The sequence below is a fragment of the Nicotiana sylvestris genome, chromosome 2 (genome assembly GCF_000393655.2).
Source record: "Nicotiana sylvestris chromosome 2, ASM39365v2, whole genome shotgun sequence".
Classification (NCBI taxonomy): Eukaryota; Viridiplantae; Streptophyta; class Magnoliopsida; order Solanales; family Solanaceae; genus Nicotiana; species Nicotiana sylvestris.
The window spans coordinates 78,618,880-78,683,054 of NC_091058.1; the positions used below are offsets into that span (position 1 = coordinate 78,618,880).

The 64,175-nt window shown below is 39.2% G+C and overlaps 1 protein-coding gene across 1 annotated transcript; it reads right to left on the reverse strand.

Annotated features, from left to right (window-relative positions):
• Positions 1-21,790: 21,790 nt before the first annotated feature.
• Positions 21,791-22,378, reverse strand: LOC138885117 (uncharacterized). Its single transcript, XM_070166017.1, has one exon. It carries the CDS (start codon positions 22,376-22,378, stop codon positions 21,791-21,793), a length of 588 nt encoding a protein of 195 aa, XP_070022118.1.
• Between the last annotated feature and the right edge of the window lie 41,797 nt (positions 22,379-64,175).

Consider the following 64,175-nt stretch of genomic DNA (forward strand, 5'->3'; position numbering starts at 1 on the left):
GATATCACAATTCTAAACTTCTATCTTTTATTCTCTCACAAATGCTGAGGACACGTGATACCAGAGATGATCAGGCACCCGCGCCCCCCTACTGGAGCCATCAGAGTTCGGGGCCGGGGTAGAGGCCGAGGACGCGCATGCAGTGGAGCCAGAGCACCTGCGCGAGCTGCCACCGAGGAGCGACCAACAGCTCCTACCGGAGCCCAGGCACCTGATATGCCTACTGCTACTACTACTCCAACTCTTCAAAAGACTCTTGCACAGTTCATGAGCATGTACACCACTCTAGCTCAAGCAGGGTTACTTCCCCTTGTTGCAGCCATATGCCAGACCGCGGGAGGAGCATAGACTCCCGCCGCCCGCACTCTAGAGCAGCGAGTGCATGTTAAGCAGGTCCTAGAGATTATACCGGCACAGCCTTTAGCCCCAGTTTCGCCCGAGGACAGGGCAGCGGCTTCCAAGGATGAGCAACAGAGGCTTGAGAGGTTCAAGAAGTACAAACCTCTTGTATTCAATGGTCTAGCATCGGATGATACTTTCGGATCTCTGGTGGAGTGCCACTGTATCCTCCGCACTATGGGTATATCAGGGTCAAGTGGGGTTTCCTTCACTGCCTTCCAGCTTCGAGGAGCAGCCTATCAGTGGTGGCATACTTTTGAGTTGGACAATCCAGCCGAGGCAGCTTCCCTTACTTGGACTCAGTTTTCGAATATGTTATTGAGAGAGTTTGTCCCTCAGAGCCTCAGGGACGCATGGAGGCGGTGTTTGAGCATTTGTGCCAGGGCACTATCACTATTTCGGATTATGCTATATGTTTCACTGACTTGGCTAGGCATGCACCAGCCTTGGTTTCTACAGTTCGTGAGAGAGTTTGCCGATTTATTGAAGGGCTCATTCCCAACATCGAATAATTTATGTCGTATAGATCATGCCAAAATAAAGAAGGGATAGTCTTAACATACCTGAATCGGTTCTCTTTACAATCCCCCTAATACACATTAATTGCGATAAAACACCTGGAGGCAAGATCGGAGTAGGGAAAAATCCATATGATATTCTTGAGAAAGATTACACCATACTCCCTTATAATTGCAAGATCTCACGTTGCTTTGAATTGATGTTGATCTTTCGTTGCTTGTGTTGATCAACTAGATTTGTACTAGTCGTTCTTATACTTCATACCCAGGTACATGATTACTTGAAAATTGAGATATATAAGAGGCCTTTGTAACGTAATCATTTCTAGGCATTACTTAAATATTGCTTTTGGAGATATCAAGATTTTTGAGAATTCCAAATCCCATCTGTTACCTTTTTCTTGAATTAGAAAGGTCAATTGTATGAAAATGGGTATGAATTCTTGATGGCTTTAATGTTATGATTAAAATATTTTACCTTTTTACTCAATTGCAAGAGTCACAATTTGGACATGGCCTTGTTGTCATGTTACACCCTTTGGTCTTTATCCAAAAGACCTTAATTAACCATCCACCAACTCTCTAATCAATTTAATAATTCTCCACTAATTCAATATTTAATCAATTACTCACAAAATTAAGAATTATATCAAATTACTTAAAATATTACTCACTTGACACACTTTATGTATCCTACTATCATGGCCACGTAGTACCTTGTATGATACTAGTCCATAAATATCGGGTATTTTAGCTTCGGCCGTGTTTTATCCCAAAATGTCAAACTTCAACGAAATTTATTTTATTTGATTTTCTTACTCTTTGACGTTCACGAATTTACTTATCACTTGTTTAAAGTAGCACAATACTTATAATCTCAAAATAATCTCATTCCCGAACTTACGTCGATTAACTTACGACGAAATTTTAACGTACAAAAAAATGTGGGATGTAACATATGGGTTATGAGAATGATAAGTGCATCAGTCAACATTCGAGGATGAATGTTCCAAAGGGGGGAATGATGTTATGCCCCACAGTATTACGTCGATGTTATGCCCCTCAATATTATACTATGATGATGTTACGCCTCGTAGTATTATATTACGATGATGTTACGCCCTATAGTATTACGTCGATGATACGTTTTGCAACATTATATTAGGACGATGTTACACCAAGTAGTATTGTACGCTAAATTTATTGTAAGATAATTGACATCAGTTCAAGGACAAGATTATTTGGAGATTATAAGTATTGCGCTATTTCAAACAAGTGATAAGTCAATTCGTAAACGTAAAGAGTAAGCGAACCAAAGAAATGAGTTGCGTCGAAGTTTGACATTTTGGGATAAAATACGATCTGAGCTATAATACCCGGTATTCATGGACTAGTGTCATACAAGGTACCACATGACCATAATAGTAATGTGTACAAAGTGTGTTAAAAGTGAGTAGTCACTACTACAAAAAAGGTCTTTGGCGGCAATAAAAAAGGAAATTAGCGGCTATAACAATAGCCGCTACATCATTTACCGACCGTTGATCTTTAGCCGCTGAAGCCAGGGTCGCTAAAGCCTTTAGCGACATTTATCACAAAAGCTGGTAAAAGGTATGACTTATTACCGCTAAATATAATTTGCTTTAACGGCAGTTTGCGACTATTATGATGGCTATTAAATCTAAGCTAAAACAACTGCTAATGCTTTTTTTAGTGTCCATTTTTATTGCCACTAAATTCAAAAAAAAATTGTCGCTAAAAGTCCATACCTTTAGTGGTAAATGTTTTGTGGCAATTAAAATGGCTATAATATCCCTTCTGAAAACGTATTAGTATGCCCTTTTAATATCCATTTTAATGGATAGTAAATAAAATTAAATTGCCGCTAAAAGTCATCTTTAGCAGCAATTATAATGGCTATAATATCCCCTACAGAGATATCACAATTTGCCCTTTTATAGTCCATTTTTACAATCGATATATCCTATTAAATTGGCGCTAAAAGTCACAAGCTATAATGGCAATAGTTTAGCCACCATTAATAATAGCTAATACATTCGTTCAAACAAGGTTCCAAATAACAAAACATACTAATATTAATTCATAAAAACATAATGTATCTCATTAAATTTTAAAAAACAAAAGAAAGTACTAATCCAAAATATTACTACCATAGTAACTCAAAAAAACTTATATTATTTGAAGTAAATAGCTAATGTCATTATATGACTAATTCCAACGAATAATAATCTTCAAGTAATATTTGCAAATCTTCATCATACTGAAATCTTTGACCCGCTAAATTATCGATCATCAGACTGTATGACCTGAAATTATAAAATAACTATGTCAATAGATGAAATATATGAGCATTGTAGATGTACAAATAAGCAAGCAAATCTTCTTCAACTAGCAGTCACTAAATATAAAAGGAATGCAAGATAGAGATGATCACACCAATGTAGAAAGCAAAAATATATAAAATTTATGCAATACTTGGCGGGATTTCACTTAAGAAAAAGCTATAGATCTTCTATAAACCTCATTTTTTGTGTTGTTAAAACACTGCCCAAGCTATAAAAAAAACTTACTGTAGAATAACAGTTTATTTTTTGGTCTCAAAACAAGCTCAAACTATCCAAATTTTCCAGTTGAATTTCAAAACCTAATGTTAACCAACTAGTTTAAAGCTGTTGTATATTGAAAATAATGCAGGAGAAACTAGTTCACAACTGAAGATTACTACTCCGCTAGCTTTCAATGAAGAATCAGTTCATACAATCCAAATAGAGATATAATAATATACAGTAATCTTAAGTAATTCTACTTTTACTAACTAAAGTTAAAACATTTCACTGACCAACAGTCTGGGAAAACTTGTATTTTCTGATCACGAGTCATGACTACTTTCGCAAATAAAATGAAGAGAGAGCAAGAGGGTTTTGGGGGGGGGGGAATGTGGGGGAAGGGTAGGTTGGGAGCAATACTCATTTCTTGGAACGATCAATTTAACATTGTTGTTTTTAGTCATACACTCAGATTGTTTGATAAATTTCATGATACTCAACCCTTATTCTGGATTTAGGATAGCAGAAGACACATATATGCTCAGCTTTTGGTCCAAACTGTGCAGTACGTCATAGTTATGAATGAAATAATAGCCAGTTATTAATACAACCAATATTGTAGATGCTTTTTTTATTTCGTAATAGCTTTCAGTATTCATACATGTCAGATATCTATATTTTTGACTGACAAACAAGATTAATCATACTTTTAGGAGCAAAGAAGCTGCTCAGTAAAAAAGATTTGAACATCTAGAGATGGCTATATACAACATTCAATCAGATGTATATGAACATAGTAGATAAAGTAGCTTTGATCAGAGACCTACTGACGGTGGTAAGTAGAAGAAGCATTTTTTAAGTAAGGAAGGTCTGTTTTATTCTATTTATGAAATTAACTCAGTTAACAAACCTTTTCCTCAAGAAATGTCTTTCCAGCAGAAATCTCCTCGTTTAATTGGAAAGAGATGTAAGAAGTTTGAAAGACATGTAATAATATTTAACAAATAAATCGATGAAATCTTTAAAGGAAGAAGAAAACGTTCGGGCAAAGATATACTAAGATCATAAAAGAAGATTTTTTAATGATCTACAGTAAAAAACTAAAACAGTAGTGAGCTAAAGGATAAAGATGAGTAGTACCGTGAGAAAGTGAAGTATTTTCAGTAATAATAGGTATAATAACTTATACGGTTAAGCACTTGAGAGATGCTCTGAAATTTATTGAATAACAGTATCACGAAAAAATAACAGAAAGCAAAAAAAGTATATGTTTCACCACTAAATATATGTCAACAGGTAAGTTTTTCCTAAATTATGGAGATGTTGAAGATTTATTACATCAATGCATAAATTATGTTATAGATGGATCATAATAAACTTATTATTCTTAAAATAGTAGGTACTCAAGATGTGAGAATGTTATTGGTGACATTTAGACTTGAAATAAATAAAATCTTCATATATCAATTAATAGTTTTGTTTAATTTTGGGTAATCTTATTAATTTATTCTTTCACTTGAAATATTTTCTAGTTTACTGTTCGTGTATATTAATTAATTTGTTCTGTTCTACATTGCACATACACTAACCACTGACAACAGTGATTGCTCAACCAAGTCATTCACACAATACAAAAACCAAATGGATTACCAAAAATAATACCTAATTAAAACAAACAACATTTATCTTTCCAGTCTTGTCACTAGTACATTTTCTGTACAATGGGTAAAAAGGAGAGCAATACTTATTCACCACATTTAGGCTGCATGTCATTTCTCTTAATTTAATTTTTGGTTACAGGTTCGTTGCAGCTAAATAAAGGAAACTTCCTATCATTTAACAAATTGAAAGAGATTCAACTAGTGTTAAAATGATGAAAAAGACAGAGTATTACAAATGCACATAAGTGTCCTACAACAATTCAACTCTTTGGAACCTACTGATAACTTAATGAAGGATTTACCCATTTTGGCTCTCCTCTGCTCGCAATTTGGAGTAAATTAGATTGAGTATTATCTTGTTGACATGAGAGCATCATTACATTTGTGGCATCTCTTGGTTATTTTTAAGTGTAAGGCTAAGCAGAGCAAATTATTGGTGGGTGGTGAGTGGTGAGTAGTGACTAATAATAAAGGTGACCAAGCTTATCCATACTCTTTGCAGTCCGTTTTTCTAATTTAAGTACATGATTAGATTAAATAAAAGATGTCGGGACATAAATCTTACTTCTGTAACCTGCTTACACACTTCCTGTCGGCAATATCGCATGTATTCCTAAGGATTCGACTAAAAGAACTAAATTTGGTCATCAATGCCAAGCACTCCAAGATGCGAGGCTTAGATCAACAAGTTTATCTTTGGCTGCAAAAATGGAGGAATGAAAAGTGCCAACATTAACAGAATATCCCAAGGAAGAATACATTTTTGAGAGCATAGTGATTTAGAGAATGGAGCTCTTGTTACTTAACACACTGGAATGGAGAATGGGGTGTATCACTCCTTTTAATTTCATAAATTATTTTGTATCAAGATTTTGCAAAAATGATTCAAGGAAATGTATGATCTCCATAACTGTGAAAATCATCTTTTGTGCTTTCAGAGGTAATTTTGATTTCTCATTCAAAGTCTAGTTTTCTGATTTAGTCAATAGTGATTTTTTTAACAATTAAGCAGATATAAAGTTAATGAGTGTGAGACCATCAATACTCTGAAAGGCCTAACCAATCACAAAGTTATTCTCTTCAATGAACATGGAATTCACATATTGCAGTGAACTTTATTCACAGGCAAAACTCCAATCCATTGTAATATAGGAAAATAACATGAAGAATTCTAATTGACACTAGCGCAACTGGCAAATACTAATGAGATTTTTACAATGCAGGACTGAAGAATGAGATGTTGAGAATGCAGAACTACTTGGTATAAGAACCACCTGTTTATTAGCTTATTTCTTCAGAAAAAGAATGACTATCAAGTGGTAGATAATACCTAAGCGAAACCTGTCTTAATATCGTTTGTCTTTCTAGCCTTGTTAGAAGTACATTTGTTTTTGTACACTGGACACAAAAGAAAGCAAAACTTACATACATCATCTACGGTTGTGGTATCCTTAATTTAATTTATGATTGTAGATTTGTTCCAGCTAAACAAAGGAAGACTAATACCTTATAGAAACTTTCTATCACTTAACAACCTGAAAGAGATTCAACTACTGGTAAAATGATGAAAAGACAGAACCTTGGGCCACCTAAATGAGTATCATCGTTGATCTTGGGACTGAATATTACTAGCTCCAAGTGAACATTTACCATACGAGCTACCCAAACACACACATATTTTGAGACAAAGATCGTAGACTAAATGTGCTCTTAACACATTAGACAATTATTATGTAATACTGACCAGTTGACCCCATTAAAGCTAAATAAAGCTCCAAATTGTAATTACCCATTTAGTTCACAACATTTTATCTGCTCCTGCCTTAGCACCACCTCTCCTTCCCCAAAACTAGAAAAAAAGGGTACGGATGATAATGATAGATATAATACAGATATCATAGTCATCTGACTAAGAAGGCATTGATAGATCGAATCTAATTTGTACCATGGGGTATTCTTGCTCTTACATTTATTCAACTGTTGTTTCACGGCACCATCTGCAGACAGTGAATGGCCTCTTAACTACAATCTCACACCAACAACCATTCTAATAGTGCAAGGCTCAAAAGAGACCAACTAAGTATTCAGATATTATATTCATAAGTTTTAGCATTACAACTTACAACCTACTTAAACAAAATCATTCTATTCCAAAAGTTGTGATACATCAAATTAAATAGAAATATGCGCAAGTGGCAAGTATATTAGTAGCATTAGCAGCTCAATAAGATACATCACAAAATTAATAGAAACCAACAAACACACAAGTGTTTATAGAACATGCTTCACCGTGTTTAGAATTTTCCCTACTTACTAAAACTAGTCAATTCATTGAGGGTTAGCAGGCCAAGGGACAAAGAAAAAGGAAGTTGCGCTCCCTCATTTTTTGGAAGCTTTAAGTTATCCAGATTGTTGCTCTACGTGTAAGGTCATGTCATTGTCATTAGATTGCTACTACTAGTTCATTTAGCAATGAGAAGAGCTGCAACTAGTAACTCAGGAACTACATTGTTACCGACTGCATATGAATCAGATTTGCAACTATACATTGTGGTTCATAAACCAACTACATAAAGGCAGTTGGAACTGCAGCCGCAATAGAATTTGCAGATACCCTGACAACAGTGAAAGGGATATGCAATTTACCACCAGTTTCAATCACAATACCATTCTAAGAACCTCAATTTGGAATGTGAAACAGATTCAATTACAATACCTCTCCACAGCGACAACATCTTTTCTTTCCCCTCCCAAATACACTAAAATAGAGCAGATTTGCATTGAAGACATAATATATATAAGCAAACGACAATTTGTTTTCTATTGCTAGTTACACTATATAAACCAGTTATCACAAATAACTATCAATTAGAGAAAACAACAAAAACAGCTACCAATCAGAGAAAACAAAAAAAACAGCAGCAGACAAAAAACAACAATAGAGTAATAGAGGAAGAATCAATTCAATCAAACGACTATCAATCTAACAGCAGGCAGATATCACAAACAACTTAGCAAACACAAAAAAGCTATACTTTCACAAATCCCAAAACGCCATAGTTGGATATCAAAAATTAGAAATTGGTACCTGGTAAGTAGAATTTTTTGTCGATAGACAAGAAATTGAAGGAAAAGAATGATTTCTGCAATAATCTTGAAACCTACACAAAAAGAGAAGTTGGAAACGGATGAGAAAGAGAAGGTTGAAAACGACGATTGAGAATATTCTATAAGCATCAACCCAAATTCAATTGTAAATCGATTTCAAGAAACCTACTAGGTAAGAAGACAAGTTACCCGGGGATGGTCGGAGACCGTGGCAGGGCGGAGACTCTTGCAACAATATTCTTAAGCACGTAGGTTTTGCTACGGCGTGCCTCACTTTCAAATTGTTTTCCTATGGCGATTGGCGTGCATCCTTCAAATTAAAGAGAATTTGTTTTCCTATTATTTTCTAATCGGAGGGAAGTTCAAAAAATTGGAGGGAAAGATTTTTTTTGGTACGTAGAGAAAGTTAAAAAAATAAAAAAGTTGATTTCAATTAGTGCTTTTTAGCGGTAATATTTTTTATTACCGGTAAAAGTATATCTTTACTGGGTAATGATCATGTGCCTCTAAAATTTCAGCTTAAATAATTCATTAGCGACAGTTACACTATTGCCGCTAAATAATTGCTGCCAAAGACCTTTTTTGTAGTAGTGAGTATTTTAAGTAACTTGAGATAATTCCTAATTATGTGGATAATTATTGGTTAACGGGGAATTACCAAATTAATGAAGGAAATAAGTTGGTAATTATTGGATAAGGATTTAACCTTAACGTGGCAGCCGACAAAGTCTCAAAAATGTAACTCTTAAAGTTCACATATAGGTGACATATTTAGAATAATAGGTTACCAAGTCATCCACAATAGTGGGGCTCACAACCCCAATATTAAGAGACTTTCTCATATGCTTATACTTATGTTCGTTTACGGATGAATCTCTAACCAAATGAGTATATGAAGTTTTCAAAAAAGTTTCGAATGAAGCTCAAAAATTCGTATGAAAATGCAGCATATGTGAAATCGCGGTTCTAAGGGAGTACGGTACAATCTTTCCAAAGAATATCATATGGAAGTTTCCCTAATTCGATCCGCCATTATGTGTTCTTCACATAAGACGTGTGTTAGAGAATAGGCTCAGGTATGTTAAGGCTATCCCTTCTTTCCTTTTGGCATGATCCATACGATACAAACGAAACGAGCAAATGCACAACTTCCATAAGTGACTCTATTCATAGAAGTATTAGAGGTGCCTACATTCCTGAAATCCCATATGTCTTATTATTACATCTTCTGTTCATGGGGCTCAGAAAAGTACGTAAGTTGAAAAAGTTTACTTCATGATATAACTCAAAGGCATAATGGTCTTATGACATTCCGAGAGATTTTGTTGACGTACTTCTCATGCATTGCATTCATTTATAAATGTACACTGTCCCATGACCAGATGGATTTATATATGTGTATATATGTATATTATATATATATATGGGATATAGGAAAAGGTTATGGTATTATATACGCACAAACACCTGTTCAGCTTGTATGTATTGATGATTTTGCCCACAATGACTCAGATGATATGATGTAATGCCCTTAGAGTCTTGATGATGTTATGAGAATATGTACCTATGCACGACATGACATTCATACGCATGTACATGACACTATAAGTATTTCATGTATTATAGAGTTATCTAGATATACATGTTGAGACTTTTACTCCATGTTTCTCTCGTGTCTATTATTTACTGATTTTTATTCCTTACATCATTCGTACATTATTTTTACTGACATCCCTTTTGCCTGGAGAAGCTACGTTTCATGCCTGTAGGTCCCGATAGACAGGTTATGAGCCCTCCAACTAAGCTATAAGCTCAGCAAAAGGTGTTGATGCGCTCCATTTGCTCAAGAGTTGCCTATTTGGTTAGTATATATTGGACACCTATCGATTGGTATGTCGGGGCCCTATCCCGGCCTTATAACATTTATGTACTCTTTGAGACTTGTAGACATATGTCATGTATATGAATAATTGTATGACCTTGTCGGCCTATGTTCAGTGTTCGAGTGATAGTTTTGGTCTTATAGGCTAGTATGTCATATGTATAAGTTTATTACCTCATGTTTTACTCTGGTTTAATTACCTATGATAGAATGGCATAAAATATACATTATATTGGTACTCGGTTGAGGAAGGTACCTGGTTCCCGTCGTGGCCCATCGGTTTGATTCGTGACAAAAGTGGTATTAGAGCAGTTCTGTCCTAGGGAGTCTACAAACCATTTCTATTAAAGTCTTGTTTTATGGTTGTGTTATGCACCACACTTATAAGTAGGAGACTACAAGGCATATAGGACTGTCACTCTTTCTTCTTATTCTAGATCGTGTGGTAGAGCTCAGTTGTAAGAACTCGATTTCCTAAACTCTATCTTAGTCATAATGTGACGATGCCTACATCCAGAAAGATAGTTTGTAAGAGATTAAATGTGGTTGTGGAATAGTTGAGTTAGAGGAACTCTATTTTGCATGATGCTTATAATGAGTAAATGTAAGGTCTTCAGTAGATCCTGTGTGTACGAAGATGTGTAAGTCTTTTGATAAGGAGCCTTAAGGCAAGAATATCTATCCACTACTATGGTGAAAGGCAATATATACAACTTTCAACAAGTAAAAGAAGAAAGATGAAGAAGTGTACGAAGCACCCAGTTAATGAAGATTATCAGTATTTACAATTCAGGCAGAGGAATATAAGTATTTTAAGTTACCTTCAACAGTAATAGAGATATGTACAATCGGCCACATCGATCTCAGTTATGCCCCATGGCAGCTAACATATATGGTTAAAGAGAAGGATGGGATATCAGGATCCGGCTGGGGTTAGAGTAACCCAAAGTGATGGATGGATTGTTTGCGATAATTGATATTTCTGAAGGATATTGCAAATGGGCTAATAGATTATGAGACACCCAACTAGTGCACTATAGAATAGTGTAGAGTGTTAAAAAAATTACAAAGAAAGGCATTGTAAGCCTCGAAGGGATAAATACTACCTTAGCGTGGCTCTCGTCCCAAGTAGGGAGAGAATGTTAGGCAACTCAAAGGGCCAGTGGATGTAGCAAAGGGGAGCTAAAAAATAAAGAATGTCTTGTTGAAGTTTTCAGAATAAAGTGATAGACATAAATGTTAGTTGGGAAATAAGAAGAGAGTTAATGTAGCATTATAAGTAAGATGTGATACATGAATGATAATGGTAGATCAAAAAATGATAGTATTACAGAGTCTACAATCAAGTAAATGAAGGGATGAGGGGTGACATGACTTGAGACAACAAAAGGGTATAAGCCATAAAGTTGTATCCTCATTTCGAGAAATAAGTTCGTGACTACCAGAAGGAAAAGTTAGATCCCAAAGTAATAGAAATCAATATGGATTGTTGAACAAGACAAAATAAACATGAATTAGGGACTGAATGATTTTATAATAGTAACTATCATGAGAAATTCAGAGATTGCATTCCGACAATAATAGAATGGATGACAGAAGAATAACCCTTAAAGGTCATTCAGGGAGATGCTTCCCTAAAGCAAGCAATGTGGGAAAAGTTAAACCTAAGGGACTATGTAGGCCAGTTACACTAAGTGTCACCCTAATGAGTATTCGATTTTTTTATCCTTGGTACAAAAGGATTACCACAAGGCGAGTAAGGGTCATTGATGATGTGAAAAGATGCCAAAGATGAAAAGGTAAAACATCTAAAGGTAAATCGTCGTAGTTCTAAATCTTAGTACCCCACTAAAAGGGGGAATATGGAGTTATGTGGCATTTAAATCAAAATTAAGTGGTTCAGTAACTATGGAATGGTAAAGTAATAATGCGATCAAAATAAGAAAGGAATGAGACTACACTTATCTAAATCCTACAGGTATGCTGCGATTTCAGAACATTATGCAAGCACGGCGTCAAGGAAAGGATATAAGGGTTCCTGCCCGGGGTGTTATTGATAAATAAGAAGCCAGTGCGAGAAGTAAGTTAAGACAAAGTAAATAACTCAAGAAAGATTACGTGGATTATTGATATGAGAATGGGATAACGAGTAGTTAGTGGTTGATTCGGGAAGAGCCTAATTATAGCTAGACAAGAGGTTGTAGACAAATCAGTAGACCATGCAAGATAAACATAGTGAACCCCAACATGGAGAATTCATCCTCATAGAAATGTCATTGTAATACTTGAGATATATTCAGATAGGAGTCAGGATAGTAAAAGGTACCGTATGAATGTTATAGGAATAAAAAAGAGTGCCACCCGGAAGACAGTCAAAATACCAGTTTAGAAGAAACCCTACAATCACAAGGGCAATGAGGTAAATAACTACGGATAATAATAGTCAAGGATGGACATCAAATGGTCCGTAATAAACTCACAACTATACAAGAGTCAGAGGGTCCTCCCTAAGTATTACAATGAAAGACTAGCTGATGAAATAAGGAAGAAGGCTACAACCTAGGCATAATGAGCTAAAATGGAAATGGTCTTGTAACAACAGTCTCACAATAACGTTGTATGCACTCCATAAGAAAGTGGCACCTACAATGGCTAATGAACGGGAAGTAAAATCAGAAGTATTACTCGAGATCATATGAAGTTGCACGAAAATTCTGGCATGCATGGGAACTAAGATAAGCTAAGTAGGTACGTAACAAGGAGGCAGAAAGACCAGGGAAAGTAATAGATTGCATTTAAAGGAAGCCGGAAAGGAACGAAAGGAATTATTCGATCAATGATCCAGAGTTAAGTTACGTTATGAACACACTTAAAATTTCGGAGAATTATCCATGTAGCATATATGTTGACAATCATACAGCCGTAGAAGACTCCGATATAAGTTAAAAAGAAAGAGTTGAGTCCAAGTAATAAACCAAGAATTGAATTATTAGATGATGGTATCACGGATGTTCCATAGCGTCCATCAAAGGCTAAAGTAATAACTAATACCATGAGTCGCAGATTGAAAGATAGCTTAAGCCTACACAAAGGTTGATCAGAGGAAAAAGGAACTAAATAGTTATGCCAACCAAGTAAATCAGGAGTCTGATTACTGGACCCAGGAAATTATAGACATCACGATTGACAACATTGCGGAATCACTCTTAATATCAGAGATAGAGATAGTATAGTAGCCATATTTTATAATGTCTTTACAATAAAGCATGTTAGAAAAGTACCAGCCTCAGTCAGCATGAAGCTTCTACCGGATTGTGTATGCACCAGAGGTGCAAGTATTATAATAGAGCTTCAAGTTGTGGATGTGAATTATACCTATGTGGAAGGGAGGTTATGAAAGAAATAAAAGATGTGATACGAGATTTTAAGGCAGGTAAGTTAAAGAGGAACAACGTACGAGATACTCAAGTGCAGAAGGTTGTGAATGATCCATAATCCATATAGAAGGCTAGAAGCACTAGGATTCAGTATCCAGGAATGATAGCGGCATGGTCAGTCGAATATCTTCCAACCTATTGTCTCTAAGTATCGAGAGGTCTAGCTAAGAAAGTAAAGGGGATTTAGAGACGATATGATGTCTCGCTTGATATTCCAGAATAACACAAGGAAATCTCTGGTGCAAGCAAGTTGAAGGAAGATTGTGAGTAGTGTAGATAGATATGTGTAGGTCGCAAGCTAAAGTATGGTAAAACGATAAGGTATTAGGAAGACATGAGTAAAAATAAGAAAAAGGAAAGTGTGAAGATGACGAAAATGGATACGTCCTCGGGGTTAAGCCTGTGAAAAGGTTATATATGCATTGTATTCATTTATACATGTGCATTGACTCATAACCATTTGATGTTATATACGCATGTATATGTATATGGGATAAGGGAAAAGGTTACAATGTTATATACGCACCACCACCTGTTCAGCTTGTATATGTTGATGATTTTGCCCATAGTAACCCAGATGATATGATGGGATGCTGATTGGGTCCAACCCTACACCACTACAAAGTGGCAAGAGCAGTCGATACAACTTTTACCTAAGAAGGTCGGGATCGAATCGACAAGGAGCTAATACAATTTTTGAAGTTGGATTCCTATCTAATCTAGCAATGTGTAGTGCTTTTGATTACACTTCCAATCATTTTTGTTTATTTGTTTCTTCTAATTTTATACTAATGATGTGTGAAATTAAGCTAAGTAGATATGTTTGTCGGGTTTTCTAAATGGGTAAAGAGGCACTAGAGAAGTGACTTACTCCTAAGCGAGTATCTAACGGGATCTAGAACTTAGGAAAATAATTTTATAGTTGGGATCATGATATAGCCAATGCACAAAGCTACTCACTCTACACCTCTCGGTAGTAAGAGTGACCTTGCCCTAATTGGCTTTCTCAAGCCCAATTGGGTATTCAAATTGTGCAAGCAATGTTCGCTCAAGTCGGGTATTACTATCTCTAGGTTTAACCATTTAATTGGGGCTATCAATCTCTTGAATACACCCCAATTCCTTGTTGGCCTGAAATTCCTAGACTTAGTCTCTCTTTCTCAAGAAGAGCCTAAGTCAAAAAGGCACAAATTGGTATTGGCAACCATTATTTCAACATAGAAAGCATAAATCAGGCCAAATAACAATCACCCATAAACATCTAAGCCCTAAAATAAAAGATCCATTAAATACCCACACTAGGGTTGAGCCACAACTCTAGCTAATGGGTTTAGCTACTCATAATTGAAGAATAAACCATAGATTGAGATGAAGAATAATCCATAAATTGTAATTACAAGCTAAGAGACTAAGATTAATTGCTAAGTAAGCTGCAAAATTACTCAAAATAGTCAAATACTGCTTTTCACCTGCTCAGCTAACATAAGATGACCTAAAAATCTAAAAAATAGTATTTATACACAGGTAAATTTTCGGACAAAAATGCCCCTGACGTACCGCGGTCCGCGGTAAATGGACCGTTGTAGCGGTGAGGCTACCGCGACTGCATAAAATCCATTATGGACCGCAGTCTTCAATGTTTGGCTCCACTGTAGGTTCTCTAAACTTCTTCTACGCGGATTGCGGTAACTAACCGCTATCACGGTGGAGGCATCGAGGTCGAATAAATTACCACGGACCATGGTAGCTTAAATTCCAAAAATGCAAACTCTTTGAATCCTTGCCACTGTGGACCGCGGTCGCGGTGAGTCTTCTGCGGCCGCGGTGGATTTTCCGATATAGCACTGCTTTGACTTGGCTTTGAACTTGTGCAGGTTTCACTCCTTTTTGAGTTGGTTATGACATCCTTGTCTCCTTTTTACCAAACACTGAAAACATTCACAACAAGTTAGCCTTTTGGGAATACTTGTACACATTTTAGTCCAAAACGCAAGCAAAAAGGAGCATAAACTAGACTAGAATCCCTAGTTATCAACTTCCCCAAAATTAAGTTTTTGCTTGTCCTCAAGCAAACAAAGTAATTCCCACCTCCTCAAGATAAAAGAAAGTAAAATTCAGCTGTTCTAAAGTAACCTCATCAAGAATCAATTGGGACTAACAATTACCCTCAACTTAAATGCATTATCAACAATACACAACCTTTTAGTACCATGGCTATAGTGCAACATGAAAGCATCAAAAGTTGACTCAACTCATCAAGGAAACCCTTTATATTACATTGGTCATTGTGGAACCCAAACTCATACTCCTCAACTCACCATAAACAGACCTCACTTTTAGATTGTAGCACTCAGAACGAGGATTGTAGAAAACACACTCATCTCTCTCAAAGGAAGGTCACAAGTCCGACTCTAAGTACTATAAGCTTGCCCCTTATCTGAGTCACCACTAATGCAAGCTCACTCAACTCAAGATCATATAGGGATTTTGTGGGAATGTAATGAAGGCTTTTGGTTCAGCGTAGGATATATTGGTTTAAGAAGGTTTCATCTTCCCTTAAGCACTTCATTTGCTTCATTTTGGCACACGTTTTCTTGACTCTTTGAGTCATTTACATCTTCTTTAGGGGCTAGAGAGACACACTGTCACTCTTTCTTCTTCATTTCAATTCTATTTCTCCTTACTAATCTTTCCATGCCTTTCATCTTTTGCTTTCATTGAATCCCTTCATTTCTTCTACATTGTTCATTTTCTTTTTGAATTTTTTGCTTTTCTTTCTTTTTCTTTGCCTTTCCTTATCTTCATTTTGTACCTTTTATCATTTTTGCATTCCTCGTCTCTCCCCCAATCTTATGCTTTTACTTTGTGCTAAGGAAAGATATGGTGCCAAGAGAGGATCATTTTTAGAATAGATAAAGGTTTGTATCATGATTATTGAAAGAATAAGGACTAAGGCTCAACGGGGTTGACTAGGGATATCATCACTGGTAGGCTATGGATATTTTCAAGTTTCAATTGGGATCAAAGAGAGCCTATAATCACTTCTCAAGCCAAGCTACACTTAGGATTTCGCCTAGACAAACATTCAGGGCAAGTTCTAGACTCATTGGCACGGGACTTGGACTTGCAAATCAGTACCTCACCACACAAGCTATAGGACTGCTAAAGAAACAGAGTCGGGGGCCACAACAACCATATCTAAGATTTGAGCAACACAAATGGTTCCGAGAAACCACTCGATGATTGTTTAGCCAATACAAGAGTCTTAAGGTCACAACTATCACCATCCTATACACAACAATTTGTTTTTAACCATAAGGTCAAAGGTAAATGTGTCAGACCCAAGTGAAGCTTTGCCTGAGGCACCATTGCTTACTAACTACTATTTACACAAAACAAAAAAAAAACAAACTCAAACCCTTAAGAAGGTTGTCATGCCATCCATCATCAGGAAGAGCCACCTGGTTCACACAAACTCCACCTTTGGAAAGAACCGTGACTTTAAGAAAACCAAAGGCTTATTGATCACACAAAATTGTAAAATAAGAATCTACTAACCAAAAAAAGAAGAAGCTACTAAATGAAATAATAAGCTATACTATTAAGGAAATTGCAAAAGAAGCTATGAAGTAAAATGCTGAAAGTAAACGAAATATGTACAAGGGGGGGGGGGGGGGGTTAGCTGAATATACATAAGACGGAATGCATATATACATGAGAGTAACTTTATATGCAGACCAAAGTAGAACAATAACGAAAAGTAAAATAAAAGGTAAAGTTATATGCATACCAATGGTGAAAAATAAGCAGAAAGAAAGGAAATAGTGTCATAATTACAACCCAAGTCATCAAAAATATCAAAATAGGGCCTACCCCCTCAAATGAAAGCTAGCATTATCCTCAATGCTAACAAACCAAAAATAAGCTCAAAAGAAAGATAGAGAGTAAAGAAAACTCCTTATGGATCCTCCGTCTGCAGGGGGTTCTATGGTGGTATGGGATCCTGTAACTGGGCACCTGGGTCATCTGTCTCGGGGGCCTGTAGCTGGCTAGAAGCAGCAACCTCTGTCTCCTCCAACTCAATCTCAACATCATCCACCTAGGGGATCATCCTCCTCCTCTTTGGAGCTCTCTCAATCTCCTACACTGGCACCTGCTCTGTCTGAGCTGCTGGAGGCTGATTATGCAATAGCAGCTCCAAAGGCAAATGGGTCAGTTGCCTTCATCGTTTCCACATTCTCCCTTCAGTTTCTTAACCGACTCCTTCGAGGCCTGCGTCTTCTTCAGTTTCTTTGTGCTCTTGCTCAGCTCCTTAAGTGTTTTCCCTTGATCAGCAAGGGCCTCCATTATCAGCTTTTGGTTATCAAAGAGCTTCTTTTGGTTGTCCAAAAGCTCCTTAAGAGTCTCCTCTACTAAAGGTGGAACATGTGGCTGTGGGGGCACCGACTGGGCTACCACCGAACTAGATAGTAGAGACTGCTTAGAAGTTGCTGCCTACATCCAATTGTTGATATTAAAGAGTGTTTGGCTCAATCTGTGGGCAGTCAATGGGTAAGTTGTGGAGAATGGAATATCTGGAGCAGTAGATGTAGATGGTCCGGGGGTAAACTCTGGTATGGCAGTGGGAGGCTAAGAAGAAGTAACTACTACTACTGGCTCTTCAGACTGGCCAGTGGAAGTAGTGGCTTTGCCTATGGGATCTTTGGCTTTGGGGTTGTCATCAACCTTAAGGTTGTACCATGAAGAGGGCATCTTGGGTTTTACCTTTACGTCAAATTTTCTTTTCCCCACTTCCTGATCCTCCAGATACATTTTAAGGAAGTTCGGAAAGGGATATGATCTATCACCCTCATTGACCACCCTGGTGATCACTCTAGACATAACATTCCCGACATTGATCAGGAACCCCACCATAATAGCCGCCACTAATATCGCCCGGGAGACCGGCATGGAGTTTTCATGGGTAGTGGGGTCCAGCCTGCTACATACAAAGGTATTGCACCCCTTCGCCTCAATGTTTAGTGTTATCCTCAATATTGCAACTCCTGATGTGAACTATGCTGGGGTGGTGCCCGTGAGAGCCAGATATGATGCCAACCATGGACGGGCTTCCTCATCAAGTACTAACTTCTCCAATTACAATGATTCATCTTCCTCATTAAAGCCCAGGTATTCATTTATTGTCTTCCTATCGAACTTCACTTTCAAGTTCCGTACTTTAGTCACTTTGGTGTACCTCTTGATGTGGGAGGCATTGGCGTAAAACTCTTTGACTAATTACTCATTTACCTCTGTCACCCTGTTGGTGAAGTAATCCCATCCCACTCGTTCATTGAATTGCTGTTTCACATTGGGTTTCTATGGTAGGAGATCCCTCTCTATGAACTGGCATTCATGAATAAGCGACCTTAAAGGCCACCATTCCCGAACTTGTGATAAGCCACCTCACTGACAAACTACTTTTGCCACACCTCGGGGTTTCTAGTTCTTTCCACACCCCTGGTTTGGGCACACCCTCTCCCTCTTCATCCATTACCTCGTCGTCGACGGGATACTCTCCAAGGGATGAAGTTGTAGGTGAAGTAGAGGTTGTGCTATCACTGCTCTCTGTTGAGCCCTAAAACGACTCAGAAGAAACTTGAGCTGAAGCACGGGCAGTAGGAGAGTTTGGAGGGGTAGGTATATCTCTCAAACTATGTCTTTCTGGGAAGTCGGGTACATACTTTGGCACTGAGTCAGGCTTTGATGCCTCCCGGGAGGGCACATACTCACTTCCCTCAAAATGGGAAGCAGCTCTATCTGCAGCTTTGATGAGTTTTCTGGTTTCCCCAATTCCTTTCCGAACCTGGGGGGTCAATTTGATCATTCCTCGTCCTCTACACCGAGAGGACTCTGCTCTACCCTTTTGTTTGTCACCACCTCCTCTAGATTTAACCATTTTCTGCAAGTATATCATGTGAACTTATTAGTGTAAAGACTAGAAGAAGCAGTGCAGAAAACAGTTTACAGTGCAAAACAAAACTGCAGACTGCGGACCGCAAAAAATCAACCGTGGCCGCGGAGAGGTGGGATTCAGACTACCCACTCTCTGATCTTATAGCACCGCAGACCGCGAAAAATGGAGCGCGGCCATGATAAATACACCGTGGACCACAAAAAATATACCGCGACCGTAATCTATCAATTGAACATCTCTGAACTTTATCATCGTGGACCGCGGAAAAACCTTCAAGGCCGCGGAGAGGCAATGCGGTCAGCAGAAATTTTCACTACAGACCGAGGCTAGTAGGACTTGTTAATCTCACAAAACAAAGATGACCGCAGACTACGGAAAATAACCGCAGACTGCGGTGGTCAAATTAGGACTCAGCACCTAGGGTTTCTAATTTCTCATGCAATTAGCCTTAATCAACACATTATCCGTCCCACTAGGTAGTTAATAACCATTTCTAAATAATTGAAACCTACTCTAATTAACACTATGAACCCTAAGTCAAACATGAAAGAAAAAGGAAGGAGAAGAAGTTACAACTATCAATTTACAAGAAAATAAGAACAAAATTAAGTACTACTGGTTTATTAGATTTACCAGATGTGAGATGTGAAACAATTGAAGATCAGTTCTTGTGTTAGTGCAAGCTAGGGTGTGAGTGAACAGTAGACTATAGTGATTGACAGTGCAAAGGGCGAAAAATGTAAAAGGGGGCCTGAGGTTCTATTTATAAACAAGCCCTGGGACTCACTTATTCTTACCTACCGCGGCCGGGGTAAATACACCGTGGACCGTGGTTATGTACCTCAGAAGGGCTATTGCTTTGAGACCACCGCGGACCGTGAAAAATGCTTCGCGACAATGGTAAACCACTACGTTCAACGAAAAATGGACCACGGCAGTGGTTGAAACTTCAGAGAACCTCCATTTTGAACCTTTTAGCATCGCTGACTGCGATCAATTTCCGCGACTGCGGTAAGGCCACCGCGATGGCGAAATATGCATCGCGACTGTGGTTGAAACTTCAGAGAGTCCAAATTTTTCCAGATTAGTTTTGCACTGCATCAAACATCCCTATGTACATCTCACAACCAGTTAGTTCAAAAGTAAATCCTATACTAAGAAGAAAATCAAAGAGAAACAAAAAGAAAAACACATGGGTTGCCTCCCAAGAAGCGCCTGATTTAACGCCGCAGCACGACGCAGGTTACCATCAATCACTTGAGATGGATCAGTGCCACCACGTGGCTGTCATCAAACTTGCCAAGATAGTGCTTGACTCTGGGCCCATTAACTCTGAAGATCTTACCATTTTTGTTTTTCAAAACAAGAGCACCAAATGGAGTCACAAGCACCACCTCAAAAGGTCCACTCCATTTTGATTTAAGCTTTCCTGGAAATAGTCGTAACCAGGAATTGAACAAGAGAACCAAATCACCCACTTTGAACTTTTTGCCATGAGCATACTTGTCATGAAGGTACTTCATCTTGTCCTTATAAAATGGCGAACTAGAGTAGGCATGAAACCGGAACTCATCAAGCTCATTAAGCTGCCCCACACGAAGATTTGCTGCTAGATCCCATTCAAGATTTAACTTTTTCAAAGCCCACATAGCCTTGTGCTCTAACTCAATCGGTAGATGGAAAGCTTTTCCAAACACCAACCGGTACGGAGACATACCAATTGGAGTCTTGTAAGCAGTCCTATAAGCCCAAAGAGCATCATCCAATTTCTTTGACCTAATCGGTCCTATTTTCATTGACCGTGTTTTACAATATACTCTTGATCTCCCTGTTGGAGACTTCAACTTGCCCACTAGCTTGAGGATAATAAGGGGTAGAAACCTTGTGATTGACACCATACTTTGCAAGCAAAGTGTCAAATGACTTATTGCAAAAATGAGACCCTCTATTACTAATAATTGCTCTAGGAGTGCCAAACCAAGTAAAGATACTCTTCTTAAGAAAGGCCACAACACTCCGGGCCTCGTTGTTGGGTAGAGCCACGGCCTCAACCCACTTTGAATCATAATCTACGGCCACAAGAATGTACGTGTTACCACAAGAACTTACAAACGGACCCATGAAATCAATGCCCCACACATAGAAGATGTCAACCTCGAGAATAGTGGTGAGAGGCATCTCATTCTTCTTTGAAATTCCACCCACTCTTTGACATTCGTCACACCTCTTCATAAGATCACTTGCATCCTTGAACAATGTAGGCTAGTAGAAACCACAACTAAACACTTTTGAAGTTGTCCTCGCCCCACCATGATGACCACTGTAGGGAGAAGAATGACAAGTATCCAGAATATTTAGTTGCTCCTCCTCCAGAACACATCTCTGGATCACACCATCTTTACAGATTTTGAACAAGTAAGGCTCATCCAAGTAGTAGTCCAAGCTATCCCATTTGAGCTTCTTCCTTTGGTTAGAAGAGAGTTCACACGAAACAATACCGGTCATAAGGAAATTGGCAACATCTGCAAACCAAGGCATGCTATTCACCGACACTGAGAGGAGTTGCTCATCAAGGAATGAATCATTAATTCTGAGGCCATCACGGGGCCTCCCCTCATCCTCCAAGCGGGGAAAGTGATCTGCCACTTGGTATTTACACCCTTTTCGATCGACAATCTCAAGATCAAACTCTTGAAACAATAAGACCCATCTCATCAACCGAGCTTTGGAATTCTTCTTCGTCATCAAGTAGCGGAGTGCTGCATGGTCAGTATGAACTATCACCTTGGCACCCATGAGACCTAAACATTCTTTTTTTGTCACCGTGTAGTTCACTTGAGCATCATTCATTGTTTTGCTTGCATAATACACCTAGTGAAATATCTTATTCACTCTTTGACCAAAAACCGCTCCTACTGCAACATCACTTGCGTCACATATGAGCTCAAAAGGTAAGCTCCAATTGGGTGCGGTAATTATGGGAGTGGTTGTCAATTTTAGTTGAGAAGCTCAAAAGCTTGCATACATCCCTCATTAAACACGAACTTGACATCCTTCTCCAATAGCTTGCATAAAGGATTCACTACCTTAGAAAAGTCTTTGATGAATCTTTGGTAGAACTCCACATGCCCAAGAAAACTCCTAACCCCCTTGACTGAGGTAGGAGGAGAAAGCCTTGAAATCACTTCAGTTTTAGCCTTGCCTACCTCTATACCGTGCTTTGAGATATTATGGCCAAGGACAATGCCCTCCTCGACCATAAAGTGGCATTTCTCCCAGTTAAGCACAAGATTGGTTTCTTCACACCGGGCCAACACCTTGTCGAGACTCTTCAAACATTCATCAAAAGAGTCACCCACGACATTGAAATCATGCATGAACACTTCCAAGATGTCCTCCACCATGTCAGTAAATATTGTCATCATACACCGTTGGAATATAGCTGGTGCATTGCACAAACCAAATGGCATCTTCGAAAAAGCAAAGGTACCATACGGACATGTGAAGGTGATTTTCTCTTGATCTTCCGGAGCAATCAAAATTTTGTTGTACCCAGAGTACCCATCCAAGAAGTAGTAGAAGGCACGCCCAGCAAGTCTATCTAGCATTTTTGTCCAAAAAGGCAATGGAAAGTGTCACACCTCCATTTTCACTAACCCCGGAAGGGAGTATAAGGGAGTTTGTTCCAATTTAAGTGACAATCGAAACGAGATTATTTTTTTAAGTTTAGAGTCGCCACTTGGGATAATTATGGTGTCCCAAGTCACCGATTTTAAATCCCGAATCGAGGAAAATTGACTCTGTTTTACAGTCCGCAAATATAGAAATCCGGGTAAGGAATTCTATTAACCCGGGAGAAGGGGTTAGGCATTCCCGGGTTTCGTATTTTAGCACGGTCGCTCAACTATTATTATTAACCTCATTATCTGATTTTAAAACACTTTTAAAACCTATGTGCATTTTATTCCTTTTAAACCGCTTTTAACTATTTAAAGAATCAATTCAAGGTTGTTTAAAGCACATCATGAAATGCACCCGTGAGTCACGACACGTTCTATTCAACCTCGTTGGAAATTAGAACCAAGTCATATGAAATGCACCCCGGGTTTTAGACATGTCTATTTCATTATTATTATTCAAAATTATGGTAGGGTCACATGAAATGCACATCCGAATTGAGATTTACTTATCGTGACTATGCCAAGGAATCATAGAGTAGAATAAGTTGCATAATAATTATTGGCACATAGGGACAGCTGGTTTACCTCCTCTTTCACTACAAAAAATTAATCAAACTAGATGCTAGATGTACTCAATCAAAATAAGATACATTTGTATGTACTGCGATAATATAAGTATTATTCAACTAATTACCCTCACTGGTTGATAAGAAACGGGAAGGTGCTGTTGAAAGGAAAACAAGCAGGAAGAGAAATACAATAAAACATATACTACTTTGCTTCATGAGTACTGAATAAAGTAAATGAGAGCTGAGTTACTACGTTCCAAATCAACCAACAATTTTCACTATTGGATCACTTCATATTCACGATAAAAGCCACTTGATTTCAAAACGATCATGTTGTGAGAATATATAAGAACACCAAATCAAAGCTCACGTAGATTTCTATATTATCTAAATCAAAATCAGCTAACTAATTCGTTCCCATTCCAAATAAAATATCGAATTCAAACTAGGCACAAACAAATCAAACTGGGCATGAACAATCATATGGCAGCCATAGTTATCAAAGAAACAAGAACACAGAGAAATTTTTTAAAATTCAAAGTAAGAAATGGACCTCAATAGCTAAGCTCTTTGAATCTGAAAATATCTAGGACCGAAAACCTTGGACGAACGATGGAACAGGGACCTCGGACAGCTACCTCCAGCTACCTCGAAGCTCGCCGGAAAGTTTAAAAATATAGCCGGACGAGAATCAGAAAATCGCACACACACGCTACTATTTCCATGGTGACGAGCTGCGATTTTGAGCTACTGTTTTCATGTTCTTAGAGCTGGTTCTACAACTGGTTGCAATGTAGATTAGAGGTTAATTTTTGAAGGAAGAAGACGAGAAGCTGCTGCTGCATTTTTGTCGCATGAAGCAGCTGTACTTTCGCTGTTTCTTCAAACTGTTTGAACAACTAAACTCGAGCTATTCCATTGCTGGTTTTGTTGCCCTTTGGCTGAAGTTCAGAGGTGATTCAAGCTTGATTTTGCTGGGCTTTTGACTAGTATTTAAGTTGTTTATGGCATTTTCCGGCGAGCTGTTGTGAACGGGAAGAAGCAGAAACACGAAGGGTGAAGGGAGGTGGGCTCGTCGGCTTCAAGGCTGCTGTGCTATCGATTTTCGCTGCATAGGTTTCAAGTCTTGGAGATCTTTTTGGTTGAAGAAGATCGAGATATGGCTGGGGAGGTTCTTCTAGTTAGGTTGTTGCATTTTAGTCCTTAGGCGAAGAAGAAGCTGATGGTTTTTGCTTCAACTTCAGGTCTTTCATTGAAGAAGACGACCTAGGGAGGGGTCTTTTGGAGTTATACGGCGCTGGGATCTTTTTTGTTCGATCCCCTCCAGATTTTTAGGTGTCCCTCTCTCTTTAGCTGTTTCGTACTATTATATAGGGGTAGGAATTAGGTTAGGGGTATGGGTCTAGGAATTATGGGCTTAGTAATTATGGATTAGGTCAAATAATTAGGCTTAAAAATGAGTTATTCGAGCCCAAATTTTATTCTTTTCCCGCGAACGAGATTAATATACGATCTCATTTATTAATTAGTCCAACTTAAGTAAAATAACTGTTAAAATAAGACTGACAGTTAAAACAAAACTATTTTTTTAGTATTTTTCAAGATTAAAAATGACTACAACACATTAATGAAACTATTTTTTTTGTATTCTTCATTTTCTTGTAATAAAATAAAGTAAAAGAGTCAAAATTAGTTGAAATAGTTATATTAGGCCTAAGTTAAATATGTACGTGCTAAAATATGAAAAATCTTGGGGAGGGTCAAAAATCACATGTCTACAGCTGCCCCTCTTTGACTGGAAATACGAAGTATTTCCAGACAAAGAACGACTAGACAGGTTTTTTGACCCGACCCTTATTTAAGGAGACCAAAACTAAGAGAAAATGGGAATTTGACTGAGCCCTGGTATCTGAGCTGCCTACATATCCTTGGCTATAAAGGAATCAGGTCACGTGTAGTTTAGAGGTGAGTGAGATGATGGAGTATGCCGAGGTGGAGAGCCAATCGAGGTATCATTCCACCGAGGTTTCGGTCCGCGGTCTTGATGTTACATCCAAAATCAAACCATGAAAAAGACTAGCTAAGCCTATCAACTACAAGTTACAAGATTCTTATCTATAAGTCTTTTGAAGCTTGATCTTGAGTCTTGAGTGGTTCTTCATGCAGACTTTAGATTTGAACCTTGGCGCTTGCTAGTTGTAGGTGCTATTTCATCATTCTTCAGCTTTTCGGATCAAGACCAGGCATGCAGTGCTTGTGACCTTGATCGTCTTGAGCAACCCACATCTTTCATCAACTTCTGCATTTGGATTAACTTCTTGCCTATCTCTTTTTTTTTTCTTTATTGCGACTAACTTCTGTTGATCACCTCGGACTGTTGTCTCGCATTCTTGCCACGAGCTTCTTTTGTTGCTAACTTGAATTGTATTCTGAAGTGAATTTTCTTATTCTCCAGGTAGGTGTCTGATTGCAGAACTTGTACCGTCTTCCTTTGACCACTGTTTCCTTCCCTTTGTTCTCCGGGTGGGCTCATGATTTCAAGCATTTGAATTATCTTCCTTTCCTCCGAAACTTGGCTTGTTCTCCCTTTTTTCTCCAAGTGGGCTCCTGATTTTCGAACTTCCTTTGAGCCTTGTTGCTTCCCTTTGTTCTTTAGGTAGGCTCCTGATTGCTTTCTTCCTTTGAACCTTGCTACTTCCCTTCATTCTCCAGGTGTGCTCCTGATTACCAACACTTGTGCTGCTTTTCTTCGAAACTTGAACTGCTTCCCTTTGTTCTTCAGGCGGGCTCCTGATTGCTGAACTCCTTTGAACCTCACTGCTTCCCTTCGTTCTCTAGGTGGGCTCTTGATTGCTGTCTTCCTTTGAACATTGTTGCTTCCCTTCGTTCTCTAGGTAGGCTCCTGATTACCAACACTTGCGCTGCTTTTCCTCGAAACTTGAACTGCTTCCATTTGTTCTTTAGGTGGGCTCCTGATTGCTGAACTCCTTTGAACCTCGCTGCTTCCCTTCGTTCTCCAGGTGAGCTCCTGATTGCTGTCTTCCTTTGAACTTTGCTGCTTCCATTCGTTCTTTAGGTGGGCTCCTAATTGCTGTCTTCCTTTGATCATTGCTGCTTCCCTTCGTTCTTTAGGTGGGCTCCTGATTACCAACACTTCCGATGTTTTTCCTCGAAACTTGAACTACTTCCCTTTGTTCTTCAGGTGAGCTCCTGATTGCTGAACTCCTTTGAACCTAGCTGCTTTCCCTCGGTTCTCCAGGTGGGCGCCTGCTTTCCAACACTTGAACTGACTCCTCTGAAACTGCTGCATGTGAACTTGATTACAACAAAACAATAAAACAAAAGAAAATTTTCTGCCCCAGTTTGATATCGGGAACATATGTGAATGTTAATCGAATCATAGTACCCAAAAACTCTAAGAATTTAAAAGCTAAATCCTATTATCCAGGAGGGTCCTGAAATTTTAAAATTAAATCTCATCTCAAGAGTGACAACTTCAAAGCCAAATTCTATTTCCTAAAGGCAAAACTTACGCTAAATCTTATTGTCTATAAAGGTCATAAAAACTTAAAACTAAATCCCATTATCCAGGAGGGTCCTAAGAACTTTAAATTAAATCTCTTTATCCATAAGGGTCCTGAAAATTTTAAATTAAGTCCCATTATCCAGAAGGGTCCTGAGAAGCCGAGAACGAACTTACCTGAGCAACGCTCTCTTCCTAGAGGATCTTTGTAGACCGAACAAAATTCCTTGCCCCTGAACCACGCTTTTCCTCATGGTGGGTTCCTGTAGATTGAACAAATTTTTCTTTCCTCTTCTCAAACCGCATTTGTCCTGACTAAATTTGGGGACAACATTTGAAAAAATTCAAACTTCCAAGCTTTGATTTGGACACAATTTTCGTCCCTATTTCAAACAAAGAGAAATTGTGAGTTTATAAATATGGTGGTTAGTTTGTGGCCTTGAATTTGAGGGCGATTGCTTCTTCACTTCCCATGATAACTTTGATTTCCACTCGAAAGACCTTGCTTGTTTATTAACTAACTACTTTCTCTGTCACCCTTATCACGGAAAATACCTCTGATCCGTTCAAACCCAATACCATTCATCTGTTGCATTGTGCTCTTGCATTGACATGTACTGAACCTTTGTGTTTCACATAAATCCCAAAGCATTTCAATTGCCATCCACTCAGTGTGCATGCTGTTCTTTCCTGACTTAAAACACTGGTCTTGGCCTTGAGGTATATTGCTCCTTCACTTCCCATGATAACTTTGATTTCCGCTTTGCTTGTCACTGGTTAACCACTTTCTTTGTCAATCTTATCACAGAAAATACCTTTGATCTGTTCCAACCCAACACCCTCTATCTGTTGCATTGTTCATGAATTGACATATATCGATCTTTTGTATTTCATATGAATCTCAAAGCACGTTGATTGTTACCAACTCAGTGCACTTTCTGTTCTTTCCTGACTTATGACACTTTGATGTGCTAGCTAGATCACGTTTTGTGCAATTGAAAAGCTGGTGGCAAATTTTGTAGTCATTTCTCACTTATTCTGACCAAATAGACTCAGGAAAAGGAAGTAAACAAGACAAAAGGACTAGAGTAAAGGACAATGGAAAGGGATGATTCCTAACAAGAAACTACAAGTAGAAACCTATCAGATGTGGATCCCAACTCTAATGACCATGACATGCACCTTTGGGTTAAGTGGCCTAATCTGTCAAGCAAGTCTGATGTTCAACTCTTGTTATACCCCCTAAGCCGTGAAACTGGGCTTCAATGCTCCGATTATCCAATCCGATTCCCGATCCTTATTCGACTCGTAGTGCCCGAAGGGTTTTCACTATCAAGCCTCTCTCATTTTGTTATTTCTCTCGACTCACCGTCGCCTTATGGTGCCTGTGAAGGTTTTCACCGATAAGACTCTCTCATTTTTTTTTTCTTTTTTTTTTCTCTCTTTTCTGTAGATAACAAGGCATTGACCATAGTAAAAACATCATATGCTCCTGGCATGGATAACTCAGCACTCTTAAAGATTATCTATGCGGTCTTTTTTGGACTGTAATGTGGCTTTTGGACAGGATTAGAAAGAAAGGTTATCATAAAGGCTCAAAAATAAATATGACAATGGGTTTAATTTATTTACAACTTTCGGAATCCATTCTAAAAAATTTGCCCCAATTTCTAAAATAATGGAATTTGATTCTCTTTTTTCTTTGTTTTTTTTTAAAATGGAATTTCTAAGAAAGACTACCTTACTCTTGACTTCGTGAGATTATGAAATAATTTATTTGGTGCGACCGAACCGTGAGGCTGCCTACGTATCTTGTGGTGACAAGAATCATGTCGAACGTAGTTCACAAGACTACTTTTGTTACTATTTTCCTTTTCTTTTTTCCTTTTTTTTCTTTTTTTGTCTTTTCTTTCTTTTTTTCTTCTTTTTTTTTTGAATTTTCCTTTTGGAATGTACCTCTTAAAATAAACCTATGAGGACATACACTTTTTTTTCGTATGACTCTAACTTGATTCCAAAAGAGGGGAGGTCAAAGAAATCAGTACAGGCTCAAAAGGGAGGGGCGGTTTGGGGTAATGTCTAATTTGTATTGAAAGTGTTGAACAAAATCTTGAGCCATGTCGCCAAATATATGCCATTTACTGACATCTTGACGATTATGCCATTCCAAAGCTGCCCAGTCAAGCTCTCACTGAAATACGCCATCGACAAATCATCTTTCTCGTAAACACTTCTCATTTCATTGCAATAAACCCTCAAATAGGCTACTAGATCTCCACACCTATCATACAAATTAAACTTTGGCACTTCAAACCCCGCGGGCAGGCAAACATCATGGAACATACACAATTCTTTGTAAGACATGTTAACCTGGTCTCCTATCCCTTGCATGCTTTTCAGCTTCCTGGATATCTCATCCCGCCCTTCTTTTCCTACCGACCTCTCATTTTCTACATGAATCTCGTTCCGAGGGTTCTGATTGTATGAGTCAGGAACCTTGTGGGCAACCTCTGAGGGGTAATATTGGGTGTCGTGAGCTTTGAGTGGGTGTTCATTGTTGGGGATAGTGGATAAGACAGGAGGGCAATTTTTGAGAAAGGTAATTGGAAGATGAGTGATTGAGCTACTAGAGTGGTTGGGAAAGCCATGATAAGCGGGTGGATCTGAAGAGTATGGGGGATCATCTGGCACTATGGCCGGAGTTTGGGTAAGGGTAGCATTTAGGAAGGTAGGTGGTGGCGAGCGTGGTGCCTTCCTAGTCATTTAAGCCTGATACATGTCCGTCATGTGTTGTCTTAATATTCTCACCTCTTCAACCAACCTATTGTCTTGTTCAACCAATTGCTTTTGGGCACCCATATCAACCAACTCATTTCTGTTGTCATCTGCCATTGCCTTTCTACTTTATGTTGTAGAGAAGAGTTACCACTTTAAAAATCACAAACCAACCACCTTTCTGCTATGAATATAACAAAATGAGGCCATCACGTTAGCGTTAGGGAATTTAACATAAGATAATCTCACTTTATGTGCAATGCACCTAGCCACAGTTATTGGTTCTAGAATGACTTCGAGGGTACAAAGGTCAGTTGGCATCATCCCAGTTGGCAGTAATATTAAGGGGTTTCAGGGGTGATTTGGGAATGGAACAGTTAGGGTAATATTTTAGTGTTAGTGACTTGTTAGTGGGGTATTAAATGTCTTTAAATTAATAAGGTAATGGGGAACAAGAGGGAATGGGGGCTAAAAATAAGGAGAAAGCTTTCCTTAGTGTGTTTTAAGTGGAAAAATGCAGATTTTTAGTGGGGAAGGGGGTCGGGCAGTTAAGTTGGAAAGAGAGGGCAGGCCTGGATGGCTATATATAAGAGAAGGATTAGGATTGAAGAGGGGGATTGATTGATTTTTGGAGAGCTTGGGGAAGTTGAAAAGGAATAGCTATTGTTTCATTGCCTCGCTTAGGATCTGAAATAGCTAGAACCTTTCTTCCTATTACTTCTGCTCTATACTTGGAGTCGTTTATAGCTGCTGGTTATTTGTTGTTGCACTGCTGTTGCAACTGGTGTTTGTTACTTCTGCTGCTGCTAATCCTCTTCTTCCTCTTCTTGTATTGTCAATACCAGGTACATGCTTCGAATTCCCTTGATCTAAGTTCAACTTTGGAGTGAAAAATGTAGTTTTATGCCAGAGTTGAGTTCATTTGAATACTTGTAGTTATAGTTCGTTAAAGGTTGTACTTATTTAATTTTTTTTAACTAGTTGGCTTGTTGACATGATATGGACTGCACGGATTTGAACTAGGATTGTTTATATTACTTGAATAATAGACGACTGTATAATTAGGACTATTTATAAGTTGTTTGGGCTGCTTGATTCCGGGGCTGTCTGGATTTTGGAAAATGAATTATGTAATAGTCATATTGGTTTAGTGTTTTTTTTTAGTATAATTTTGAAATAAGAAGCAAGCTGCAAGCTGAAAGCTGAAACAGGAAAGTGTTTTTTTTTCGAATTCATGCATTTCGCCTGAACTAATAAAATTGAGCTGAAATCAGCAAGTATGGGTTTAAATGTGGTTATTGATTAAGAGTGCATCCGTTATTCATATTTTGTTAAGAATTAAACTTGTATCTATGTATTCTCGTAAAATTCTTTTTTATAATGCGTATATTTATGTAAGTGTTAGACAATATTGTCATTAGTGAGTTTAGACAAGTTTTAGACAATATTTTGTAATGCGTAAACTTGTATCGTTGTAGTTTAGACAAGTGATATATTTTAGTTGTAATAATAATGTTATGGTACACGTTTTCAATCTGATAATAATAGACAATGGTCAATAGTTAACAAGAGATTGGAAATTAACGGTAATGTGTTATTAAGCTAATAATTGTAATCATTGTTAATTAGTTAACTGATTAGGAAAGTTGTGTTTGGATTTGGAGATGAAGTCGGTTGTCCCACGGGTAGGCCTTGGAGGCCCGATGCGGATTAATTATAAGTTTCTTTCTTAAAGAGGAAGTAGTTCTTAAAACAAATTAATTAGGACTTCTTCTTTTTTTAACTTTAGATACAATAAAAATAGCAAATTATAGTTGCTTCAGGCTTACTTTTTTTTTTTAAATAAAAAAAGGAGCCGAGCCTCGCCAAATAAAACGCACAAGTCGCGGGGCCCTCAATAAAGGAATATCATGAATACAATTAATTCGGGATGGACCGATTAGCAGATTTCACGGCCTTCCCCAAAGTAATAACGCGTCAGTCACTGTTAGGCGTGTACTTTAATAACATCACCTTCGTAAACCCGGGTGCACATTTATGTGACCCAAATCCCAATCTCAACGAAGTCGAAATATGGAGACAATCACGGGTACATTGATTGTGACGTGGTTCGAGATGCATTTCCATGACGTTGCAATTTTTTTTAAATAATGAATGAGACGAGCCTCGACAAACGAAACACATAATCTGCGGGGCCCACTATAAGTATTTGTAAAATTTCTTAGATATCGGGATGGGCCGTTTAGCAAAAGTTCACAGCCTTCCCAAAAATGATGATACGCTAGTCGCTTTAGGCGCGCCTTTAATGATTTACTTTCTTAAACTCGGGTGCACATTTATGTGACCCAAATCCAAATCTCAACGGAGTCGAAATGTGTCGATAACCACGGGTACATTGATGTGATGGGGTTCGAGATACGTTTTCACAACGTTGCAATTCTTTTGTTAAAATAATATTGATAATAATAAAAACGGTTTAAGTTAAAATTTGCACATAGGTTCATAATTGTGTAAAAACTAGATAATTAAGCAGAATATGACAGTTGTGCGACCGTGCTAGAACCACGAAACTCGAGAATGCCTAACACCTTCTCCCGGGGTAACAGAATTCCTTATCCGGATTTCTGGTGCGCATACTGTTAAACAGAGTTAATCTTTTCCTCGATTCGGGATCCAACCGGTGACTTGGGACACCATAAATCTCCCAAGTGGTGACTCTGAATTAAAATACAAATCCCGTTTTGATTGTCCTTTAATTGGAAAAACTCCCTCTGCGCCCCTTTGCAGTGGCGCAGCTGAAAAAGGAGGTGTGACAGCTCTGGCGACTCTGCTGGGGAACGAACCCAGAATCTCTGGTTCAGGGTTCAGAATTTGAGCTTAGATGGATTGTTATATTTGGCTTTATTTATTATTATCTGATTTTATTACATGTTTCATCTTAATGTGCTAAAATTTTGCTTTTACCGCTTTGATATTATCTGAACTATATATATAAACTGCTACGAAATCCCTCTCTTCTCTCTCTTGAGGAGTGCACGCTGGTCGTGACTTCTTTCTATTAGTGTCATATCCCAAAATAGAACGAGGATTCGGAGGAGTTGCAAAACTGGATGATCTTTTGGTTACCGGTACGCAGTTCCCATCCTCGGCTCGAGTTGTCCGCTCGGGTAAGCCAGGTCTAGAACAAACACCCAGGATAAACCTAGTATAACAGAACCTCATGCCGGATCCCTAGTAGGAACGCTTATTTGCATCATGTGCACTTGACTTAGGGGACTCAACACAGGGGTTGGGTCCGTCTAGGACAAGCGACCTGAAATGAAAAAGACCATCCTGCTGCATCCTGTTTGTTTTACGCATTTATTTGCTGCAGACTTGCAGGCTGACCGGCTTCTGAAAATACTGGAATATCGGAAAAAAAGAAAAAGAAAATAGCAGTGTAGAGAGATAATTCTGGAAAAAAAAGCAGTACCCAAATAACGAACTCTGCCAAAATTTTGTGAAAATATTTTTTAGTGTAATTAATTTAAACAAGTCTTGTTGTCAGAATTAGTTTATTGTCGTTGCCCGAACTATGCCGGTTTGATTCTCACAGGATGTGAGATACGTAGCCATCCCTCATCGGGTCCAACTTCCCCTTTTTGCAAAAATAGGCAAAAAAATGTCAAAATTTTTAATCTTTCGTCATAAATAAGTCGGGTGATTCCATTCTTGTAAAAATAGCCGAATGTCCCTAAAAAGACGCCGAAAGGCTGTTTTGGCAAAAATAGCCACTTTTGGTCATTTTCAAGGTTTTGTCCGGTTGGTAAAACACAGTCTTTAAATCTCCTTCGAACTGCTGAAAGGCTGTATTGACAAGACCGGGGTTTTATTTAAATGTGTGTCAATTTTAGTTTATTCTTTCTTTGAGTCCAATGAGTGTTAATCACCCCAAACAAACATATAGAATGAGCCCGAGTCCAAGTTTGTCGGTAACAGTTAGGAGCAAGATCCCTTTGGAGTTGCGCTTGTGGTGGGAGAATTTGGAAAAGTCAGAGCGAGATAAGATCAAACTACATCTGGGAGGTCTCACCAGTTAGTTGAACGTCAGACCCAGATGTGACATCATAAAGGCTTTGGTTACATTTTGGAACCCGGCCCACAATGTATTCCACTTCTTAGATTTTGAACTCACCCCAACCTTAGAAGAGGTAGCAGGTTATATGGACATTACTGAGGGGCTAAGGCACAAATATCTGATTGCTCCAAGAGCCGTTAATTCGCACAAGTTCATGGATCTACTCAAGATAAGCAAGGGAGTCCCGTACTCTGAGGTGGATAGAGGTTTTTCTACTCTGCAGTTCATATACCAGAGGTATGGGCATATAGGAGGGTTCGACGATCTGGAAAGCGGGGTTTGCAGCAGAGGGAATCGGACAAAATAGGATGAACATAGGCGGTTCGCCTTCATGGTAGCATTCTTGGGCATTGTTGTGTTTCCTCGGAAATACAAAATATTGATTTGAAGGTGGCTGGAGTCGTCAAGGTCCTAATTACCAACAACAAAAGAATGCTTGCCCCTATGATAGTGTCCGAGATATACCGAGCTCTCACAGCCTGTAAAGTCGGGGCAGATTTTTTCGAAGGATGCAATTTGTTATTACAGATGTGGATGATCGAGCACTTGTGTCATCATCCTTAGTATATGAGCTATAGATCTACAAACGAAGGTTGCATTGAAGGATATAACACGAGGGTTTCAGGGCTCAAATTGCCAGAAGGGTCTGAAAATTGGGTATCTTGTCTTCGCGCCATCACTGCAGCACAAATAGGGTGGACATTGGGTTGGCTTCTTGTTGAAGAAATTGTGTACATGCCCGCCACGGGTCCTTACTTCCTCTTAATGGGACTCCGAGGCATTCAGCCTTATGCACCTTGTCGGGTGATGAGACAGTTAGGGAGGTGTCAGGTGGTACACCCAAACGAAGATCTCAGTGTTTATGCAATCGAGGTTAGCACCAATGGCCAATTTCATGAAGAAACCGTTCGTTCTATATGGAATGAATTCCAATACTTAACGGTGAACACTCGAGTGCACGACCTATCAAGATGCGAAGTCTCACCTACTTATATTGCCTGGTACATGAAGAGAGACGTTGTAAGAGACGAGCCAGAACGGCCAACCAAAAAACCTCACATTCAAGAGTTTGTCGAGGCATCACAAGAACCGTGGGACTGGTTGGCCAAAGAGCGCGAATACCGGGCCGAAGTAGGCAAGCTGAAACAACAGATTAAGGATCTGAAATTTGAGAACAGGGTGCAAGTTGCTGCCGATGAAGGAGAAAAGAACAAATTAGCCCAAGAAAATGAGGCTCTCAAGTCTTAGATCCGACAAATGAGGATAGATGATGACAACCAACAAAGGAGTCGGTCAGATGATAGATTGATTAATGGACTAAAGAAGGAAATCATTGAGCGCCGGGATGACCTGAAGAAATCTGAGGATGCCGTAGCACAGCTCCGGCACAATGGGCAAAAAGAACAAAAGAGTGCACACAGTACTTGCAGCAGGCGAAGAAGGAATATGAAAAAACCATCGCCAAACTAAAAGGAAAAATGACCACCCTTGAGGACAAGGCAGCTAAGCAAACTGAAGCTTATGAAATCGAAAGTGGACACTGTTACGATTTACTGGCTCAAATGGAAGATAAAATACGGCAGTTGCAGAGGCAGCATCTCCAGGATTCTCAGGTTTTGGGGGGCCATAGTGATCAGATAGGGCGCCTGCTCATAGAATAAGGTCGAACCAGAAACAAGATTGGGACTATTGCCCATGACATCATTAGGAGATGCCGAATGTGTGAAGACATGACCCGCACTACCTTCTTGTCAGCAGTAATGATTTTTGTCAAGCGGACAATGTACGAACTTGAGCAACTTGAAAGGGATCTCGCACCTAAGCCCGCGGCAAGGCCGAATGATGCCTCGCGAGCACCAACTTTTGGAGCTTTAATGTAATTATAGTTCAAGTCAGTGTTTTTGTTTTTAGAGTCTGTTGTCTGTCTGTATGTTCCCTTTTGCATCAAAATGTGTCAGTAGTTTTTTTTAGTCCGTAATTGGTTTTACTTTGGGTTTGTTCTCCTTTCCAAAAAATGTTTTGTTTGTATTATAATGTTTCAGTAAAGAAAATGGAAAATTCCCAAAATTTACTTTCGCATTTATATGGCAGAACTACGCCCGGTCTGATTCATGCGGGGACATGATACGTAGGCAATCCACATAAGATTCGACCACCACTAAAAAGGAAAGTTTGGAGGCACTTAAAAGAAGTCGGAATGACACATGCAGTCAGAACAAAGACATGATAGAAATGGTTAAACTTCTTAGGAACATTGCATCCCCAACGTGAAATTGCAATATGTGTTAAACTCTAACGCTAACAAGTTTGTTGTTGATCCAGAGATTTCGAAACAGTTAGCTCGTTAGAACATTCTGGCAGATTACCATTACCACACAAGATCTAAAGGGCCCATTCCGAAAAGTATGTCTGGTTCAGACAAAAGTGTTTAGGAGGAAAAGACAGAGATGCAAATGATGAAGGAGGAAGTAGACAGGTTGAGACAAGAGATAGCTGGGATGCACCTATCCTAGGCTAGGGGACAAACCTCACCAATACCTCCCCCTACTCCTACCCTCTCACCGGCTCGGACTCCGGAACACCCTCTCGCTGGTCCATCAACGAGCTTCCCCATTGCCCAATACTATCAGGGGTTCCTATAATCCCCAAGCTCCACCACCCAAACAAAACCCTCTTCCACCAACTGTTCCTGTTTTCGTGGCACACGCCACATTGCAAAAATCATCGGATGATCCAGTGTTTCAGGTTCACGACAACCAATACTATCCTCCCGAACTCACCTTCAAAGCACCCGAGCCATGCACTTAAACCCCTCACCTTCAGCTCCCGGTAGAAACTGAGAGGCCGGCTAAGAATCTGGAGCAGAACGAAGTGCTTCGTAAAGTGAAAAGCCTAGAGCAATCCTTCAGGAATATGCATGGATTGGGCAGCCAAGTTAGTGTGGCCTACAAAGATCTGTGTCCCTTCCCCGATGTTCAATTGTCGGCAGGTTTTAAGATGCCAAAGTTTGATCTATATGAGGGACATGGTGATCTCATGGCACATCTATGAGGTTTCTGTAGTAAGATGAGAGGGGCAGGTGGAAAGGATGAGCTGTTGATAGCTTATTTTGGTCAAAGTTTAAGCGAGTCCGCACTGGAATGGTATACGAGGTAGGATCCTAGCAGGTGGTATACCTAGGACGATCTAGCACAAGCATTTGCAGGTCACTTCCAGTATAACCTTGAGATCGTCCCTGACCGTCTCACACTGTTGAAACTTGAGAAAAAGCCTGGAGAGAGCTTCAGGGAATTCGGATTCCGTTGGAGAGAACAAGCAGCAAGAGTCGATCCACCAATGAGGCAAGGTGAAATGGTGGACTACTTCTTACAAACTTTGGAGTCAACTTACTTTGGTCACCTGGTGACGTCAGTTGGTTAATCTTTCAACGAAGTAGTAAAAATGGGCGGTATAGTTGAAGAGGGACTCAGGTCCAACAAGATAATGAGCTATTTGGCAATCAAGGCCACAACTCAGGCTATCTAATGAGGCACGGGAGGTGCGCTCGAGAAAAAGAAGAGAGAGGAGGTCGCAATAGTTGAAGCAGTTACTTGGTCCAGATCCAGAGGTCCTTCCCCTCACTACCAACCCAGACCCCATCACCTAAATTATCCACACACTTCATACAACCCTCCACAGCCCTATTATCCACCACAAGAACCACATTTCTCCGTCCATCACGCCCAAACTTACACCCAGTCTCTGGCACGCCCACAATGGCGTGCGTTATTTCCCCAGAACACATATCCACCTCCACAAAACACATACCCACCTCCGCAAAGCACATATCCACCACCAAGGGCCTACATGAATCCTTCAGGGCTAGGCTTCCGCGGAAATCAGGCTTTCAGGAGTGAAAGGGTGCACAGGCAGAGAACATTCACTCTTTGGGAGAAACCTATACTACTCTGTTCCACAAATTAAGGCAATTAGGCCTATTGAGTCCTGTTGAGCCCAAATTGCCAAATCCCCTTCCCAAAAATCTGGACCACTCGGTAAGCTATGAATATTGTTCGGGGGCTCCCGGACATGATACTGAGAAGTGTTGGAAGTTGAAGACTGTCGTACAAGATCTTATTGACACAAATAGGATCGAGGTTTCGGCACTAGAGGCACCCAACATCAATGAGAACCCGCTGCCGGTGCACCATGAGGCCCACATAATCGAACTAGTGCACGAAGGAGGGGAGCCCAAGAAACCCTCACAAACGGTAATGATGATTCGTGCCAGTCCAAACGAAAAGCCAACCAGTGAAAAGGCAGTGGTACAGTTGGGAAGGGTAGATGACAAGCCAGTTGTGGTAATAGGGAAAGGTTCGTCTGTTGTTGCAAAGAATCTAGAGCCGGTCAAGGTAGTGCTGCAGGGAGTACCAAGCACACCAGTGTTAGTTGTGAAGGCGGCCCACATAGAACCAGTTGTTATCAGGACAGTAATGTAGTTGCCGATAACAAGTGAGAAAGTTGTGCCATGGAGCTACAGTCAAGTGATGGTGATGTATAAGGGGAAGGAGATTGTGGAAGAAGTATGCGAGGCCCAGGGGTTAACTCGTTCGGGAAGGTGTTTTGCTCCCGCAGAATTGAGAAGGGACAATCCTATAACAATAAAGAAGCCAGTGACGGAGGAAGAAGCAGAGGAGTTTTTAAAGAAGATGAAGGCACAGGACTACTCCATTGTAGAGCAGTTGAGGAAGACCCCGGCCCAGATTTCATTGCTATCCTTGTTGATCCATTCAAGTGATCATTGTCGGGCATTAATGAAGATTCTGAAAGAAGCCCATGTTCCGGAAAAGCTCTCAGTGAACCATTTGGAGAAAATAGTGCAAAAAATCTTCAAGGTAAACCGAGTGACATTTTCTGACGATGAATTGCCGACAGAAGGTACATAACACAACAAAGCCCTCTACTTGACCGTGAAATGCGAAGACTCGGTGGTCACCCGGGTATTGATTGATAATGGGTCAAGCGCCAACATCTGTACTTTGAGTACTCTGAAAAAGCTGAAGGTTGATCATGACCAGATTCATAGGAACAGCGTCTGCGTCTGAGGTTTTGATGGGGGTGGTACCGACATAGTAGGTGATATCATGCTAGAATTGACAATTGGTCCGGTCGAGTTCACCATGGAATTTCAAGTGATAGACGTGGCGGCGTCATACAATCTTCTGTTGGGGCGACCTTGGATCCACGCAGCCAAAGCAGTGCCTTCTACACTACATCAGATGGTAAAATTTGAATGGGATAGACAAGAGATTGTGGTACACGGGGATGACGGTACAGGCGCCGTTAGTGATGCCATTGTGCCCTTCATAGAAACCGATGATGATAAGGGCCCATGTGTTTACCAGATTTTTGACGCAGTCTCAGTGGATAAAATTCCTGAGGGCGGGGGCCTTCCACTTCCCAGAATAGCAGCTGCAACCTTCATGATAGCCTCGGAAATGTTAAACAGCGGGTTTGTACCAGGAAAAGGTTTGGGGGTTGATCTGCAGGGTATTGTCCAGCCAGTTTCTTTGCCCAAGAACCTGGATACTTTCGGGCTAGGATTCAAGCCTACGACAGCAGATGTAAGGCGGGCCCAAAAATTGAAAAAGAAAGTTTGGGTTCTTCCTAAGCCAATTCCGCCTCTTTCCAGATCCTTTACCAGAGCAGGTAGCGGAAGGTTGTCAGTCCCCAAAATTCCCGGCCCCGTGATTGGGCCAGATGGAGATTTGAATGAGGGCTTTGAAAGGCTGTTCGCCGAAGTGAACATGATAGAAGCTGGAGAAGGTTCCAGTAAGGCAGACATACAGTTTGTGGGGCCTAGAGCCAATGTCAACAATTGGACAGCTACTCATCTTCCTACTCGGAGGGAGTCTTGGTAGTTAGCTCTGATTTTCCTTCCTGTTTTCTGGATTATTCCAGGGTTGTAATCCAGATTTCTTTTTATTTTTATTGTGTTCATCAAAGTGTGAAACCTTGTTATCCCGTAATTCAATAAAATAAAAAATTTATTCTTTATTCCTAATTTTATTTTTTATATTTATTTTAATTTTGTTTTCTTCTTTTCTTTTTCTGTACAGTTCTCTTTATACTGGTCTTAATGACATGACGTGCATAAGGAATCCTCAGCCCAGTCTTAAAAATCAATCTGATCCCGAAATGATAGTTCAAGAAGTAGATTGTGGTTACGAATCAGAATATGATGATGAGGATGAAGCCTTCGAAGAAATTAGTAAGGAGTTAATTCACTTCGAAGAAAAACCCAAACCCAATTTGAATGAAACAGAAGCCGTAAATTTAGGGGACACAGACAATGTCCGAGAGACTAAGATAAGTGTCCACCTCGAGCCATAAATCAGGGAAGAACTTGTCAAAGCACTCATTGAATTCAAAGATATTTTTGCATGGTCGTACGATGACATGCCGGGCTTAAGCACCGATCTAGTGGTTCACAAATTGCCCACTGACCCGACATGCCCTCCCGTCAAACAGAAATTGAGGAAGTTCAAGACAGATATGAGTGTGAAGATTAAAGAAGAAGTAACCAAGCAGCTGCAAGCAAAGGTTATTCGGGTCACTCGATATCCTGATTGGTTGGCTAATGTGGTGCCAGTGCCGAAGAAAGATGGGAAGATCAGAGTGTGTGTCGATTACCGCAATCTAAACAGGGCAAGCCCAAAGGATAACTTTCCATTACCCAACATCCATATTTTGATCGATAATTGTGCCGGATGTGAGATCGGGTCTTTTGTAGATTGCTATGCTGGGTATCATCAGATTCTGATGGATGAAGAAGATGCGGAAAAGACGGCATTCATTACGCCGTGGGGGACTTATTGCTACCGAGTAATGCCTTTTGTCTTGAAGAACGCTGGGGCAATGTGCATGAGAGCAATGACTACGGTGTTTCATGACATGATACACAAAGAGATTGAGGTATACGTAGATGACGTGATCATAAAATCTAAGCGTCAAGAAGACCACATAGCATACCTGAGGAAGCTTTTCCAAAGACTTCGAAGGTATGATATTAAGCTCAACCCAGCCAAATGTGCATTTGGTGTTCTATCTGGAAAGTTGTTGGGATTCATCGTCAGTTAGCGAGGTATTGAGTTGGACCCGTCAAAGATCAAATCTATCCAAGAGTTGCCACCGCTGAAGAACAAGACAGAAGTAATGAGTCTATTGGGAAGGTTGAATTATATCAGCAGGTTTATCTCTCAACTCACAGCGACTTGTGAAACCATTTTTCGGCTACTGAAGAAAAATGTCGTGGTAGAATGGACGGCAGAATGTCAGGAGGCATTTGACCAAATCAAAGGATATTTATCAAATCCACATGTGTTTGTTCCACATGAGCCAGGGAGACCGTTAATTCTTTATCTAACGGTCCTGGATAATTCGTTTGGCTGCATACTGGGGCAACACGATATTACAGGAAGGAAGGAGCAAGCCATCTATTATCTCAGCAAGAAGTTTACAGGCTATGAGGTTAAGCACACTCAACTCGAGAAGACATGTTGCGCCTTAACTTGGGTGGCCCAGAAATTGAAGCATTATCTGTCATCATATACTACTTATCTCATTTCCCGCTTGGATCCACTAAGGTATATTTTTCAGAAGCCTATGCCCACAGGGATATTGGCGAAATGGCGTATATTACTCATAGAATTCGACATCGTCTATGTGACGAGGACGGCCATGAAGGTCCAAACATTGGCCGATCACTTGGCTGAGAATCCTGTTGATAAAGAATACGAGCCATTGAGGACGTATTTTCCTGATGAAGAAGTGATGCATATAGATGAGTTGGAATTATCTAAGGAACCAGGTTGGAAGCTCTTCTTTGATGGAGCCACAAACGCGAAAGGAATTGGAATAGGAGCGGTACTTATTTCTGAAACCGGACATCACTATCCTGTTACGGCACAACTACGTTTCTATTGTACCAATAACATGGCTGAATATGAGGCATGCATTTTGGGCTTATAGTTAGCTGCAGACATGGATGTCCAGGACGTCTTGGTCTTGGAAGACTCGGACCTCCTGGTGCATCAGATTCAGGGTGAATGGGAAACACGGGATTTAAAGCTTATACCATATCGACAATGTTTGCACGATCTGAGCAAGCGATTTCGATCAGTGGAGTTCAGACACATCCCAAGAGTTCATAATGAGGTTGCCGATGCTTTGGACACTTTAGCATCGATGTTGCACCACCCAGACAAAATTTATGTTGACCCATTGCATATTCAGGTTCGTGATCAGCATGCTTATTGCAACATGATAAAGGAAGAAATGGATGGTGAACCATGGTTTTATGATGTCAAGGAATACCTCAGGATGGGGATATACCCGGAGCAGGCCACCGGAGATCAAAAGAGAGCCATTCGGCGATTGGCAAATAGATTATTCCTCAGTGGAGGAGTGTTGTACAAAAGAACCCCAGATTTGGAATTGCTGAGATGTATAGATGCTAGTCAAGCCACGACAGTTATGAAAGAGGTACATACTGGAGTTTGTGGGCCACACATGAGCGGATATGTGTTGGCGAAGAAGATTCTTCGAGCAGGGTACTATTGGCTCTCTATGGAGCGTGATTGTATCAATTTCGTGCGAAAATGCCATCAGTGTCAGATACACGGAGATTTGATTCATTCTCCGCCGACAAAATTGCATACAATGTCAGCACCATGGCCATTTGTTGCCCGGGGCATGGATGTCATTGGACATATTGAGCCGGCAGCTACCAACGGTCATAGGTTCATTCTGGTGACCATCGATTATTTCACTAAGTGGGTTGAAGCTAAAACTTTCAAGTCAGTAACCAAGAAGGCAGTGATAGATTTTGTTCACTCCCATATCATCTGTAGATTTGGAATCCCAAAGGTGATCATCATAGATAATGGTGCTAATCTTAACAGCAATTTGATGAAAGAGGTATGTCAGCAATTTAAGATTACACACCGCAATTCCACCCCATATTGTCCCAAGTCGAATGGAGCAGTTGAGACAGCCCAAAAAAACATAAAAAAGATACTTCGGAAGACGGTATAAGGTTCGAGGCAATGGCATGAAAAATTACCATTTGCATTGTTGGGTTATCGCACTACTGTCCCTACTTCAGTAGTTGCAACTCCTTATTTGTTGGTATACGGAACTGAAGCAGTGATACCGGCAGAAGTTGAAATTCCATCCCTTCGGATTATCGCTGAAGCTGAGATTGATGATGACGAGTGGGTCAAAACCCGTTTGGAGCAGTTGAACTTGATTGATGAAAAGAGATTGGAAGATGTGTGTCTTGGCCAGTTATAACAAAGGAGAATGGAAAGAGCCTACAACAAGAAGGTGCGACCCAGAAAATTTGAAGTAGGACAGCAGGTGCTGAAACGAATCTTGCCACATCAGGCCGAAGCAAAGGGCAAGTTCGCCCCGAATTGGCAAGGGCCATTCATTGTAACCAGAGTGTTGTCCAATGGCGCTTTATGTTTAATAGATATCGAAGGGAAATGCGTTGACATGACTATCAATTCGGACGCAGTTAAGAGATATTATGTATGATTTCTTTTGATTGTAATTGATTTTTTTTTTACTTGGAATTTATCGGAGAATGAAATGACGGAGGCAATTCTTTCTTCTATCCAAACACTTTAACCTTTGCTTCCCCCTTGAGCCTTATTTATTCTTTCATACCTCTCTTTTGGAATCAGTAATGAAAATAAAAGAAAAAGAGAAGAGAAAATAATGATAATAAAGACAAAAGAAAAGTCACGAGAAAAAAACAAGGAATTGGGAACTACGTTTGACCTGATTCCTCAAAAAAGGATACGTAGGTGCCTCACGGCTCTGTCATGGTGTAACAAAAAAATAAAAATCCCCAAGCAAGAAAAACTGGGGCAGAAGTTTGTGTTTGTAATTTTGGAAAGAAAGTTTGATTCCAAGAGTTGTACTATTTCACCCATCAAAATTATTTTGAACTTTTGGTACCCCTTTTCCTTTTAGCCATACATGAAAACCCATATTGATGTCCAAAAAGACCTCCCGATCAGTATCCGAGAAGTGCCAAGTCATGCAAGTAGAAGTCGAGAATAACACTCTGATCCCCAACAGAGGAGAGGATCATAAGCTGGAAGTGAATTGATAGCCGAAAAGAATCCCCAGCAGAGAGAATCATATCGGCAGCACTCCAATCCCCAGTTGAAAAATAAAATAAAATGAGAGAGTCTTATCGGTGAGAACCTTCACCGGTACCATAAGGCGACGGGAGTTGAGAGAAATGAGAGAGTCTTATTAGTGAAAACCCCTCGAAGGGCACTATGAGGCGACAAGACAAGATTGGCGGGAAGGATCCACATTTGGCAAAGAGTTGAGTGCCTGTTTATCCCCGGCAGGATGAGGCCGCCCGAAAGATTGATTGATACAAATAGACTGGGTTGATTAATCCGGAATGCACGACATGATCGTTGGGATCGGTTATATCATTCAGATAAGTTCTTTTGAAATCATCATTTTTGAAATCATCATTTTTTCATTTTTGGTCTAAAGACTTTATCTCCCCAGCAGTTTGTTTTGAAAAGGATTTTCAGAGCTTATTACCAGTTGCCAAGATGGTGCAAAAGCACAATGTGGATAGGACGGGCAAAAAAAATAAAAAATAATGCAATGGAACGAGAAAGATGTTCGTTGCAAGACTAAATGATGGATTGATCTAGGATTCCAGGGGAAGTTGGAGAAAAACGGAAAAGCAACAGTTAAAAGGTTATGAGGATCCCCAACAGATTTGCGAGATACAGGAACAACTCCGACAGATTCTCGACCAAGTTCCACAATGGTCGGACAACACAGAGCGGGGAAGGAAGAGAAAAGAAAAACCATCCCCAGCAGGAGTATCATCCTCAGCAAATAATATCATCCCCAGCAAGTTTTGTAATAAAACGCAAAGCAAGGAAAGGGAGAAGGGAAAAACCATCCCCGGCAGGAGTGGCACGATCACTCACCATATTTTAAACTAATAAATTTTTCTTTGATTTGAAGCAGGGAAAGGAAATGCTATTGACAGCAGGAAGACATGGCCACAAAGAAGATTATCAAACTGAGGCAGAAAATTTTCTCTCATTGTGAAAATTTTCTTGAAATCAGATACCCACTTGGGGAAGATGGAAGATAACACAAGTTTTGAAGGAAGTGGAATCCCCCATAGTTTACGGGACAAAGAATACAAGTTTTAAAGAAAGCAATCTTGGAAGACGAAAGATAACCCAAGTTTTAAGGGTAGTGGTTTTTGAATCAGTATGATCCCCACCATTGTTAAAAGGAGGAAAGTAACTAGAGGATAATTCCCCAACAGTGTTATCCCCGCCAGGTTTCAGAGAAGTGAAAATACCAGCTTGAGGAAAGTAGTTCCAAGTGGAAGTAAGGCACCAGCTTTAAAGGAAGTAGTCTGTGAAGAAGGAAAATAACATAGTTGTGAATAAAACACCGGTGTTGTCCCCAACAATTTTTCGGAGGAATAAGACACCAGTTTTGAGGGAAGCAGTTGAAAAAAGATGATTCAAGTTAAAGGAGTTAGGTACCCGCCTAGAGAATGGAGGTGTTGTATTTTTAAGAAGTTGTCAAAGTCAGGAGCCCTCCTGGAGAATGGAGGTGTTACATTTTAAGAAGTTGTTCAGGTCAGGAGTCCGCCTGGAGAATGGAGGCTGAATTATTTTAAAGTTGTTGTTGGAATCAGGAGCCCGCCTGGAGAATAGAGACTGATTTTTTTTTGAAAATTGCTGATGAAGTCAGGAGCCCGCCTGGAGAATGGAGGCTGAATTATTTTTAAGTTGTTGATGAAGTCAGGAGCCCGCTTGGAGAATGGAGGCTGAATTATTTTTAAGTTGTTGTTGGAATCAGGAGCCCGCCTGGAGAATGGAGGCTGATTTATTTTCAAAATTGATGATGAATTCAGGAGCCCGCCTGGAGAATGGAGGCTAAATTATTTTTAAGTTGTTGATGAAGTCAGGAGCCCGCCTGGAGAATGGAGGCTGAATTATTTTTAAGTTGTTGTTAGAATCAGGAGCCCGCCTGGAGAATGGAGGATGATTTATTTTCAAAATTGCTGATGAAGTCAGGAGCCCGCCTGGAGAATGGAGACTAATTTTTTTTTGAAAATTGCTGATGAAGTCAGGAGCCCGCCTGGAGAATGGAGGCTGAATTATTTTTAAGTTGTTGATGAAGTTAGGAGCCCGCCTGGAGAATGGAGGCTGATTTATTTTCAAAGTTGCTGATGAAGTCTGGAGCCCGCCTGTAGAATGGAGGTTGTTAAATTTTAAGTTGAAAGAGTCAGGAGCCCGCCTGTTAGAACGGAGGTTGTTATATTTGAAGTTGATGAAGTCAGGAGCTCGCCTGCAGAACAGAGGAATGCACGTCAAGATCAAGTCAGAAGTCAGTAATGCGGAGGGTCACAACGAAAATACCCCCAACACGAATCACATTTCAGAGATCAGAGAGAAGACTACAAGAGCAAGTCAAAGATAGATAAGATTCTGTAATCATTAGTTTAGTCTAGCTTTTGTTTTCTTTCTAGCAATGGTGTAATAAGGAGATCGAAAAGCAGTGGTAACAGCATGCAACAACAGTAACAACAACATCGCAGTCCCATAGTAGTCCCAGCTACCAAAGCTTCCCGAACTACATTGACCTGATTCCCTTTTAGCCAGGGATATGTAGGAAACCTGTGAAGCAGATGTTCGGTCAAATCTTTCAAAAAAAATGCTTTACACGGAGTATTCCAACAGGCAAAAAATCGCTCGTATCCGCTCACTTTATCTTTGCACGGAAACTCTTCATGTTTCCGGACAAAGAGGGGCAGCTGTGAGCACGTGATTTTTGCCCTACAAAAACTACTCCCACAAAAATTCAAAATGAAATAGTTGTGTGTTGCTTGTGATTTATTTGTATTTATCTGTGTATGTTTATTCTATTTTTACTACTGAAATACAAAAAATATATGTGTTGCATTTGCATTTACAATTTAGGATTAATTAACCAGTGATTTGTTTTAGGAAAATGAAAATCATAAAAATAATGTATTTTGCATTTTTAGCATTTAATGTTGAATTGTGTGATTTTATTGTTAATTGGCATTCAATTGTATGTGATAAGTGTTATTAAGAGATAATTAGTATTTTTAGTAACTTAACTTGGTTTATGATTTTAGAAAATAATTTAGAAATCAGATGAATGAAAAGAATAAAAGAAATAAGAAGAAAATAAAGAGAGAATCAATAAAAAGAGAAGAACCAAATTTGGGCCAAAAGCAGCCAAGCCCAAACCAAACTCGTCCAAACCCACACCTGATCCAGCCCATTACCAGTCCAATCCAGTCCATCTCGGAGACACCCAAACGGAAACGTTTTGGGGAAGCCCTGATCAGGGCCGTTGATCTCACTTGATCAATGGTCCAGATCACTCTGCCCTCACCCATAACCCCATACCTGACCCATATCCCCGAATCAACTCGATCTCTTAATAAGACTAAACGACACCGTTTGAGTTAAGTGAACTGATCTGGACCCTCGATCTCTCTTGATCGAACGGCCAAGATCAAATCACCCCCCCCATTATATAAATGAAATCTCATACCCAGCCCTCCCAGTCCAAACCTCTATTCATCATCGTCTCTCAGAGACGAAGCCCCTTCCCCAAACCCTAGCCTCCATGGCATTCCTTCGCCTGAAACCCGGCAGCAACGACACTGCCGGCCACCAAAATAACACCCTTGAACTTCCTAACCACCCTCAACACAGATCCAGTACCCGTTTGCTTCGAATCATCCTCAAACGTCTCAAATCTTCATTTGAAGATTCGAGCAAAACCTGGACCTACCCCAATCCTCCCAGAACTCACACCCTGACACCCCTGGACCTACCTCATAACCAAACCACCGTTGGTTTGGTTCGAATCGGGCTAGAAACACTCGAACCCCAAATCAAAACGTAAGAACCCTAGAAAACCAAGACTAGTTTATGTCCGAAGTTTAAGGGGATTTGGGTGTTTAACTGACCTTAGTCGAAGTGTTCTCAGTTGAGAACACTCGATTAAGGTCCGTTTGACCTCAAAATGTTCAAGGCCGAGTCGATTCAAGTCCGCCTGTTCTCTGTTCCATTTAAGGTATTTTTCCTTTTTTCCTTTTATTATATTTTGATGTTTTAAAACGTCTGTTTATTTGTCTAGTGTTGTTATATTAATTTTTAATTTTTGTCGATTGTTCTGTTCTTCTCCCTCAGACCTTTTTATTTGGTCAAATTTGTTTCTGCTCGTTGTTGTGAATAATTATAGGTTGTGCAATCGATTCAAATAAGTTTCGTCGATTAGTTAAGTTTTATTACAAATCCCTATTCTTGTCAATGCTGCTTGAATTGCCTGATTATCTATTTCTGATTGATTGATGTCAGTTGTTGTAGGCAATCCGTTAATTAGTTTTCATTCGTTCTAGTTTGTAAACCAATAAGTTCGTCAAATGGTTGTTGTGTGTGCTTGATTTGTGGACACTTAGCTTCAAGGCATTGTCAATAGGCTGACAATGATCCTGCATTCATGTTTATTTTCAGTCAATTTTCAGTTTCAGTTTTAATGATTCTGTTGAGTTCTGTGTTGTGATTTAAATTCAGTTCATTGGTTTAAATTGGAACTCAACCTTAGTCATTTAGTTGTTAGGAGGATTGGTTATAGTTGTTAGTCAGGTTTTGTTTTAAATCATTGTTAGCTTGAACAGATTTTAGAGTTAAAAGGTTTTAATACGGATGAATAGATTGTATTAGGGGCAGTAATATTAAGGGGTTTCAAGGGTGATTTGGGAATGGAACATTTATGGTAATATTTTAGTGTTAGTGACTTGTTAGTGGGGTATTAAATGTCTTTAAATTAATAAGGTAATGGGGAACAAGAGGGAATGGGGGCTGAAAATAAGGAAAAAGCTTTCCTTAGTGGGTTTTAAGTGGAAAAATGCAGATTTTTAGTGGGGAAGGGGGTCGGGCAGTTAAGTTGGAAAGAGAGGGCAGGTCTGGATGGCTATATATAAGAGAAGGATTAGGATTGAAGAGGGGGATTGATTGATTTTTGGAGAGCTTGGGGAAGTTGAAAAAGAATAGTTACTGTTTCATTGCCTCGCTTAGGATCTGAAATAGCTAGAACCTTTCTTCCTATTACTTCTGCTCTATACTTGGAGTCGTTTATAGCTGCTGGTTATTTGTTGTTGCACTGCTGTTGCAACTGATGTTTGTTACTTCTGTTGCTGCTGATCCTCTTCTTCCTCTTCTTGTATTGTCAATACCAGGAACATACTTCGAATTCCCTTGATGTAAGTTCAACCTTGGAGTGAAAAATGTAGTTTTATGCCAGAGTTGAGTTCATTTGAATACTTGTAGTTATAGTTCGTTAAAGGTTGTCCTTATTTAATTTTTTTTAACTAGTTGGCTTGTTGACATGATATGGACTGCACGGATTTGAACTAGGACTGTTTATATTACTTGAATATTAGACGACTGTATAATTAGGACTATTTATAAGTTGTTTAGGCTGCTTGATTCCGGGACTGTCTGGATTTTGGAAAATGAATTATGTAATAGTCATATTGGTTTAGTGTTTTTTTTTAGTATAATTTTGAAATAAGAAGCAAGCTGCAAGCTGAAACAGGAAAGTTTTTTTTTTCGAATTCATGCATTTCGCCTGCACTAATAAAATTGAGCTGAAATCAGCAAGTATGGGTTTAAATGTGGTTATTGATTAAGAGTGCATCCGTTATTCATATTTTGTTAAGAATTAAACTTGTATCTATGTATTCTCGTAAAATTCTTTTTTATAATGCGTATATTTATGTAAGTGTTAGACAATATTGTCATTAGTGAGTTTAGACAAGTTTTAGACAATATTTTGTAATACGTAAACTTGTATCGTTGTAGTTTAGACAAGTGATATATTTTAGTTGTAATAATAATGTTATGATATACGTTTTCAATCTGATAATAATAGACAATGGTTAATAGTTAACAAGAGATTGGAAATTAATGGTAATGTGTTATTAAGCTAATAATTGTAACCATTGTTAATTAGTTAACTGATTAGGAAAGTTGTGCTTGGATTTGGAGATGAAAGTCGGCTGTCCCACGGGTAGGCCTTGGAGGCCCGATGCGGGTTAATTATAAGTTTCTTTCTTAAAGAGGAAGTAGTTCTTAAAACAAATTAATTAGGACTTCTTTTTTTTAACTTTAGATACAATAAAAATAGCAAATTATAGTGGCTTCAGGCCTACTTTTTTTTTTAAAATAAAAAAAGGAGACGAGCCTCGCCAAATAAAACGCACAAGCTGCGGGGCCCTCAATACAGGAATATCATGAATACAATGAATTCGGGATGGGCCATTTAGCAGATTTCACGGCCTTCCCCAAAGTAATAACGTGTCAGTCACTGTTAGGCGCGTACTTTAATGACATCACATTCTTAAACCCAGGTGCACATTTATGTGACCCAAATCCCAATCTCAACGAAGTCGAAATATGTCGACAATCACGGGTACATTGATTGTGACGTGGTTCGAGATGCATTTCCATGACATTGCAATTTTTTTTAAATAATGAATGAGACGAGCCTCGACAAACGAAACACATAAGTTGCGGGGCCCACTATAAGTATTTGTAAAATTCCTTAGACTTCAGGATGAGTCGTTTAGTAAAAGTTCACAGCCTTCCCCAAAATGATGATACGCTAGTCGCTTTAGGCGCGCCTTTAATGATTTACTTTCTTAAACTTGGGTGCACATTTATGTGACCCAAATCCAAATCTCAACGGAGTCGAAATGTGTCGATAACCACGGGTACATTGATGTGACGGGGTTCGAGATACGTTTTCACAACGTTGCAATTCTTTTGTTAAAATAATATTGATAATAATAAAAACGGTTTATGTTAAAATTTGCACATAGGTTCATAATTGTATAAAAATCAGATAATTAAGCCGAATATGACAGTTGAGCGACCGTGCTAGAACCATGGAACTCGGGAATGCCTAACACCTTCTCCCGGGTTAACAGAATTCCTTATCCGGATTTCTGATGCGCAGACTGTTAAACAGAGTTAATCTTTTTCCTCGATTCGGGATCTAACCGGTGACTTGGGACACTATAAATCTTCTAAGTGGCGACTCTGAATTAAAATACAATTCCCGTTTTGATTGTCCTTTAATTGGAAAAACTCCCTCTGCGCCCCTTTGCAGTGGCGCAGCTGAAAAAGGAAGTGTGACAGCCTCTTTCACTACAAAAAATTAATCAAACTAGATGCTAAATGTACTCAATCAAAATAAGATACATTTGTACGTACTACGATAATATAAGTATTAATTCAGCTAATCACCCTCACTGGTTGACAAGAAACGGGAAGGTGCTGTTGAAAGGGAAACAAGCAGGAAGAGAAATACAATAAAACATATACTACATTGCTTCATGAGTACTGAATAAAGAAAATGAGAGCTGAGTTGCTACGTTCCAGATCAACCAACAATTTTAACTACTGGATCACTTCATATTCACGATAAAAGCAACTTGATTCCAAAACGATCATACTATGAGAATATATAAGAACACCAAATCAAAGCACACGTAGATTTCTATATTATCTAAATCAAAATCAGCTAACTAATTCGTTCCCATTCCAAATAAAATATCGAATTCAAACTAGGCACAAACAAATCAAACTGGGCATGAACAATCATATGGCAGCCATAGTTATCAAAGAAACAAGAACACGAGAAATTTTTTAAAATTCAAATTAAGAAATGGACCTCAATAGCTAAGCTCTTTGAATCTGAAAATATCTAGGACCGAAGACCTTGGACGAACGATGGAAGAAGGACCTCGGACAGCTACCTCCGGCTACTTCGAAGGTCGCCAGAAAGTTTAAAAAAATAGCCGGACCTAAAAGTCCGGCGAGAATCGGAAAATCGCATACACACGCTGCTATTTCCATGGCGACGAGCTGCGATTTTGAGCTATTGTTTTCATGTTCTTAGAGCTGGTTCTACAACTGGTTGCAACGGAGATTAGAGGTCAATTTTTGAAGGAAGAAGACGAGCAGCTGCTGCTGCATTTTTGTCGCATAAAGCAGCTGTACTTTCACTGTTTCTTCAAACTGTTTGAACAACTAAATCGAGCTATTCCATTGCTGGTTTTGTTGCCCTTTGGCTGAAGTTCAGAGGTGATTCAAGCTTGATTTTTCTGGACTTTTGACTGGTATTGAAGTTGTTTATGGCATTTTCCGGCGAGCTGTTATGAATGGGAAGAAGCAGAAACAACGAAGGGTGAAGGGAGGTGGGCTTGTCGGCTTCAAGGCTGCTGTGCTATCGATTTTCTCTGCTTAGGTTTCAAGTCTTGGAGATCTTTTTGGTTGAAGAAGATCGAGATATGGTGGCTGGGGAGGTTCTTCTGGTTAGGTTGCTGTGTTTTAGTCCTTAGGCGAAGAAGAAGCTGATGGTTTTTGCTTCAACTTCAGGTCTTTCATTGAAGAAGAAGACCTAGGTAGGGGTCTTTTGGAGTTATACGACGCTGGGATCTTTTTTGTTCGATTCCCTCCAGATTTTTAGGCGTCCCTCTCTCTTTAGGTGTTAGGTACTATTATATAGGTGTAGGAATTAGGTTAGGGGTATGGACCTAGGAATTATGAGCTTAGTAATTATGGACTAGATCAAAAAATTAGGCCTAAAAATGAGTTGTTCGAGCCCAAGTTTTATTCTTTCCCCACAATCGAGATTAAAATACGATCTCATTTATTAATTAGTCTTGCTTAAGTAAAATAACTGTTAAAATACGACTAACCGTTAAAACACAACTTTTTTTTTTTGCATTTTTCAAGATTAAAAATAACTACAACACATTAATGAAACTATTTTTTTTTGTAATCTTCATTTTCTTGTAATAAAATAAATTAAAAGAGAATTAGTTAAAATAACTATATTAGACCTAAATTAAATATTTACGTGCTAAAATATGAAAAATCTTGGGGAGGGTCAAAAATCACATGTCTACAGAAAGTGATCCTTGCGGGTCACTTTATTCAGCTTGCAGTAGTCCTTGCACACCCTCCATCCGGTGACAATCCTCGTGGGAATCAACTCATTTTGTTAATTGGTAACCACAATCATAACACCATTCTTCGGCACGCATTGCACCATCGAAGTCCAAGAGCTATCCGAGATGGGGTACATAACCCCATACATCTAACCACTTGATCACCTCCTTTTTGACAATCTCTTGCATTGCCTCATTCAACCTCCTTTGATGTTCCACGGAGGGCTTGGCATCATCTTCAAGAATAATCTTGTACATGAAAAAGGCGAGGCTTATCCCCCGAATATTAGCTAGAATCCATCCAATTGCCTTCTTCCATTTTTGAAGCACCGCCAATGTGGCATCTAATTGCATGTTAGTAAGACAAGAGGAAAGAATAACTGGAAAAGTTGAACTAGGCCTAAGAATTCATACCTGAGGTGTGGAGGCAAAGGCTTTAACTCCAAAATGGGAGGTTCCTCAATTGAGGGCTTTGTTGGGGGAGTTTTTCTGTTCTCAAGATCCAGAGAGAGCTTACAGGGATCATAAGAAGAAGACCCCATACCATGTAAAGCATTTACACACTACACCACTTCCTTCATCCTCATTGACATCAAGGTTCAACAATACCGCTTCTAGAGGATCCTCCACATTGATCATGGCACTAGTATCATCAACGATCACTTCCGTGACAAGATCCACAAAAGAGCACACTTCCTTACTATTAGGCTGCTTCATTGATTTGCACACATGAAAAAACACTTTTTCATCACCCACCCGAAAGGTGAGTTCCCATGCTTCCACATCAACTAATGCCTCCCCAGTTGCAAGGAAAGGTCTTCAAAAAATTATAGGCACCTCATAATCGACCTCATAGTCGAGAATCACAAAATCAGCAGGCAAGATAAATTTGTCCTCCCGGACAAGAACATCATAAATAATACCAAGCGGCCTCTTCATCGTTCTATCCTCCATTTGCAATATCATTGAAGTCACCCTTGGTTGCCTGATACCCAAAGTTTTGAACACAGAGTAATGCATCAAATTGATGCTTGTTCCCAAGTCACATAGTGCCTTTGCAAAGTTTGCACTCCCAATGTTGCATGAGATGGTGAAAGCGTCGGGATCTTCTAGATTTGGAGCCATCAAGTGCACAATTGCACTAACTTGGTGAGTCATCTTTATGCTCTCACACTCCATGGATCTCTTCTTTGTCACCAAGTCTTTCATGAACATGGAGTAACCTGGCATTTGTTCGAGAGCCTCCACTAAAGGGACATTGATTGATAGGCTCTTTATCATGTCAATGAATTTCTTAAATTGATTCTCATTTTTCTGCTTTGCCAACCTTTGAGGGTAAGGTGGAGGAGGCCTTGGCAATGGAGCCTTAGCCTTTGGCACAACCGTTTCTGGTATGTCTATTATGTGTTCCCTAGACGGGTTCATGTCTTCTTGAGTTTCCACCTCGTTACCCTGGATATCAATCCTCACTTCCTCATTCAAGTTATCATCATTCACATTTTCAACAACTAGAGGGATATCATCCTCTTGCAGCTCAACTTCATCACTCAAAATTCCCTTTTGTTTGGAGGCATTCACATCACCACCTCGACCGCTTCTTATAGTTACTGTCATTGCGTGCCTGATATTATTACCACCCTTCGGGTTGACTACCGTATCACTAGGTAGAGCCCCCTTAGGGCGAGCATTCAAGGATTGTGAGATTTGGCCAAATTGAACCTCCAAGTTTCTGATGGAAGTATTGTGGGATTCCAACTGGGAATCACAATCGGCGTTCGTTTTCATCATATGCTCAAACATCATTTCGATCCTCCCCAATTCATTGTTGGATGAGCTAGGACCTTGGGATGGAAAGGGAGGTGGGTTATTTGGTTGTTGATACATCGGAGGCCTTTGAAAACCTTGTCCCTAATTCCCTTGATTGTCATTATTCCAACCCCCTTGGTTGTTGTTCCCTCCCCAATTGTTGTTGTTGCCACTCCAGTTATCTTGATTGTTCTGGTTGCCCCAATTTAAATATTGTTCCCCCAGTTGCTATTGCCTTGTTGGTTTTGATTCCCCTAGTTTCCTTGGGATATCCATTGTTGTTGTTGGTTAGGAGCATTGCCCCTTTGTCCTTGGTAATTGTTCACATATTGCACTTCTTCATTTTGCTCATAATAGCCCTCATCTTGATTGAAATCACCACTACCTTGGTCATATTGACCCGGACTACCTTGACTTTGTTGACCTCTTTGTCGCCTCTTGTTTACCAATATGTTGATACTTTCCATACCATTTACTTGTCTAGGAGCTTGAACCTGTTGCAATTGAGCATTCACTAACTGGTTCATTGTGGTAGTTAACTCTGTTGTTGCCTGGCCATGATCATGGAGTTCTTTGTGCAAGTGGATGATAGTGGGGTCACCCTGTGGCACATTGGCTCGACTTTTCCAAGCGGAGGAAGTATCTGCCATCTCATCCAATATCTCACACGCTTGATCATAAGGTGTATTCATAAAATTTTCACTTGCTAGCTGGTTCACTACACACTAATTGGTCGTGTTAATGCCACGGTAGAATGTCTGTTGAATCATTGCTTCGGTCATGTCATTGTTTGGACTTTCTTTCACCATTGTCTGATATCTCTCCCAGATCCGATGAAGTGGTTCATTAGGTTCCTGTTTGAAGGCCAAAATCTCTTCTCTCAAAGTGACCATATGCCCCGGCGAGAAAAACTTTGCTATAAACTTGTCTGCCAACTCATCACAAGTAGTAATGGAATTGTTGGGGAGCCTTTCAAGCCAGTCCAAATCTTTCCCTCTAAGTGAAAAAGGGAACAATCTCAACCGAAGTGCATCCTCTAACACATTTGTTTGCTTGCTTCCCCAACAGGTATCCACGAAACCTTTATGATATTTGTAAGCATTCTGATGGGGAGCACCTGTGAAATACCATCACTGCTCCAAAAAAGTCAACATCACATTCGTAATTTGGAAATTGCCTGCCCGGATCTGGGGTGGGACAATTGCACTAGAATATCCTTAGTTTGGAAGCAGCCGAGGAGCCACTCTTGGAGGTGGTGGGGGAGGGTCTGGAACATTATCATTGGCCTAGAGATATCTCCTTTGAGCTTGAGGCACTATAGGTACCTCATCATCAATATTGTCATCTATCTCCTCCCCTGGAATAGCATTTCCAAGAGGGTCATTGTTATTGTTCGTCATTTTGTACCTGAATTGGCGACACACACAAATTAGTGCCAAATAAGGAAAGAAAAACAAGACACAAAACTATTTAGATAGATAGCCAAAATCGTTAGCTCTCTAGCAACAACACCAAAAAGTGATCGGGTCCAACCCTACACCACTACAGAGTGGCAAGAGCGGTCAATGCAGCTTTTACCCGAGAAGGTCGGGATCAAATCCACAGGGAGCTAATACAATGTTTGGAGTTGGATTCCTATCTAATCTAGCAACGTGTAGTGCTTTTTATTACACTTCCAATCATTTTTGTTTGTTTGTTTCTTCTAATTTTATACTAATGATGTGAGAAATTAAGCTAAGTAGATATGTTTGTAGGGTTTTCTAAATGGGTAAAGAGGCACTAGGGAAGTGACTTTCTCCTAGGCGAGTATCTAACGGGATCTAGAACTTAGGGCAATAATGTTATAGTTGGGATCATGATATGGCCAATGCATGAAGCTACTCACTCTACACCTCTCGGTAGTAAGAGTGACCTTGCCCTAATAGGCTTTCTCAAGCCCAATTGGGTGTTCAAATTGTGCAAGCAGTGTTGGCTCAAGTCGGGTATATTACTATCTCTAGGTTTAACCCTTTAATTGGGGCTATCAATCTTTTGAATACACCCCAATTCCTTGTTGGCCTGGAATTCCTAGACTTAGTCTCTCTTTCTCAAGAAGAGCCTAAGTCAAAAAGGCACAAATTAGTATTTGCCACCACTAATTCAACATAGAAAGCATAAATCAGGCCAAATAACAATCACCCATAAACATCTAAACACTAAAATAAAAGACCCATTAAATACCGACACTAGGGTTGAGCCACAAATATAGCTAATGGGTTTAGCTACTCATAATTGAAGAAGAAACCATAGATTAAGATGAAGAATAATCCATAAATTGTAATTACAAGCTAAGAGACTAAGTTTAATTTCTAAGTAAGCTACAAAATTACTCAAAATAGTCAAATACGGCATTTCACGTGCTTAGCTAACGTAAGATGACCTAAAAATCTGAAAAAGTAGTATTTATACACAACTAAATTTTTCGGACAAAAATGCCTCTTGACGGAGGTACCGCGGACCGTAGTAAATGGACAGATGTAGCGGTGAGGCTATCGCGGCCGCATATATTCCATTGCAGACCGCAGTCTTCAATATTTGTCTCAACTGCAGGTTCTCTGAACTTCTTGTATAAGGACCGCGGTCGCGGTGAGTCTTCTGCGGCCGTGGTGGATTTTCTGCTGTAGCGCTGCTTTGACTTGGCTTTGAACTTGTGCAGGTTTCACTCCTTTTTGAGTTGCTTATGACATCCTTGTCTCTTTCTGACCAAAGGCTGCAAACAAACACAAAAAGTTAGCTTTTTGGGAATACTTGTACACATTTTAGTCCAAAACTCAAGCAAAAAGGAGCATAAACTAGATTAGAATCCCTAGTTATCAGATGCCCTGAGAGACTTGATGATGTTATGAGAACATGTACCTATGGACAACATGACATTCATACGCATGTGCATGACACTATAAGTATTTCATGATTTACAGAGTTATCCAGAAATACATGTTGAGCCTTTTACTCCATGTTTCTCTCATGTCAATTATTTACTGATTTTCATTCCTTACATACTCGGTACATTATTTGTACTGACATCCCTTTTTCCTGGAGATGCTGCATTTCTGTCATGCCCCGAACCTGGGCCTGGACGTAACATGACACTCGGTGCCTAACTACATGTGACAGAGCGAACCAACTGGCTGGTTAAATCAACATGTGATATCATAACATACTAAATGCGAAAGATAAACTAACACACGTTGATATACTTAAAGTTTGGATTATATAAATCAAAGTGAGGAAATACTAATACAATTCTGAAACATATTTATAGCCAACATAGCTTAATATGAAAACCATGCGACTATGTCTAGCTATTACTCTAGTGTATGAAGCCTATAATAATGTACTAAAAACACTGACTGTCTGAAAATACTGAAGATTGTAAGGTAATAATAATTCCCCGAAAGAAATAGGGATCACCAAATAGCTGGTACGAGAATCCTAACGCTCTGAATCATCAACCTATAAATGATTACCTGCATCGTGAAATGTAGGCCCCGGGAAAAAGGGACGTCAGTACATTTGAATTGCACTGGTATATAACACAATTGAAAGAAAAGAGCTATAAATACTGATTTGATTACTGAGAATTGATAATTGATAACTGAAATAATAACTGTTGAAACTGAAATGATAACTAATACCTGATATCTTAAATGATAACTTATAACTAAAATGATAACTGATAACTGAATTGAACAAAGGAAGTAAGGATATGAATACTCCCTCTTCTGAATGATGAACAACTTGTTTATCTGAATAAGCTACAGCCTCGGGCCCAAGATATATGCGCACAAGCTACGACCTCAGGCCCAAGTATACGTATACATAACTATGGCCTCAAGGCCAAAAATGCATAAAGCTTAAACTACGGCCTCAGGACCAAACATGCATAAAGCATAAACTACGGCCTCAGGACCAAGTATGCATAAAGCATATAAACTACAGCCTCAGGTCAAATACAGGTGTTCAACATTTAGGAACTAAGAATCACACTACAATACATGATAGTGAAATACTGAATCACACTGAGTTACATGATACGGGAATACTGGATCACACTGAGTTACATAATACCGAAATACTGACTAGGACTAGACTGAGACATGTATTATTGAACTGATTATGAACAATGAAACTTCAACTGTTTATGGCATACTAAGTAATCTATACTAAGACATGGGGGCATCAAACTCGAGTCTATATTGAATACGCACCGAGCTCACAACGTTCATAATGAAAGTCATGAACGAGTTATGAAGCTAAAGAATAGAAGTTCTACAACTATTCAAGGAGCTATGCTAAACTATAATTTTGAGGCAATTAGTAACGTCGTAAAAAAAATGTAGTGTAAGGAGAATCATTAACATTCCCAAACATAGAGAGTTATCCTCACATACCTTAACTTCCTGCTCTTGAGCATAATACAACGTTTGTCAACCCTTTCAACTTTAATCTATAGCAATACAAGTCAAAATGATTCCATATTAGCTGTGATACTCATGTTTTGGTCATTTATTCATTTATCAAATACTTGGTGAGAATAAAGCTTCAAAGTCCTTATTAATAGTTTCTCTACACCCAATAACCCATTCTCTTACTCCTAGATAAATTCTAAAGTCTCAAATGGTTATAATAACATCATTCTTTATCACACATAAGGTAAACAACACCCTTAACCAATAATCAACAACACAAACCTATAACCGTTCATGTTTTTCTATCAAACCCATCAACTCATATCTCATGAACTAGAGTCTATAATCATTAATCCAATTCTAGAATCAATTAAAGGGCGAAGACATTACCTTTTTGAAGTTCAATCCCCTTGAATTCGAGTTCTAAGGTTCCTTCTCTCAATAATGATGTCCCAATCGAATATATAATGATATGGAGGGTTTAACCATGTTAATAAGATGTTGAGAAATTGAAATTAACTTATAATCACCATTAGAACATACCTTGGATGGTGGAGGGATCTTTAAGGAGTTAGGTATTTGAGAGCGCCCCTTCCTGGAGCAAGTTTTTGTGTTTTGAGGGTGTGGGGGATGAAGTAGGGTTTTAAAATGAACCACCCCCAAGTGCGCCCCATCACACCTGTATGCCTGACCGTGCACCTGACCACGCAAAATGGCAGTAACACTGCTACAGGTGCGCAGTCGCGCTCGGGGCACGCACGAGACATGCATATTGTGCACTGTTCTGTAATATGCACATAACCTTTTACACAGAGATCCGTTAGGGCTTCATAATATATCGTTGGAACGCTTTTTCAAAGGCCTACAACTTTCATATTTTGAGGTTTCCTAAATTCTTCACACAGTTTCACAAACTACTGCTGGAAGAAGGACCTTTTGTAAACATAGTCAATTTTGTCGAATCTTATGCACCTCACTCTCCATCTTGATTCCGAAACAACTATTTTCACAAATAATCATCCCTCTAGGAATTTATATGTCTAAAATATCAAATTAATACCCATTTAATATATCCACACCTATTCCGAATGTACGGGGTATTACAGTTTCATGCCCACAGGTCCCGATAGATAGGTTATGAGCCCTCCAAGTAAGCTATCGGCTCAGCAAAAGGTGTTGAATCACTCTATTTGCTTTGGAGTTTCCTATTTGGTCAGTATACATTGGACACGTATCGATTGGTATGCTGGGGCCGTGTCCCGGTCTTATGACATTTATGTACTCTTAGAGGCTTGTAGACATATGTCATGTATATAAAAGATTGTATGGCCGTGTCGGTCTATGTTCATTGTACAAGCGATCGTTTTGGTGTTATAAGCCAGTATGTCATATGTATAAGTTTATTCCCTCATGGTTTACTCTGGTTCATTTACCTATGATAGAATAATATGCAAGATACATTACCTTGGTACTCGGTAGATTAAGGTACCGGGTGCCTGTCACGTCCCATTGGTTTAGGTCGTCACATATTTATTGTTATGTGCAACTAGTTTTGGATTCTACGCATATACGAGATAACGAGAGTCCGTGCGTAGCTAAAGCATGCTTATGTCCGGGTAGACTTAGGAACTTACCATGTAATAATTGAATCATTTGAATTTGTTCTGCTGGCTTAGTTAATTAAATTTATAACTGAAATTGATTTAGAAATAAATATATTAGGCCAAGCTTTATCACCTTGAGTTGTTAGCAAGATATTTGAGAAACAGTAAAGATTATGTTCATTTTGTGCTCATGTACTGTATTGTAAGCACGTTTCCCGTGATTCGATAACTTCCTTTCTTTTCTTGTGGAAAGGGCCGAACGTCTCGGAATTATATAGATGCATCTATGTTTTGTGCCGCACGATCCTCGGCAGTGTACACATTATTCCGGATCGGGCCGAACGACCTCGCATAATCGTGCATTACATCGCTATTAGTCTGAATGTTCATGAGATAAAACTTCACTGACGCCCCGATATTTTATGGAATTTCTTACTTAATTGGTATTGACACTTGGCATTTTTTCCTGAGATATTAAGGTAGGATACAAGATCGAGAAATTTATGCTTTAAAGGAAATAATTGGAACATTATGAAATTAGAGATTTACTCTACTATTGTTGTGCACTTCATATTTGTTATGAATTATTATATTATTTATTTATTTGGACCTCTAGTAAGTGTCGATGTCGACCCCGCATCACTACTTCTCCAGGGTTAGGCTAGATACTTAATGGGTACGCGTTGATTTACGTACTCATGCTGCAATTCTCCACTAAATGTGCAGGATCTGACAGGTTAATTGGTGATCATCTTGGTGTGTAGGAACATCTGTTGAGGAGGCTTTATGTGAGTTGCAATTTAGGCTACGCATGGCAATTCATTGAGTCCCCATTGTACTATTTATTTTATCCTATTTTATTTACATTCTTGACAGATGTTGTATTATTGTTGTACTCCATAAAAAAGACTCATGCACTCATGACACTTGATTTTTGGGGTTCCTACAGGTTGTTCGTTACTGTAATTGCGCCTTTATTATTATATTACCCTAAAAATTCTATTTTGTACCATGTAATTAATGAAGATTGTGATTTCAAAAGTAATAAAATGAGTAAATAAATTGATATATCAACGTTGGCTTGTCTGATGGTGGCTTTAGGTGCCATCACGACCTATAGTGAATTTTAGGTCGTAACAGTTATTATTATTATTATAGGAATTCGAATTTGCAAAGCAAAAAGTTGATTATTGACTTAATATCCACAAGCAATTATTAAACAAACTAATATATATATATATATATATATATACAATTATTTGCGCTTAATTAATTTTAGTGCCTACTAAGTCTAGTAGTATAATGTCTTTTCTCCTAGTGGTTGTATGTTAAAAATTGGACATCAATGTTAGAAAATAAATGAATGAAATAATCTGGCTTCGATAATATAATCATTGTCCTTAAGTAATTTAAGCTTCCCACTTTGTTGCTGCAAGGATAATAAAAGAATTCCTTCATGATTTTACAAAGCCTCTGAACATCGAGTTTCAACAATTAACTCGAATTTCCCGCAAGAACATGATATTTCTTTGAGTTGTAGAAAATAAATAAAAGAGAAAGAGATGAAAGTATTTGATGTCCTTCGTTTTGGAGATGATATGGGTATTTATAATACCTCTAGGAGTCTGCTAATTCTAACAGACTCATCACTTCATAACCTTTTAAACCAATAGTCATCTTTCTTTGAATTAAAAAAAAGCCGTTAAAAAGCATTTTTTGAATTTTAATTAAAAATGTTTTTAATAAAATAATAGCTAACTAAAACTATTAATTTCGGGATACTTAATTGGCCCAAATCCAGCCCAAGTATCCAATCTTGACTATTAATAATATAGTCAATTTCCAATTTCCCTCCAAAACACTCTTAAAAATATTAAAACTATATAAGACAAAGAAGTATTTTAACCATTTCTTCCTTCCTTTATTTTTCCAATGAGGGCTAAAACAACCTCTTCTCAAATACTACTATCAAACACTAATTAATCAAACAATTCCCAACTTATTTGGTGACTCATATTGTTTATAAGTTTCATGCATATAGTAGGTATCTTTCGATTTAAACCTACTACTTGTATAAATTATTCAAAACCGTGTCGAAATTAATGGTTATATTAAGTTCTGTTAAACCACAATCCCTATATGACATGACGGAAAAGCTTTATACACATAAATTATACCAACTCCACAACTTGTTCACCTTGAGTTTTAGCACCAAATTATGGCCTTATGCTACTTCCTGAATTCATAAACACTTATCAAGTTTTTTAATTCCAAACTTTGATCAAAGCGACACCACATTATTGTGGTTATATAGGTAATATTTAATAATGTTCTTAACACAGACTTCTTTAGTACTTAAAGTGAACTTTTTTTATTCATTAAAAGTATTTTTATACTCACCCTTCTTTTGCTAGGTACCAATCCAGTACCTGCTATCCGTCACAATTATAACTTGTTATTACCTTTTAAACTATTAATATTGATAAAAAATAAGAGAGGTAAGGTTCCCCTTACTAGTAACAAATTTAAATTACCTCAGACCCATAGCACTTGTGTCAGACCCAAGTTCTCCCTCCATGAACTGTCGTGACGGTACCTAGTCTCTACGACTAAGTAAGCCTAACATTTTACGGAAATGAGACGAAAATATGAAAACTAACAATTTAACAGGTAAATTTAAATAAGGAATTTAGATATCGCTCGGCATATACAATAATCACTCTCGAACTGAACATAAATGCTCCCAAAACCTAGAATATCGTAAGTCACAAACAACATAAGGAAAATAATATTTCTATACTCCAGAGTCTAACAAAAGCAAACACAAGGAAGTGTTTTTATAGGGGGAGAGTAGATAGGGACTCCGGGATCTCCGGAATTGGCCGATATACCCTGAAGTCTCTACATCTCGCTCACCTCACTGATAATGCGGCTGATAAATAGTATCTGGATCTGCATACAAAAAGGTGCAGGGAAGGGCATGAGTATACTACAATGGTACCCAATAAGTG

What these genes read in the sequence shown, in the direction of transcription:
- LOC138885117 (XM_070166017.1), bottom strand. Translation starts at nt 22,378, where the DNA reads ATGAATGATGCTCAAGTGAACTACACGGTGACAAAAAAAGAATGTTTA.